Genomic DNA, 64,029 nt, shown 5'->3' on the forward strand with positions numbered 1-64,029 from the left:
CTACATCGAATCCGACCAAATCCTTCCGAGTCAATATTATCCAGTTAGCATCCAATGCCCCATGGCTAGTGAGACCAAGCCATCGACCATGTCATATGCTAGTCTAGATGGTTGCGCGTCCACACAGCCCTTTCGACTAGGGACCTTTTAGGACGTTCATCATACAATGCATAGTCCCACAAACAAGTCACATACTTGTTGATACACATCATTGATAATGTCGAAGGACTATCTTTATTCATAAACACATAGGAAATAACATCATACATGATTGCCTCTAGGGCATATCTCCAAGAGTCTCTCACTTGCACTAGAGTCAATCAAATAGACATCAAATGCCCATAGCTCTAACGTGCCCCTCATGCTTGGATTGTGGAAGCGGCTTAGTCAATGGATCTGCAACATTTGCCTCCGTGTGAATTTTGCATAACTCAACATCACCAGTCTTTACGATCTTTCATATCAGGTGATATTTCTGATCTATGTGTCTGGTCTTGTGGTGATCCCTTGGCTCCTTGGCTTGTGCGATGGCACCAAAATTATCACAATAAAGGTCCAATGGTTTTACCGAGCACTACTAGGGAAAAGCCTAGCAGTAGTGCTGGTTTTTGGCCTATCAGTAGCATGGGTAAGCGCGCTACTGATAAGGCGCTATAGATAATGCTTAGCAGTAGCGCCTACTGGCACTCGCTACTGCTATATCTACTTACTAGTAGCGCTTTCCAAGTCAATCGCTACTGCTAATTATTAGTAGCGCTTTCGAAAACAACCGCTACTACTATTATTCCCTATTCCATTTCTTTTGAATTTTAGGTCGTATTCATATACCTATATACAATTTTTCATACAGTAGCAATTTAGAGATTGTTTTTACATTGTAATGAGTTATTAAATCACTAGGTGGAAGAAGCTTGGATTAGTTTCAAGTGCATGGATCCAAAGTAACCGATGGTCACTTTGGATCCATCCATTTGAAACTAATCAGCGGTTCTTTCACCCAATGACATAATAATTTCTCATCATCATCATAATATCATTAACAACTTATCATCATAATATATCATTGTCATATAACTCCTCAGAATCATCATTTTCGTCCATGATGGGACATCATATAACAACTTCATCACTAGTTATAATAACAACTCGTCCTCATCATCATCATAGTACTCATAGTCACTACTCCTACTCAGCATCACCATCAAGTCTAAGACATTGTAGTCATATATAATCAACACTAACTAATTGTTCTTAATACTTAGGACCTACTCCTCTCTCCTAGCTAAAATACCATAAAACAGATAAACCGGTCCTTCACCATAATGAAGAATGGACATAAACCTACCTCCAACTTGTGGCTTGCGCACATTCATTTTGTCTCCAATTATTTGTGTGTGCGCATTCATCACTTTGCTCCATTCTTTGATTTTGAGCCTTCCATAGTTTGAAGAAATCGAGTATGCAGTATGGTAAGCCTCCGAAGGAGTTGGTCATAAGCTAACCATATGCATATCACCTTCGGTAAATAGCATGTTAGGCACAACCTGCTTCGGGAGCCTCTGTTCAAAAACGAAATAGTAACATGTATAGTTAGCAATGGTTTACTTAAGAATAATGTATGCAATGAAGTTACCATCATTAACAAAATCTTACCAAGTTTTTAGCAATGAAGTTATCATCAAGCAATGTATGGACTAGTGGCACGTATCTAGTATAATTTTGGCTAATAGAGTGACTGGTTTTGAAGGCCTCAACATGTTCTATGAATGAAACAAGATAACCTTTCTCCTCACAATTAAGCTTGGAGTCATAGCTGTAGTATGTGTTGTCTACTACCTTCCGAGTATTTCTTGAAGATAAGAAATAAGCTGAAAATTATAAATAAATAAGTTTAGTATGGACGAACACCAAATATTTTTAAATTAACAACATAAATGACTGAAGTTAACAAATTAGTTTGACAAACTCACATCTAGGCAAAACTAGAGGCATATCCACATCCACCCAGATGTCGATATTATCATCATCATCATCATAATCTTTGGGATGAATATCAAATCTTATTCGCATTCCCTCCTCAAATCCATATGCCTTGCGGAGAGCTTCCCAATTAGAGCAACCGAAATGGGAGCGATCGACCGCATTGTAGAACTTAACCAGAAACTCGTAACCATGTTTAGTTCTTAAGTGAGCCCTCCTAGTCTCCCCATTATCAAAATCATCTAAACCAAAACCAAGCTTCTCCAATACATATGATCTAGCATGGCACGGGATGTACTAATCGAATTGAAAAAACTCCATAAATTACAGGTTGAACAAAAGAAGCACAAGTGATGATATTAATTACGATGAAATCATTGTTGTTGCATACCGTACAAACATCGAAGGTCTCTTCCAGCTTCACGGTGAAAAACCTATCATTTTGCAGGTGAGGAAACCTGTCGCACACACCCTGGTCATCATAGCAGTACCCGCACTCCGGGATCCCATCATCATCAGACATCTCCTGTGTTCAAAATTCAGAGATTATAACTCGACAGCACAACCCAAAAAATCCGGCATGACCTTTGCTAAAAAAAGGACACATCAAGCGCCTGAAATTTGCTGGAACGGAAATTAATCAACATTCCGACAAAACATAGGCCACTTATCGATGGTCATTGCATTTCAATGGTTCAAAATATGAAAAAAAAATTGAAAATATCTTATATATAATCCTAACACTAATTAAACTAGTTTTATTAACTACTTACTAAATAAACTAGTTTTATTAACTACTTACTAAATAAACTAGTTCTATTAAGCACTTACTAAATAAACTAGGTCCATTAAGCACTTAATATAAATAAGCTAGTTATATTAATCACTTGCTAAATAAACTAGTTACCTACGATTTGCAAAAACAGAGACAAGGGAGGGAGGGAGGAGACAGGAGGGGGAGGGGCGGCTGGTGGAGGAGGGGGAAGGGCTGGCCGGAGGACGAGGAGGAGGAGGGAGGGGCGGTGGGAGGAGGGCTGCCGGCGGAGGAGGGAGGAGGGGCGGCCGCAGGCGGAGGGAGGAGGGCGCGGTGGGAGGAGGAGGGACGAAAGGAGGGAGTACCTCGGTGGTGGATGGACGACGGCAGCGGCGGCGACAACGAACGACAATGGTTATCGGCGCGGGCGAGAGTGACTGAGAGGGAAAGTGAGAGAGAGGGTCGGCCGCGTGGTGATAAGGTAGGGTTAGTAGTAGCGTAGGTATGAAAAGCGCTACAGGTGATGACCCACAAGTATAGGGGATCTATCATAGTCCTTTCGATAAGTAAGAGTGTCGAACCCAACGAGGAGCAGAAGGAAATGATAAGCAGTTTTCAGTAAGGTATTCTCTGCAAGTACTGAAATAAGTGGTAACAGATAGTTTTGTGATAGGATAAATTGTAACGAGCAACAAGTAACAAAAGTAAATAAAGTGCAGCAAGGTGGCCCAATCCTTTTGTAGCAAAGGACAAGCCGGAACAAACTCTTATAATAGGAAAAGCGCTCCCGAGGACACATGGGAATATCGTCAAGCTAGTTTTCATCACGTTCATATGATTCGCGTTCGATACTTTGATAATTTGATATGTGGGTGGACTGGTGCTTGGGTGCTGTTCTTACTTGAACAAGCATCCCACTTATGATTAACCTCCATTGCAAGCATCCGCAACTACAACAAAAGTATTAAGGTAAACCTAACCATAGCATGAAACATGTGGATCCAAATCAGCCCCTTACGAAGCAACGCATAAACTAGGGTTTAAGCTTCTGTCACTCTAGCAACCCGTCATCTACTTATTACGTCCCAATGCCTTCCTCTAGGCCCAAATAATGGTGAAGTGTTATGTAGTCGACGTTCACATAACACCACTAGAGGCTAGACAACATACATCTTATCAAAATATCAAACGAATACCAAATTCACATGACTACTCATAGCAAGACTTCTCCCTTGTCCTCAGGAACAAACGTAATTACTCACAAAGCATATTCATGTTCATAATCAGAGGGGTAATAATATGCATATAGGATCTGAACATATGATCTTCCACCAAATAAACCAACTAGCATCAACTACAAGGAGTAATCAACACTACTAGCAACCTACTAGCACCAATCCCGGACTTTGAGACAAGAATTGGATACAAGAGATGAACTAGGGTTTGGAGATGAGATGGTGCTGGTGAAGATGTTGATGGAGATTGCCCTCTCCCGATGAGAGGAGCGTTGGTGATGACGATGGTGATGATTTCCCCCTCCTAGAGGGGAATATCCCCGGCAGAACAGCTCTGCCGGAGCTCTAGATTGGATCCGCCAAGGTTCCGCCTCGTGGCGGCGGAGTCTCATCCCGAAAAGTTCCTTCCTATTTTTTTCTCATTGAAAGACCTCATATAGGAGAAGATGGACGTCGGAGAGCCACCAGGGGGCCCACAAGGTAGGGGGCACGCCCTAGGGGGGGCGCCCCCCACCCTCGTGAGCAGGGTGTGGGCCCCCTGGCCTTCATCTTTGGTGAGGATTTTTCTTTATTTCCTTTAAGATGTTCCGTGGAGTTTCAGGACTTTTGGAGTTGCGCGGAATAGGTCTCTAATATTTGCTCCTTTTCCAGCCCAGAATTCCAGCTGCCGGCATTCTCCCTCCTTATGTAAACCTTGTAAAATAAGAGAGAATAGCCATAAGTATTGTGATATAAAGTGAAATAACAGTCCATAACGCGATAAATATTGACATAAAAGCATGATGCAAAATGGACGTATCAACTCCCCCAAGCTTACACCTCGCTTGTCCTCAAGCGAAAAGCTGATAACAATAAATATGTCCTCATGTTTAGAGGTAGAGGCGTCGATAAAAATAAAATACGGACATGAAGGCATCATGATTATTCTCATAGCAGCAACATATATAGCTTTTGTCATATGATTACTTATGTTCAAGTGATGATCTATTCACAATGCAAAAGTATAAATCATAAACCTTATTGGGCTCCGGCGAACTATAATCTCAGTCATTGAAACAATTGCAATTTATCATAACATTAGAAAGAGTCTATGTCAGAGCTAAAAAGCAAGTCCACATACTCAACTATCATTTAGTCTTCCGTAATTGCTAACACTCACGCGATACTTGTGGTTACGGAGTTTCAATCGGACACAGAGAAAGATAGGGGCTTATAGTTTTGCCCCACAACCTTTTACCTCAAGGGTAATGTCAACAATAATGGTTCATGCTCCCCTACATCCAATTAGATATATATATCATGTTCTTTCCAACATGCTGAGCTTGCCAAAGGATAAAATGAAAAAGAAAAGGTGAAGATCACCATGACTCTTGCATAAGGTAGAAGATAATAATAAAGGATAGGCCCTTCGCAGAGGGAAGCAGAGGTTGCTATGCGCTTTTATGGTTGGATGCATAAAATCTCAATGCGAAAGAACATCACTTTATATTGCCCCTTGTGATATGAACCTTTATTATGCAGTCTTTAGCTTTTATTACTTCCACATCACAAGATCGTATAAAGCTTATTTCTCCCACACCAATCAATCATGCACATTTAGAGCAATTTTTATTGCTTTGCACCGATGACAACTTACTTGAAGGATCTTACTCAATCCATAGGTAGATATGGTGGACTCTCATGGCAAAACTGGTTTAAGGGTATTTGGAAGCACAAGTAGTATTTATACTTGGTGCTGAGAATTTGGCTAGCATGAGGGGGACAGGCAAGATCAACAAGTTAGAGGATCCATGACAACATACTTTATCTCAGATATAAGAAAGACATAACTCATTACGTTGTCTTCCTTGTCCAACATGAACTCTTTGGCATGTCATATTTTAATGAGTGCTCCCAATCATAAAAGATGTCAATGATAATATATCTATATGTGAAAACCTCTCTTTCCTTATTACTTCCTATTAATTGCAACAATGACCAAAGCTATGTCTGCTAACTCTCAACAACTTTTAATCATCATACTCTTTCTATGTGAAGTCATTACTCTCGATAAGATCAATGTGAACTTTTTGTTCCTTTTTATTCTTTTCTCTTTTCTTTTATTCACCCAAGATCATGGAAAAATAATCAAGCCCTTGACTCAACACTAATCTTTATTATATATATAGCTCACGGACTCGATTACATAGAGAGATCATAAAGCAAAACTCAAAACTAGATCATGCCATAAACTTTATTCTACTAGATCAAGATACTACTAATAGGATCGAACTAAGAAAAATGGTAAAGGTAGGAGTTGTGATTGTGATACGATACCGGGGCACCTCCCCCAAGCTTGGCAGTTCCCAAGGGGAGTGCCCATACCCATGTGATTATATCTCCTTGGTTAGTGAAGAAGGTGGTGGTGATGTTGGCTTAGTTGATGGCTTAGGCTTCTCCCTTAATTTACACTTGAGGACGGCATTTTGATCCCTCAGATCATCAATCTCCCACTCCAGGGTTAATATCTTTTTGCATAGGCCATGCTTATTTTCCTGCAAGAGATGAAAAGGGATAAACTCGAACTTGGGTTTCTTTACCCTATTAGGGAGACTTGACTTTTTGAACTCCATGTGCATGTCCCCAGGTTGAGGTAATGGTGCTTCATCTTCATCTGAGCTTGTCTCCTCCTTCCCTTTGGGTTCATAGTCCTCTTCTTCCTTCGTGGTCCATCCATCATGTTCCACATCTCCATAGACCTCTGGATTTGCTAAGTAATCATCCACATAGCTTTCTCCTTCCGAATCCTGGGAAGACATGTTGATTTAATCTGCAACGGGACAGCTCGAAACGAAAACAGAGGATAATTGCGTGATACGGGAGTCAAAACCTTCGGGAGGTTATATAATGAATTTTTACCGACCAAAATACGTAACGTGCAAGAAAACGGAGTCCGGAAGGCACACGAGGTGCTCACGAGGTAGGGGGCGCGCTTAGGGGGTAGGGCGCGCCCACCACCCTCGTGGGGCCCTCGTGTCCTTCCCGGACTGCTACTTATTTTTCTATTTTTCTAAATATTCCAAAATGGAGAAATATTGCCTTAAAAATTATTTTGGAGTCGGTTTACTTACCGTACCACATACCTATTCCTTTTCAGAGTCTGAAACGTTCCGGAAAGTGTCTCTTATGTATTCCTCCAGGGTTACGGTTTCAATAATATTGGTTTCAACATTTATGGGATTACTTGAGATATAATGTTTGATTCTTTAACCGTTTACCACCTTCGGATTTGTGCCCTCGAAGTTGTTAATCTTTATGGCACCGGAACGATAGACCTCTTCGATAACATACGGGCCTTCCCATTTAGAGAGAAGTTTTTCTGCAAAAAATCTTAAACGAGAGTTGTATAGCAATACATAATCACCTACATTAAACTCACACTTTTGTATCCTTTTGTCATGCTATCTTTTAACTTTTTCATTAAACAACTTGGCATTTTCATAAGCCTGGGTTCTCCATTCATCAAGTGAGCTAATATCAAATAACCTATTTTCACCGGCAAGTTTAAAATCATAGTTGAGCTCTTTAATAGCCCAATATGCCTTATGTTCTAGTTCGAGAGGTAAGTGACATGCTTTTCCATAAACCATTTTATACGGAGACATACCCATAGGATTTTTGTATGTAGTTCTATAAGCCCATAATGCATCATCAAGTTTCCTGGACCAATTCTTTCTAGACCTATTAACAGTCTTTTGCAAAATTAATTTGAGCTCTCTATTGCTCAACTCTACTTTACCACTAGACTGTGGGTGATAAGGAGATGCAATTCTATGATTAACATCATATTTAGCAAGCATTTTACGGAAAGCACCATGAATAAAGTGTGAACCACCATCAGTCATTAAATATCTAGGGACTCCAAACCTCAGGAAAATAACTTCCTTAAGCATTTTAATAGAAGTGTTATCATCAGCACTACTAGTTGGAATAGCTTCTACCCACTTAGTAACGTAATCAACAGCAACTAGAATATGTGTGTATCCATTAGAGGCAGGAAAAGGTCCCATATAATCAAAGCCCCAAACATCAAATGGTTCAATAACAAGAGAATAATTCATAGGCATTTCTTGACGTCTACTAATATTACCAATTCTTTGACATTCATCACAAGACAAGACAAACTTACGGGCATCCTTGAAGAGAGTAGGCCACTAAAAACCAGATTGCAATACCTTATGTGCAGTTCTATCTCCAGCGTGGTGTCCTCCATAAGCCTCGGAATGACACTTGCGTAGGATCTGTTCCTGTTCATGCTCAGGTGCACAACGTCTAATAACACCATCTACTCCTTCTTTATAAAGATGTGGGTCATCCCAAAATTAATGTCTTAAATCATAGAAAAACTTTTTCTTTTGTTGGTATGTGAAGCTAGGTGGTATAAATTTAGCAACAATATAATTAGCATAATCAGCATACCATGGAGTACTACGAGAAGTACTTATAACATTTAATTGTTCATCAGGAAAGCTATCATTAATAGGTAGTGGGTCATCAAGAATATTTTCTAACCTAGACAAGTTGTCTGCAACGGGGTTCTCAGCTCCCTTTCTATCAACAATATGCAAATCAAATTCTTGTAGCAAGAGAACCCATCTAATAAGTCTAGGTTTAGCATCTTTCTTTTCCATAAGATATTTAATAGCAGCATGATCAGTTTGAATAGTTACTTTAGAATCAACAATATAAGATCTGAACTTATCACAAGCAAATACAACTGCTAAAAGCTCTTTTTCAGTAGTAGCATAATTTCTTTGAGCATTGTCTAGAGTCTTACTAGCATAATGAATAACATTTAATTTCTTATCAACTCTTTGACCTAGAACAGCACCTACAGCATAATCACTAGCATCACACATAATTTCAAAGGGTAGGTTCCAATCAGGTGGCTGAACAATAGGTGAAGAGACTAATGCTTTCTTAAGTATTTCAAATTCTTCTACACAATCATCATCAAAGACAAATGGTATATCTTTTTGCAATAAGTTAGCTAGAGGCCAAGAAATTTTTGAGAAGTCCTTAATGAACCTCCTGTAAAATCCGGTGTGACCAAGGAAACTTCTTATACCTTTCATGTCCTTGGGACATCGCATCTTTTCAATAGCATCAACCTTGGCTTTATCAACTTCAATACCTATTTCAGAAACTTTATGCCCCAAGACAATACCTTCATTAACCATAAAGTGGCACTTTTCCCAATTCAAGACAAGATTAGTTTCTTCACATCTCTACAAAACTCGATCAAGATTGCTCAAGAAATCATCAAAAGAGGAACCATAGACGGAAAAGTCGTCCATGAAAACCTCACAAATCTTTTCACATAAGTCATAGAATATAGCCATCATGCATCTTTGAAAGGTAGCAGGTGCATTACATAAACCAAAAGGCATACGTCTATAAGCAAAAGTACCAAAAGGGCATGTAAAAGTAGTCTTTGATTGATCTCTAGCCAACACAGGTATTTGAGAGAAACCAGAATAACCATCTAGAAAGCAATAGTGTGTATGTTTTCATAATCTTTCTAGCATTTGATCAATAAAAGGTAAGGGGTAATGATCTTTCTTAGTATCTTTATTTAACTTGCGGAAATCAATTACCATCCTATAACCTGTGATAATTCTTTGTGGAATCAATTCATCTTTATCATTAGGAACAACAGTAATACCTCCCTTCTTAGGGACACAATGGACAGGACTTACCCACTCACTATCAGCAATGGGATAGATTATACCTGCCTCCAGAAGCTTTAGTATTTGTTTTCTTACCACTTCTTTAATTTTAGGATTCATACGTCATTGAGGATCACGAACTGGTTTGGCATCTGCTTCCAAATTTATTTTATGTTGACATAGAGTGGGACTAATGCCCTTAAGATCATCAAGAGTATATCCAATAGCAGCACGATGCTTCTTCGGAGTTTTCAATAATCTTTCTTCTTCATGCTCTGAAAGGTTAGCACTAATAATAACAGGATATATCTTCTTTTCATCAAGATAAGCATATTTAAGATTATCAGGCAAAGGTTTGAGCTCAAACACGGGATCACCTTTGGGTGGAGGAGGATCCCCTAAGATTTCAACAGGCAAGTTGTGATGTAGAATAGGTTCCTGTTTAAAGAATACTTCATCTATTTCCCTTCTTTCATTCATGAACATATCATTTTCATGATCTAGCAAATAGTGTTCTAAAGCAACACTAGGAGGTACGGCAAAAGAAGCAAGACCAATAATTTCATCCTTACTAGGTAATTCTTCCTCACGATGTTGTTTACTAAATTTAGAGAAATTAAACTCATGAACCATATCATCCAAGCCAATAGTAACAACATTGTTTTTGCAATCTATGGTAGCATTGACAGTATTTAAGAAGGGTCTACCAAATATAATGGGACAAAAACTATCTTGTGGGGAACCAAGAACAAGAAAATCAGCAGGATATTTAGTTTTGCCTCACAAGACTTCAACATCTCTAACAATTCCAATTGGTGCAATAGTATCTCTATTAGCAAGTTTAATAGTAACATCAATATCTTCTAACTCAGCAGGTGCAATTTCATTCTTAATTTCTTCATATAAGTCAATAGGTATTACACTAGCACTAGCACCCATATCACATAAGCCATGATAACAATGATCTCCTATTTTAACAGAAATAACAGGCACGCCTACGACAGGTCTATGTTTATCTTTATCACAAGGTTTAGCAATTCTAGCAGTTTCACCTTCGAACTGAATAACATGCCCATCAATATTATCAGACAAGAGATCTTTAACAATAGCAATATTAGGTTCTACTTTAACTTGCTCAGGAGGTGTATAAGTTCTAATATTGCTTTTACGAACAACAGTTGATGCTTTAGCATGATCCTTTATTCTAACAGGGAAAGGTGGTTTCTCAATATAAGAAGTAGGAACAATAGGATCATTATAAGTGACAGTCTTTTCTTCAACTTTAATAGGTGCAGCTACTTTTACTTCTATGGGAGGATGATATTTAAACCACTTCTCCTTAGGGGGATCAACATAAGTAGCAAAAGATTCACAGAAAGAAGCTACTATCTCAGAGTCAAATCCATATTTAGTGCTAAACTTACGGAAAATATCGGTGTCCATAAAAGATTTAACACAATCAAACTTAGGTGTCATACCTGACTCCTTACCTTCGTCGAGGTCCCAATCTTCAGAGTTGCGTTTAATTCTATCCAATAAATTCCATCTGAATTCAATAGTCTTCATCATAAAAGAGCCAGCACAAGAAGTATCGAGCATGGTGCGATTGTTTTTAGAAAGCCGAGCATAAAAACTTTGCATAATTATTTCTCTCGGGAGCTCATGATTGGGACATGAATATAACATTGATTTAAGCCTCCCCCAAGCTTGAGCGATGCTTTCTCCTTCGCGAGGCCAGAAATTATATATATAATTGCGATCACAATGAACAAGATGCATAGGGTAATACTTTTGATGAAATTCCAACTTCAATCTCTTATAGTCCCAGAATCTCATATCATCACATAGCCTATACCATATCAATGCGTCTCCCTTCAAAGATAAAGGGAAGGCCTTCTTCTTAACAACATCATCGGGTATACCTGCAAGCTTAAATAATCCACAAACTTCATCCACATATATTAAGTGCTCATCAGGATGCTTTGTTCCATCTCCTGTAAAAGGGTTATCTAGCAGTTTTTCCATCATACCCGAAGGAAATTCAAAAGGAGTTTCATTTTCAATAGGTTCAGTAGGTTGAGGAGCAACTCTTTGCTCTACTGGACGGGGTGAAGATACCCCGAACAAGCCCCTCAGAGAATTACTTTCCATAGTAATAAGTGACAGTAAATTTCAGCACACTATATAAATTTTTCCTTACCAAATTCCACCTACCAAAGGCGCTACACTCCCCGGCAACGGCGCCAGAAAAGAGTCTTGATGACCCACAAGTATAGGGGATCTATCATAGTCCTTTCGATAAGTAAGAGTGTCGAACCCAACGAGGAGCAGAAGGAAATGATAAGCGGTTTTCAGCAAGGTATTCTCTGCAAGTACTGAAATAAGTGGTAATAGATAGTATTGTGATAGGATAAATTGTAACGAGCAACAAGTAACAAAAGTAAATAAAGTGCAGCAAGGTGGCCCAATCCTTTTGTAGCAAAGGACAAGCCGGAACAAACTCTTATAATAGGAAAAGCGCTCCCGAGGACACATGGGAATATCGTCAAGCTAGTTTTCATCACGTTCATATGATTTGCGTTCGATACTTTGATAATTTGATATGTGGGTGGACTGGTGCTTGGGTGCTGTTCTTACTTGAACAAGCATCCCACTTATGATTAACCTCCATTGCAAGCATCCGCAACTACAACAAAAGTATTAAGGTAAACCTAACCATAGCATGAAACATGTGGATCCAAATCAGCCCCTTATGAAGCAACGCATAAACTAGGGTTTAAGCTTCTGTCACTCTAGCAACCCGTCATCTACTTATTACGTCCCAATGCCTTCCTCTAGGCCCAAATAATGGTGAAGTGTTATGTAGTCGATGTTCACATAACACCACTAGAGGCTAGACAACATACACCTTATCAAAATATCAAACGAATACCAAATTCACATGACTACTCATAGCAAGACTTCTCCCTTGTCCTCAGGAACAAACATAATTACTCACAAAGCATATTCATGTTCATAATCAGAGGGGTAATAATATGCATATAGGATCTGAACATATGATCTTCCACCAAATAAACCAACTAGCATCAACTACAAGGAGTAATCAACACTACTAGCAACCTACTAGCACCAATCCCGGACTTTGAGACAAGAATTGGATACAAGAGATGAACTAGGGTTTGGAGATGAGATGGTGCTGGTGAAGCTGTTGATGGAGATTGCCCTCTCCCGATGAGAGGAGCGTTGGTGATGACGATGGTGATGATTTCCCCCTCCTAGAGGGGAATATCCCCGGCAGAACAGCTCTGCCGGAGCTCTAGATTGGATCCGCCAAGGTTCCGCCTCGTGGCGGCGGAGTCTCATCCCGAAAAGTTCCTTCCTATTTTTTTCTCATTGAAAGACCTCATATAGGAGAAGATGGACGTCGGAGAGCCACCAGGGGGCCCACAAGGTAGGGGGCACGCCCTAGGGGGGGCGCCCCCACCCTCGTGAGCAGGGTGTGGGCCCCCTGCCTTCATCTTTGGTGAGGATTTTTCTTTATTTCCTTTAAGATGTTCCGTGGAGTTTCAGGACTTTTGGAGTTGCGCGGAATAGGTCTCTAATATTTGCTCCTTTTCCAGCCCAGAATTCCAGCTGCCGGCATTCTCCCTCCTTATGTAAACCTTGTAAAATAAGAGATAATAGCCATAAGTATTGTGATATAAAGTGAAATAACAGTCCATAACGCGATAAGTATCGATATAAAAGCATGATGCAAAATGGACGTATCAACAGGTAAGGAGAATAGCGCTACTGCTATTTTTCTTTCAGCAGCGCGTTTTTCCGGCACGCGTTGTTGCTAAATAGCAGTAGTGTCGTATTTTGAAGAGCGTTGCAGGTAATATTCTGTGTATAAGCTTTTCCCTAGTAGTGGAGGCTGGGAAAATACCAAGATCATCCAGAAAGTTCCGGATCCACACACCTTCCTTTGCAGCTTCACAAGCCGCAATGTATTTGGCTTCTGTGGTAGAATCGGCCACCGTATCTTGCTTGGAGTTCATCCAGCTCGCTGCTCCTCTGTTCATGACATACATGAATCTGGACGGTGATCGACAATCATCTCTATCGGTTTGGAAACTAGCATCGGCGTAACCCCTTACGACGAGCTTTTCCTCACCTCCATAAACTAGGAACATCTCTTTAGTCCTTTTCAGGTACTTCAAAATAGTCTTTACCGCTACCCAGTGACTCTCACCTGGGTTGGCCTAGTATCTACTTGTTAGGCTTATTGCAAAAGCAACATTAGGCCGTGTACATATCACGGCATACATGATGGATCCAATTGCCGAGACATACGGAATCCGACTCATCCTACTTTGCTCATCAGATGTCGAAGGACTCTGAGTCTCTCTTAGCCTTATACCATGTGAGACAGGCAAGAACCCTTTCTTGGCCTCACTCATGTTGAACCGCTTCAACACTTTATCAATGTACGTGCTTTGGCTCAAGCCGAGCAGCCTCCTCGGTCTATCTCTATAGATCTTGATGCCTAAAATGTAAACTGCCTCACCAAGGTCCTTCATTGAAAACTTGCCATTCAATGATTCCTTGACTGAGTTCAGCATCGAAACATCATTTTTGATCAGTAGTATGTCATCCACATACAAGATCAAAAACACAATCGAGCTCCCACTTAACTGCTTGTATAAACAAGCGTCCTCATTGCTTTTCATGAAACCAAGACCAGTGACGACCTCATCAAAACGAATGTTCCAACTCCGAGATGCTTGCCTCAACCCGTAAATGGATCTCTTAAGCTTGCATACTTTACTAGTGCTAGTTGGATCGACAAAACCCTTGGGCTGTATCATATACACGTCCTCGGTTAAAATTCCATGAAGGAAAGTTGTTTTGACATCCATCTGCCATATCTCGTAATCGAAATATGCAGCTATAGCTAGTACGATCCTTACCGACTTCAGCTTCGCTGCCAGTGAGTAAGTCTCGTCGTAGTCAATTCCTTGAACTTGTCCATAACCTTTAGCGACAAGCCAAGCTTTGTGGATCTGAAAACTTCCATCTACATCGGTTTTCTTCTTAAAGACCCATTTGCAGCCAATGGCCTTTACGCCAGGCGGCGGATCAACCAAGTCCCAGACTTGATTTTCATCCATGGACTTTAACTCGGATCTCATGGCCTCTAACCATGCCTCGGAATTCGGGCTCACCATCGCTTCTGCATACGTGGTCGGCTCGTCGCTTTCGAGAAACAATACATCATGCACTCTGCGCAATCTTTCCGACCTCCGTGGTTCTGGTGCCGCTTCCACTACGGGTTCCCTGACTGACTCCGGTATTATCTCATCACCCGCCGAGCCGTCCCTGAGTGGTACTTGAATTTCTTCGAGTCGGACCGTCCTCCCACTGGCCTCCTGACTGAGAAACTCTTTCTCAAGGAAAACTCTGTTCCGAGCAACAAACACTTAGTTCTCCTCCCGGTTGTAGAAGCTACACTTCCTATATGTAATTCTTCACCTCCGGACCATTCCGGAACCCCTTGTGACGTCCGGGATCTCATCCGGGACTCCGAACAACTTTCGGGTTACTGCATATTCATATCTCTACAACCCTAGCGTCACCGAACCTTAAGTGTGTACACCCTATGGGTTCGGGAGACATGTTGTAACATCCCAAATTTTCAATTTGGAATGTTATACATTAGATCCTCATGCATATCATATTTTATTTTGCTTTTGGTTTTGATCCTAGAAAATCCTAAGCAACTCAAGGACCCACGGAGAGAGTTGGGGATTTCGTTATTTACATATTTGAGTTTTCTCAAATTGTGTAAACAGAATCATTTGATTTTATTTATTTTATCGTCAATTATTTCTATTACAAAAATATGAGAGAGGGAATAAAATGACTTTCCCAAAATATAGAAATATTGAGGATTTAATAAAAAAATCAAATAAGTTTTATTTTGGAGTTTTTCGGTATTTTTATTTGAATTTAGGAAAAATGTGCGTTTTTCAAAATTTCATTTAGGGCCCAAATAAATGTTCACTTTATCGGGCTTGATTTTAGAAACCCGGGAAAATTTATTTCGTGATTTTTGGAGTCCGTTTAGTATTTCTTTTTATTTTTCTTCCGAGCGGAATTATTTAAAGAAACGGAACTGACTATTGGCCGTACCCGAGCGGGACTCCGCCCGGGGCGCCTTTATATAGCGAGGCACCCAGCGCCGAAGCCCATAGCCAGCGCCCGACCCCAGCCCATAGCCGCGCCGCGCCGAAACTCTAGCCCATAGCCGCCGCCGCCGCCGTCGCCGGACCCGCCGCCGACTCGCCGGAGTGCACGCCGCCCGAGGTTCGCCGCCGCCTCAAAATCCGTGCCGTTTAAAAAAAATCTGTTCGTCGTTTTTCTTTTTCGTCGGATTTTCCGCAGTTATTTTCTGATCGCGATTTCTGATCCAATTTTCGTTTTAGTATAACTTTTCGCTCGTTTATCGGAATCAGGAGATTCAAGCGCCTGGAGTTTCGTCTCGAAACCCTCTTTCTGAATAATCAACTTAAACAAGATTTTGCTACTGTAAAATTTGACTTGGATCCATATTACTAGAACGAAGTTGTTTTCTTTCACCGTTTGATTTCTTTTGCTTCGTTCGATTTGATTCTTTTTGCAAACCAGGGTTCTTAAGTTGAACTTTCTGGTTAGATCTTCTATTGAGTTTTACCTGTGCATTATATGAGTACTTATTGTATGCTTGTTTGTTTGTCTACGATAGAATACCCGGAGTGCGCCGCCTGTTACTTCGAATCCCTAGGTTTCGCGGATCATCAGCAAGGCAAGTAACACTTTGATCATACCTTTTCTACAACCCAGTTTTGTTGCATTAGATCAACCCTCACACATTGCATGATTAGGATCTAAATAAATTGTGGGATGGGAAGTAGATGAGGTAGTACCTATTACCTGTTTACTATCAAACCTTTGGGAGTTACTTCTACGTTTGCTTATTATGCCATGCTATGCCAGTAGACGTGGATTGGGTGAGTGAAATCCATGAAAGATGTGAGATTGATAATTAATGGTTTATCTAAGGTGGCAACCTAAACACACATCTGGGTGGATTGAGGCACCTGGGGATTCCAGGACTTGCCTGTTTTTTCTTTTGGACCGCCACCCAGGCTCAAAGGGATCATGAGATTATTCATACTAGAAACTTCTGTGTGCAGCCACATGCCATTATGGGCTCTGGCGTAGTTGATTAAGTTGTGCGAACTCTTACAGTGGTAGACTAGCAGATGTAGGGGATGTAGGTGGTACGGTCTACCCGATCGTAAGGTGCTAGCGCTTCTGAAAGACTATGTCTCGGTCATCCGTCTTCTCAAACACCCTGTAGTGCGAGAAACCAAATGGAGGCGATCGAGTCTTGTGGGGAAAAGTGCACAAACCTCTGCAGAGTGTAACAAACTAATCATGGTTAGCCGTGTCCCCGGTTATGGACATCTTGAGTATCTAGTACTTGGATTATCATGTGAATCTCAACATGTTACTCTAAAATTAATTTTGTTGGGTTAAAGATGTTACTTAATTGGGATTGAGAATGCTGTCAACCATTCTCAATGTTCAACAACCACCATGATAGTAATTAAATCTATTCCTTTGAAGTAGAGAAAAATTGGCTTTACGCAAAAATTGTAACCATAGAGCTTTCCACCAGCCAAATATGCATATAGTATAGCTGTTGCATTCCATTACTCTCTATGTGTTACCTTGCCAGCATATTCCATGTGCTGACCCGTTTTCGGGCTGCAACGTTAATGTTGCAGACTTTTCAGACGACGATTAAGGAGTTTTAGGTCGTGGTTCTATACTCAGTGATTCCGTTGGAGTTGATGGACTCACCTATCTTCCAAGCCTTCCGTTGTTATCGTTATTAGATGGCCTTAAGCCATATTTATTGTAATAAGTTCTCTTTTGAGACATTCGATGTAATAAGTGTGTGATTGCTACTCTGCTATAAATCCTCCGAGTACTGTGTGATGTCAGCATTACTGATCCAGGGATGACACCGGAGCACAGAGATCAGACTGTTTGAGGTCTGGTCGCTACAGAAATGGTATCAGAGCACACGCTAACTGTAGGACACGACCACTAAGCTAAAGACCTAGATCACTACCCACTCTCTTCTCTTCTGACCTCTCATCTTTTCTACTCTTTAGGATGGCGGATGCAAGGAACAAGTGCACACAACCAGATGAAGATACACCCTTTGGACGCCACTTGAAGGAAGTCACTAGATACCTGAACGTAGGAATACCAAGCTTCACGGGAACCTACAACGCCACTTTACCTGAAGAAGAGCGCTGGGTGATTCAAGTTCAAGTTCCAGGAAGGACGTTCATGCCAGTCACTGAGCCCATAGAGTTTTCTGTTGATGTACCAACTTGGAGTCTAGGAAAGAGTATGGCAGCTCACATCGCCATGGGACGCATTGGAGAAGTCTACTGCAAGGATCTCAAGGATACTATCTACCAGATTTGTGGGCGCCGAGATGAACACTGGGAGATGATCAGCACCAGGAAAGATAGATCAATTGCAGCTTTTATTCAGGAGTTAAATCAGCACATTCGACGACAGGAAAATCAGATGTGCGCCGACATGATAGATCTGAAGAAGGCTAAGACTAGAATCAAGGAACTGGAGGAAGAACTCAAGGCTACTCGTGAAGATTATGAAGAAGAAATTGAAGTATTGGTGGAGAAGAATGACGATATGATCAAGAAGATTGGCATATTTATGGGAGGCCCGACACCAGTAGATGAAGACGAGGAACCCAAGGAGATTAGCCTGGAGGACTACATCATCATTGACGGCACCGACTCGGAACAAGATTAGCAATGATGACTATGTTGATGAAGCAGGAGCAGATATCATGGAGTCTACAAACGTAGAATATTTCTAGTAGACCACCTCATCAGTAGTAGCAGTCCACCATGTAAATATAGTAGTCCGAGCACTTTGCGATAATTAGATCGATTGTATGTCCTTGTTTGATTGATTGAAGTGAATTGTTTGCTTTTGCATCATGTGCATATGGGTAGTGTTTTCTCTTTAGACCCCCTCTATTCTTATATCTCATCTTTTCTAAACCCTCAGATGCCTCCGAGACATGACCCCGGATTTGCATTTCTGCCGGAGCTCACTCAGTTGATCCAGCAGCAGAACACCTTGATGCAGTTTCTAGTTCAGAATCAGAATCAGGGGAACAACAACAACAACAACCCACCACCACCACCACCTGTTGACCACTTAGCCCGTTTTCTTAGGCTGAATCCGCCGGTGTTTTCCAGTAGCACCGAGCCGATAGTAGCAGATGATTGGCTCCGCAAGATAGCTAGGGAGTTGACCACAGCGGGATGCACCGATGCAGAGAAGGTGAAGTTTGCCGCACATCAGTTAGAGGGACCCGCAGCATCCTGGTGGGAGAATTTCACAGCCACCTTCCCAGTCGACACTGTCACATGGGACCAGTTTCAGCAGGCTTTCCGTACTGCCCATGTTTCAGTAGGAGCAATGGCCATGAAGAAGCATGAGTTTCGTAACTTGCGCCAAGGAGGACGGACAGTTGGCCAGTATGTGGAGGAGTTTAGTAAGCTAGCACGTTATGCCCCAGATGACGTTGCTACGGACGCAGGTAAGCAGGAGAAATTCCTGGAAGGACTAAATGATGAGTTAAGTATGCAGTTGATGGTAGCCACCTTCAACAACTACCAGGAGTTGGTAGATCGTGCTCTTATGATTGAAGGGAAGCAGCAGCAAATTGAGAACCGCAAGAGGAAGTATGGACAAGGAAAGTATAATTCAGGAGCTCAGCAGAAGCCACGTTTTACCCCTAGGCCGGGAGGACATTTTCAGCATACCCATGGAGTAGGTAGCTCGCACAATCACAATGGCACCAAGAATGGTAATGGGAATGGAGGAAGCAATGGACAGAACCGCAGCACCCCATCAACCCCAGCCAAGAAGGACTTGAGCCACGTCACTTGCTATAAGTGTTCGAAGCCAGGACATTATGCAAATGACTGTCCTGAAGGACAAAATGGCAATGGAAGTTCTGGGAAGAAGCCGAACCCTTTCAACAGGGGACAGGTGAACCATGTTAGCGTGGAGGAGGTTGAAGCTCAGCCCGATGCAGTAATAGGCAAGTTTTTGGTTAATTCATTTACTGCACTCGTTCTTTTCGATACTGGTGCATCGCATTCATACATCTCAAGGGGATTTGTAGATAAGTATAACCTACCAACCCAAGCCCTTAGGTCACCCATGTTAGTAACCTCGCCAGGAGCAGAGTATATGGCTAGACTATGGTGTGATCGGTTACCATTAAGGATTGGTAACTATGTTTTCCCCTCAGACCTAGTAGTATTGGAATCTCAAGGATTGGATGTGATATTAGGCATGGATTGGTTATCAAAGTATGAAGGGAATATTGAGTGTGCTAGTAAGTCAATTTTGCTTACCACACCAGAAGGGAGAAGGATCAAGTATGTATCCCGGCATGTGCCAAAGAGGACCCAAGTAAATTGCCTAACAGGAGTTGTGCAGGAGGAAGTACCAGTGGTAAAGGATTTCCCTGATGTATTTCTAGAAGAGTTGCCAGGCATGCCACCGGATAGAGATATTGAGTTTTTGATTGAGCTATTGCCAGGCACTGGGCCAATATCAAAGAGACCATATAGGATGCCAGCAAAAGATTTGGTGGAAATTAAGAAGCAGATTAAGGAGTTACTGGATAAGGGATATATTCGCCCAAGTTCTTCGCCTTGGGGATCACCAGTACTTCTAGTGGAGAAGAAGGATGGATCGTTAAGAATGGTTGTTGATTATCGAGGATTGAACGAAGTAACGATCAAGAACAAGTACCCACTACCAATGATCAATGATCTGTTTGATCGATTGCAAGGAGATAAAGTGTTTTCCAAGATCGATTTGCGATCAGGATACCACCAGTTGAAGATTCGAGAACAGGATATTCCGAAGACAGCTTTTACCACCAGGTATGGGCTGTATGAGTATACCGTTATGTCATTTGGTCTGACTAACGCACCTGCCTATTTTATGAACATGATGAACAAAGTGTTTATGGAGTTTTTGGATAAGTTCGTCGTAGTGTTCATTGATGATATCCTAGTATATTCGAAGAATGAAGAGGAGCATAAGGAGCATTTGCGTTTGGTACTTGGAAAGCTCAGAGAACACCAATTATATGCCAAGTTCAGCAAATGTGAATTTTGGTTGAAGGAAGTAGGATTCCTCGGACACGTTATATCCGGAGAAGGTATAGCAGTAGATCCCGCTAAAGTTGAAACCGTGACCAAGTGGGAAGCACCAACAACAGTTGGAGAGATCCGGAGTTTTCTTGGACTCGCAGGATACTACCGGAGGTTTATTGAAAAAATTTCAAAGATTGCGAAGCCTATGACGGAGTTGTTGAAGAGGGATACTAAGTTCAAATGGACTGAGGAGTGTGAGGCAAGTTTCCAGGAGTTGAAGAAACGCTTGGTTACCTCACCAGTGTTGATTTTGCCAGATCAAACCAAGGATTATGAGGTGTATTGCGATGCTTCACGTAGAGGACTTGGAGCAGTACTTATGCAGGAAGGGAGAGTTGTTTCGTATGCTTCACGGCAACTGAAGCCTCACGAGTTGAATTATGCCACGCATGATTTGGAGTTAGCAGCCGTAGTGCATCCATTGAAGACGTGGAGACATTTCCTCATTGGAAATCATTGTGAGGTGTACACGGATCACAAGAGTTTGAAGTACATTTTCACGCAGAAGGAGTTGAACCTCAGACAAAGGAGATGGTTGGAGCTCATCAAGGATTATGATATGAAATTGCATTATCATCCCGGGAAAGCTAATGTAGTAGCTGACGCATTAAGCCGCAAGAGCCATGTCAATACGTTAATGATGGGAGAAATACCCAGGAGTTAGCATAAAATCTTCGTGAACTATGTTTGGAAATAGTTCCGAGAGGCTATGTAGCAGCACTAGAGATTCAGTCAACTTTGATGGAGAGAATCAGGGAAGCCCAGAAAACTGACAAGGAGATTGCCGCTATAAAGGAGAAACTGAGCAAAGGAAAAGCTAAAGGATTTCGTGAGGATGAGCACGACACCCTATGGTTTGAAGACCGTGTTTATGTACCCAATGACCCGGAGATCAGGAAGTTGATTTTGCAAGAGGCACATGATTCACCGTATTTGATTCACCCAGGAAATACCAAGATGTATTTGGATTTGAAGGATATTTTCTGGTGGACCGGAATGAAGAAGGATATTGCAGAGTATGTAGCAGTTTGTGACGTATGTCAGAGAGTAAAGGCAGAGTATTAGAAGCCAGCAGGATTGTTGCAACCATTGCCGATACCCGAATGGAAGTGGGATAAGCTAGGCATGGATTTTATCACGGGATTACCAAGGACTCGTTCAGGCTATGACTCGATTTGGGTTGTAGTTGATCAATTGACGAAGGTAGCTCATTTCATCCCAGTAAAGACCACTTACACCAGTGCTAAGTTGGCAAAGATATACATGACCAGGATCGTATGTTTGCATGGAGTTCCGAGGAGCATCTTATCAGATAGAGGAACCCAGTTTACCTCAAAGTTTTGGAAGCAGTTGCATGAGACCTTGGGTACTAGGCTAGAATTTAGTACAGCTTTTCATCCGCAGACAGATGGATAGACCGAGAGAGTCAATCAGATTTTGGAGGATATGCTGAGAGCTTGTGCGCTAGATTATGGATCTAGTTGGGACGATAATTTGCCATATGCAGAGTTCTCTTACAATAATAGCTATCAGACCAGTTTGAAGATGGCCCCTTTCGAAGCTCTGTATGGAAGGAGGTGTAGGACACTATTGTCATGGGACGAAGTTGGAGACCGTCAGTTGGACCTGACTTGATTAAAGAGTCTGAACAGAAGGTGAAGTTGATTCGCGATAGGCTCAAGGTAACCCAGTCCAGGCAGAAGAGCTACGCAGATTCTAAACGCAAGGAGACTGTTTACGAAGTCGGAGATAGAGCTTATCTTCGAGTATCCCCACTTCGAGGGATTAAGTGCTTTGGAGTTAAGGGAAAGTTAGCGCCATGATTTGTAGGGCCATATCGAGTTTTGGAGCGTATGGGAGAAGTGGCCTACAAGTTGGAATTGCCAGAAGGATTGGCAGGAGTTCATGATGTGTTCCACGTTTCTCAGTTGAAGAAGTGTCACGCGGAGATGGCTGACATACCTTTGAGAGACACAGTGCCATTAGAAGCAATTCAGTTGGATAAAAATTTGACCTATGAGGAGAAACCAGTCAAGATTCTCGAGTTTACCAGCCGAGTCACTCGCAGCAAGGTTATCAAGTTTTGCAAAGTTCAGTGGAGCCACCACACGGAGGATGAAGCCACCTGGGAGCGAGAGGAAGATTTGCTCAAAGACCACCCTCACCTATTTTCTAGCCAACCCGAATCTCGAGGGCGAGATTCATTTTAAGGGGGGTAGGTTTGTAACATCCCAAATTTTCAATTTGGAATGTTATACATTACATCCTCATGCATATCATATTTTATTTTGCTTTTGGTTTTGATACTAGAAAATCCTAAGCAACTCAAGGACCCACGGAGAGAGTTGGGGATTTCGTTATTTACATATTTGAGTTTTCTCAAATTGTGTAAACAGGATCATTTCATTTTATTTATTTTATCATCAATTATTTCTATTACAAAAATATGAGAGAGGGAATAAAATGACTTTCCCAAAATATAGAAATATTGAGGATTTAATAAAAAAATCAAATAAGTTTTATTTTGGAGTTTTTCGGTATTTTTATTTGAATTTAGGAAAAATGCGCGTTTTTCAAAATTTCATTTAGGGCCCAAATAAATGTTCACTTTATCGGGCTTGATTTTAGAAACACGGGAAAATTTATTTCGTGATTTTTGGAGTCCGTTTAGTATTTCTTTTTATTTTTCTTCCGAGCGGAATTATTTAAAAAAAACGGAACCGACTATTGGCCGTACCCGAGCGGGACTCCGCCCGGGGCGCCTTTATATAGCGAGGCACCCAGCGCCGAAGCCCATAGCCAGCGCCCGACCCCAGCCCATAGCCGCGCCGCGCCGAAACCCTAGCCCATAGCCACCGCCGCCGCCGTCGCCGGACCCGCCGCCGACTCGCCGGAGTGCACGCCGCCCGAGGTTCGCCGCCGCCTCAAAATCTGTGCCGTTTAAAAAAAATCTGTTCGTCGTTTTTCTTTTTCGTCGGATTTTCCGCAGTTATTTTCTGATCGCGATTTCTGATCCAATTTTCGTTTTAGTATAACTTTTCGCTCGTTTATCGGAATCAGGCGATTCAAGCGCCTGGAGTTTCGTCTCGAAACCCTCTTTCCGAATAATCAACTTAAACAAGATTTTGCTACTGTAAAATTTGAATTAGATCTAGATTACTAGAACGAAGTTGTTTTCTTTCGCCGTTTGATTTCTTTTGCTTCGTTCGATTTGATTCTTTTTGCAAACCAGGGTTCTTAAGTTGAACTTTCTGGTTAGATCTTCTATTGAGTTTTACCTGTGCATTAGATGAGTACTTATTGTATGCTTGTTTGTTTGTCTGCGATAGAATACCCGGAGTGCGCCGCCTGTTACTTCGAATCTCTAGGTTTCACGGATCATCAGCAAGGCAAGTAACACTTTGATCATACCTTTTCTACAACCCAGTTTTGTTGCATTAGATCAACCCTCACACATTGCATGATTAGGATCTAAATAAATTGTGGGATGGGAAGTAGATGAGGTAGTACCTATTACCTGTTTACTATCAAACCTTTCGGAGTTACTTCTACGTTTGCTTATTATGCCATGCTATGCCAGTAGACGTGGATTGGGTGAGTGAAATCCATGACAGATGTGAGATTGATAATTAATGGTTTATCTAAGGTGGCAAGCTAAACACACATCTGGGTGGATTGAGGCACCTGGGGATTCCAGGACTTGCCTGTTTTTTCTTTTGGACCGCCACCCAGGCTCAAAGGTATCATGAGATTATTCATACTAGAAACTTCCGTGTGCAGCCACATGCCATTATGGGCTCTGGCGTAGTTGATTAAGTTGTGCGAACTCTTACAGTGGTAGACTAGCAGATGTAGGGGATGTAGGTGGTACGGTCTACCCGATCGTAAGGTGCTAGTGCTTCTGAAAGACTATGTCTCGGTCATCCGTCTTCTCAAACACCCTGTAGTGCGAGAAACCAAACGGAGCCGATCGAGTCTTGTGGGGAAAAGTGCACAAACCTCTGCAGAGTGTAACAAACTAATCATGGTTAGCCATGTCCCCGGTTATGGACATCTTGAGTATCTAGTACTTGGATTATCATGTGAATCTCAACATGTTACTCTAAAATTAATTTTGTTGGGTTAAAGATGTTACTTAATTGGGATTGAGAATGCTGTCAACCATTCTCAATGTTCAACAACCACCATGATAGTAATTAAATCTATTCCTTTGAAGTAGGGAAAAATTGGCTTTACGCAAAAATTGTAACCATAGAGCTTTCCACCAGCCAAATATGCATATAGTATAGCTGTTGCATTCCATTACTCTCTATGTGTTACCTTGCCAGCATATTCCATGTGCTGACCCGTTTTCGGGCTGCAACGTTAATGTTGCAGACTTTTCAGACGACGATTAAGGAGTTTTAGGTCGTGGTTCTATACTCAGTGATGCCATTGGAGTTGATGGACTCACCTATCTTCCAAGCCTTCCGCTGTTATCGTTATTAGATGGCCTTAAGCCATATTTATTGTAATAAGTTCTCTTTTGAGACATTCGATGTAATAAGTGTGTGATTGCTACTCTGCTATAAATCCTCCGAGTACTGTGTGGTGTCAGCATTACTGATCCAGGGATGACACCGTAGCACAGAGATCAGACTGTTTGAGGTCTGGTCGCTACACATGTAGACATGACCGAGATGGCTCTCCGGTCAATAACCAACGGCGGGATCTGGATACCCATGTTGGCTCCCACATGCTCCTCGATGATCTCATCGGATGAACCACGATGTCGAGGATTCAAGCAACCCCGTATACAATTCCCTTTGTCAATCGGTACGTTACTTGCCCGAGATTCGATCGTCGGTATCCCAATACCTCGTTCAATCTCATTACCGGCAAGTCACTTTACTCGTACCGTAATGCATGATCCTGTGACCAGACACTTGGTCACTTTGAGCTCATTATGATGATGCATTACCGAGTGGGCCCAGAGATACCTCTCCGTCATACGGAGTGACAAATCCCAGTCTTGATCTGTGTCAACCCAACAGACACTTTCGGAGATACCCGTAGTATACCTTTATAGTCACCCAGTTACGTTGTGATGTTTGGTACACCCAAAGCACTCCTACGGTATCCGGGAGTTACACGATCTCATGGTCTAAGGAAAAGATACTTGACATTGGAAAAACTCTAGCAAACGAACTATACGATCTTGTGCTATGTTTAGGATTGGGTCTTGTCCATCACATCATTCTCCTAATGATGTGATCTCGTTATCAATGACATCCAATGTCCATAGTCAGGAAACCATGACTATCTGTTGATCAACGAGCTAGTTAACTAGAGACTTACTAGGGACATGTTGGTGTCTAAGTATTCACACATGTATTACGATTTCCGGATAACACAATTATAGCATGAATAAAAGACAATTATCATGAACAAGGAAATATAATAATAATCCTTTTATTATTACCTCTAGGGCATATTTCCAACAGTCTCCCACTTGCACTAGAGTCAATAATCTAGTTACATTGTGATGAATCGAACACCCATGGAATTCTGGTGTTGATCATGTTTTTCTCTAGGGAGAGGTTTAGTCAACGGATCTGCTACATTCAGGTCCGTATGTACTTTACAAATATCTATGTCTCCATCTTGAACATTTTCACGAATGGAGTTGAAGCGACGCTTGATGTGCCTGGTCTTCTTGTGAAACCTGGGCTCCTTGGCAAGTGCAATAGCTCCAGTGTTGTCACAGAAGAGTTTGATCGGCCCCGATGCATTGGGTATGACTCCTAGGTCGGTGATGAACTCCTTCACCCAAATTGCTTCATGCGCTGCCTCCGAGGCTGCCATGTACTCCGCTTCCCATGTAGATCCCGCCACGACGCTCTGCTTGCAACTGCACCAGCTTACTGCCCCACCATTCAAAATATACACGTATCCGGTTTGTGACTTAGAGTCATCCAGATCTGTGTCGAAGCTAGCGTCGACGTAACCCTTTACAACGAGCTCTTCGTCACCTCCATAAACGAGAAACATTTCCTTAGTCCTTTTCAGGTACTTCAGGATATTCTTGACCGCTGTCCAGTGTTCCTTGCCGGGATTACTTTGGTACCTACCTACCAAACTTACGGCAAGGTTTACATCAGGTCTGGTACACAGCATGGCATACATAATAGAACCTATGGCTGAGGCATAGGGGATGACACTCATCTCTTCTATATCTTCTGCCGTGGTCGGACATTGAGCTGAGCTCAATTTCACACCTTGCAACACAGGCAAGAACCCCTTCTTAGACTGATCCATATTGAACTTCTTCAATATCTTATCAAGGTATGTGCTTTGTGAAATACCTATGAGGCGTCTTGATCTATCTCTATAGATCTTGATGCCTAATATATAAGCAGCTTCTCCAAGGTCCTTCATTGAAAAACTCTTATTCAAGTAGGCCTTAATGCTGTCCAAAAGCTCTATATCATTTCCCATCAAAAGTATGTCATCTACATATAATATGAGAAATGCTACAGAGCTCCCACTCACTTTCTTGTAAACGCGGGCTTCTCCATAAGTCTGCATAAACCCAAACGCTTTGATCATCTCATCAAAGCGAATGTTCCAACTCCGAGATGCTTGCACCAGCCCATAAATTGAGCGTTGGAGCTTGCACACCTTGTCAGCATTCTTAGGATCGACAAAACCTTCCGGCTGCATCATATACAATTCTTCCTTAAGGAAACCATTAAGAAATGCCGTTTTGACGTCCATTTGCCATATCTCATAATCATAGAATGCGGCAATTGCTAACATGATTCGGACGGACTTCAGCTTCGCTACCGGTGAGAAAGTCTCATCGTAGTCAACCCCTTGAACTTGTCGATAACCCTTAGCGACAAGCCGAGCTTTATAGATGGTCACATTACCATCCGCGTCTGTCTTCTTCTTAAAGATCCATTTATTTTCTATGGCTCGACGCTCAACGGGCAAGTCAGTCAAAGTCCATACTTCATTTTCATACATGGATCCTATCTCGGATTTCATGGCTTCCAGCCATTTGTCGGAATCCGGGCCCGCCATCGCTTCTTCATAGTTCGAAGGTTCACCGTTGTCTAACAACATGATTTCCAAGACAGGGTTGCCGTACCACTCTGGTGCGGAACGTGTCCTTGTGGACCTACGAAGTTCAGTAGCAACTTGATCTGAAGTTTCATGATCATCATCATTAACTTCCTCTCTAGTCGGTGCAGGCACCTTAGGAACATTTTCTTGAGTTGCGCCATTTTCCGGTTCAAGAGGTAATACTTCATCAAGTTCTACTTTCCTCCCACTTACTTCTTTCGAGAGAAACTCCTTCTCTAGAAAGGATCCATTCTTGGCAACAAAGATCTTGCCTTCGGATCTGAGGTAGAAGGTATACCCAATAGTTTCTTTAGGGTATCCTATGAAGACGCATTTTTCCGACTTGGGTTCGAGCTTTTCAGGTTGAAGTTTCTTGACATAAGCATTGCATCCCCAAACTTTTAGAAACGACAGCTTAGGTTTCTTCCCAAACCATAATTTATACGGTGTCATCTCAACGGATTTTGACAGAGCCCTATTTAAAGTGAATGCGGCAGTCTCTAAAGCATAGCCCCAAAAAGATAGTGGTAAATCGGTAAGAGACATCATAGATCACACCATATCTAATAGAGTGCGATTACGACGTTCGGACACACCATTACGCTGAGGTGTTCCAGGCGGCGTGAGTTGTGAAACTATTCCACATTTTCTTAAGTGTGTGCCAAACTCGTGACTCAAGTATTCTCCTCCACGATCTGATCGCAAGAACTTGATTTTCCTGTCACGTTGATTCTCAACCTCACTCTGAAATTCCTTGAACTTTTCAAAGGTCTCAGACTTGTGTTTCATTAAGTAGACATACCCATATCTACTCAAGTCATCAGTGAGGGTGAGAACATAACGATAACCACCGCGAGCCTCAACACTCATTGGACCGCACACATCAGTATGTATGATTTCCAATAAGTTGGTTGCTCGCTCCATTGTTCCTGAGAACGGAGTCTTGGTCATTTTACCCATGAGGCATGGTTCGCACGTGTCAAATGATTCGTAATCAAGAGACTCTAAAAGTCCATCTGCATGGAGCTTCTTCATGCGTTTGACACCTATGTGACCAAGGTGGCAGTGCCACAAGTATGTGGGACTATCATTATCAACCTTACATCTTTTGGTACTCACACTATGAATATGTGTAGCATTACGCTCGAGATTCATTAAGAATAAACCATTCACCATCGGAGCATGACCATAAAACATATCTCTCATATAAATAGAACAACCATTATTCTCGGATTTAAATGAGTAGCCATCTCGTATTAAACGAGATCCTGATACAATGTTCATGCTCAAACTTGGCACTAAATAACAATTATTGAGGTTCAAAACTAATCCCATAGGTAAATATAGAGGTAGCGTGCCGACGGCGATCACATCGACCTTGGAACCATTCCCGACGCGCATCGTCACCTCGTCCTTCGCCAGTCTCCGCTTATTCCGCAGCTCCTGCTTTGAGTTACAAATGTGAGCACTGCACCGGTATCAAATACCCAGGAGCTACTACGAGTACTGGTAAGGTACACATCAATTACATGTATATCACGTATACCTTTCGTTTTGCTGGCCTTCTTGTCCGCTAAGTATTTGGGGCAGTTCCGCTTCCAGTGACCACTTTCCTTGCAATAAAAGCACTCAGTCTCGAGCTTGGGTCCATTCTTTGGCTTCTTCCCGGCAGCTTGCTTGCCGGGCGCGGCAACTCCTTGCCTTCCTTCTTGAAGTTTTTCTTACCCTTGCCTTTCTTGAACTTAGTGGTTTTATTCACCATCAACACTTGATGTTCCTTTTTGACTTCTACCTCTGCTGATTTCAGCATTGCAAATACTTCAGGAATGGTATTTTCCATCCCCTGCATATTGAAGTTCCTCACAAAGCTCTTGTAGCTCAGTGGAAGCGACTGAAGGATTCTGTCAATGACCGCGTCATCCGGGAGATTAACTCCCAGCTGAGTCAAGCGGTTATGTAACCCAGACATAGTGAGTATGTGCTCACTGACAGAGCTGTTTTCCTCCATCTTACAGCTGAAGAACTTGTCGGAGACTTCATATCTCTCGACCTGGGCATAAGCTTGAAAAACCATTTTCAGCTCTTTGAACATCTCATATGCTCCGTGTCTCTCAAAACGCTTTTGGAGCCCCGGCTCTAAGCTGTAAAGCATGCCGCACTGAACGAGGGAGTAATCATCGGTACGTGTCTGCCAAGCGTTCATAACGTCTTGTTCTGCAGGGAGAGCAGGTGCTTCACCTAGCGGTGCTTGTAGGACATAATCTTTTTTGGCAGCTATGAGGATGATCCTCAGGTTCTGGACCCAGTCCGTATAGTTGCTGCCATCGTCTTTCAGCTTGGTTTTCTCTAGGAACGCGTTGAAGTTGAGGACAACGTTGGCCATTTGATCTATAATACATGTTGTAAAGATTTTAGACTAAGTTCATGATAATTAAGTTCATCTAATCAAATTATTCAATGAACTCCCACTCAGATAGACATCCCTCCAGTCATCTAAGTATAACATGATCCGAGTTAACTAGGCCGTGTCCGATCATCACGTGAGACGGACTAGTCAACATCGGTGAACATCTTCATGTTGACCGTATCTTCTATATGACTCATGCTCGACCTTTCGGTCTTCTGTGTTCCGAGGCCATGTCTGTACATGCTAGGCTCGTCAAGTCAACTTAAGTGTTTACATGTGTAAATCTGTCTTACACCCGTTGTATGTGAACGTTGGAATCTATCACACCCGATCATCATGTGGTGCTTCGAAACAACGAACTGTCGCAACGGTGCACAGTTAGGGGGAACACTTTCTTGAAATTATTATGAGGGATCATCTTATTTACTACCGTCGTTCTAACTAAAAAGATGCAAAAACATGATAAACATCACATGCAATCAAATAATAATAGTGACATGATATGGCCAATATCACATAGCTCCTTTGATCTCCATCTTGGGGCTCCATGATCATCTTGTCACCGGCATGACAGCATGATCTCCATCATCATGATCTCCATCATCATGTCTCCATGAAGTTGCTCGCCAACTATTACTTCTACTACTATGGCTAACATGTTTAGCAATAAAGTAAAGTAATTTACATGGCGTTTCTCAATGACACGCAGGTCATACAAAAAATAAAGACAACTCCTATGGCTCCTGCCGGTTGTCATACTCATCGACATGCAAGTCGTGATTCCTATTACAATAGCATGAACATCTCATACATCACATATATATCATTCATCATTCATCACAAGTTTGGCCATATCACATCACAAAACACTTGCTGCAAAAACAAGTTAGACGCCCTCTAATTGTTGTTGCAAGTTTTACGTGGCTGCAATAGGGTTCTAGCAAGAACGTTTTCTTACCTACGTGAAAGCCACAACGTGATTTTTCAACTTCTATTTACCCTTCATAAGGACCCTTTTCATCGAATCCGCTCCAACTAAAGTGGGAGAGACAGACACCCGCCAGCCACCTTATGCAACTAGTGCAAGTCAGTCGGTGGAACCGATCTCATGTAAGCGTACGTGTAAGGTTGGTCTGGGCCGCTTCATCCCACAATACTGTTGAAGCAAAATAATACTAGTAGCGGCAAGAAAGTTGACAACATCTACACCCACAACAAATTGTGTTCTACTCGTGCAAAGAGAACTACGCATAGACCTAGCTCATGATGCCACTGTTGGGGAACGTTGCAGAAAACAAAAAATTTCCTATGGTTTCACCAAGATCCATCTATGAGTTCATCTAGCAACGAGTGATCGGATTGCATCTACATATCTTTGTAGATCACGCGCGGAAGCGTTCAAAGAATGGGGATGAGGAAGTCGTACTCGACGTGATCCAAATCACCGGAGATCCTAGCGCCGAACGGACGGCACCTCCGCGTTCAACACACGTACGGTCAGCGTGACGTCTCCTCCTTCTTGATCCAGCAAGGGGGAAGGACAGGTTGATGAAGATCCAGCAGCACGACGGAGTGGTGGTGGATGCAGGGGTCACTGCAGCAGGGCTTCGCCGTTCTACTGCGAGAGGGAGAGGTGTAGCAGGGGAGAGGGAGGCGCCAAGACTCAAGGTTGCGGCTGCCCCCTCCCCCCCCCTTATATAGACCCCCTAGGGGTGCGCCGGCCCTAGGAGATGGGATCTCCTAGGGGGGGCGGCGGCCAAGGGGTGGAGTGCCTCCCAAGCCAGGTGGGGCGCCTCCCCCCCCACCCTAGGGTTCCCAACCCTAGGCGCATGGGATGGGCCAAGGGGGGCGCACCAGCCCACTATGGGCTGGTTCCCCTCCCCACTTTGGCCCATGGGGCCCTCCGGGATGGGTGGCCCCACCCGGTGGACCCCCGGGACCCTTCCGGTGGTCCCGGTACAATACCGGTGACCCCCGAAACTCTCCCGATGGCCGAAACTGCACTTCCTATATATAATTCTTCACCTCTGGACCATTCCGGAACCCCTCGTGACGTCCGGGATCTCATCCGGGACTCTGAACAACTTTCGGGTTACTGCATATTCATATCTCTACAACCCTAGCGTCACCGAACCTTAAGTGTGTAGACCCTATGGGTTCGGGAGACATGTAGACATGACCGAGATGGCTCTCCGGTCAATAACCAACAGCGGGATCTGGATACCCATGTTCGCTCCCACATGCTCCTCGATGATCTCACCGGATGAACCACGATGTCGAGGATTCAAGCAACCCCGTATACAATTCCCTTTGTCAATCGGTACGTTACTTGCCCGAGATTCGATCGTCGGTATCCCAATACCTCGTTCAATCTCGTTACCGGCAAGTCACTTTACTCGTACCGTAATGCATGATCCCGTGACCAGACACTTGGTCACTTTGAGCTCATTATGATGATGCATTACCGAGTGGGCCCAGAGATACCTCTCCGTCATACGGAGTGACAAATCCCAGTCTTGATCCATGTCAACCCAACAGACACTTTCGGAGATACCCGTAGTATACCTTTATAGTCACCCAGTTACGTTGTGACGTTTGGTACACCCCAAAGCACTCCTACGGTATCCGGGAGTTACACGATCTCATGGTCTAAGGAAAAGATACTTGACATTGGAAAAACTCTAGCAAACGAACTATACGATCTTGTGCTATGTTTAGGATTGGGTCTTGTCCATCACATCATTCTCCTAATGATGTGATCTCGTTATCAATGACATCCAATGTCCATAGTCAGGAAACCATGAATATCTGTTGATCAACGAGCTAGTTAACTAGAGGCTTACTAGGGACATGTTGGTGTCTAAGTATTCACACATGTATTACGATTTCCGGATAACACAATTATAGCATGAATAAAAGACAATTATCATGAACAAGGAAATATAATAATAATCCTTTTATGATTGCCTCTAGGGAATATTTCCAACACCCTGTTAAGTGTGAAAGCTGCAGTTTCTAGAGCGTATCCCCAGGATGACAAGGGTAAATCCGATTTGCTCATCATAGATCGAACCATGTCCAACAAGGTACGATTCCTCCATTCCGATACACCATTTCTCTGTGGCGTACTCGGAGGTGTGAGCTGAGGTACTATACCTCTTCTTTTCAGATGATCATCAAACTCCTGGCTCATGTACTCACCTCCACGATCAGATCATAGAAGTTTTATAGTCTTGCCGAGCTGATTCTCAACCTCGTTTTGAAACTCTTTGAACTTTTCAAAAGATTCCGACTTGTGCCTCATCAAATAGATATATCCATATCTACTCAAGTCGTTGGTAAAAGTCACAAAGTACTGATAGCCACCTCTAGCGGTTGTGCTCATTGGTCCACACACATCACTGGGTATCAGTTCCAACAGCTCGGATGCCCTCTCACAACTCTTTGAGAAAGGGGACTTAGTCATCTTGCCGAGCAAGCATGATTTGCATGTCTCGAATGACCCAAAGTCGGTTGAAGTTAGGAGTCCATCATCATGGAGCTTCTTCATGTGTTTCAGACTAATGTGTCCAAGCCGGCAATGCCAGAAGTATGTTGGATTTATCTCATTAGGCTTATGCCTCTTGACATTCACGTTATAGACCGGTTCCTGTTCTAGATTCAATATTAATAACCCATCTACAATGGGTGAATAGCCGTGGAACATACCATTCAAATAAATCGAACAACCATTGTCCTTTAAATTGAATTCATAACCCTAACTCATCAAGCATGAGGCAGAAATAATGTTCCGACTAAGTGCAGGAATGTAATAACAATTATTCAATTCCAAAATAAATCCAGAAGGAAGCTGGAGATGCATCGTGTCGACCTCCAACGCAGCAACTCTTGCTTTTTTGCCGACCCTGATGTCAATCTCTCCTTGTGCCACACACCTAGTTCTTACCAGCCCCTGCATCGAGTTGCAAATGTGAACAACCGATCCGGTATCAAATACCCAAGAGCTTCTAGGTATGTCAGCAAGGTAAATGTCTATAACATATGCAACAAGTGTACCTTTGCCTGAAGCAGCATTCCCGGCCTTCTTGCCATGCTCTGCAAGCCACTTGCTACAGTTCCTCTTCCAGTGACCAGTTTCCATGCAATGATAGCAAATGGTCTTTGAGTCCGGTCTAGACTTCGGCGCATCAGCGGAGGTTACCGTCTCCGTGCCCTTTGCCTTAGCCTTTTTTTAGACCAACTCTTCTTGAACTTAGCCGATTTCTGCACCATCAACACTTGATGCGTGCCTTTCTTAATATCCTGCTCTGCCACTTTGAGCATCCCATGCAATTCAGTGAGCTTCTTATCCATGCCATGCATATGATAGTTTGAGATGAACGTCCCATAGCTGGGCGGAAGAGAACTCAGAACTGCATCAGTAGCCAGCTCATCCAAGAGTGGGAAGCCCAACCGATCCAAAGCTTGCACATATCCGATCATCTTGATCACATGCGGGCTCAGTGGATCACCTTCCTTCAGCTTACAATCCATCAAGGATCGCCAACGTTGAACCTTTCGGTCCTAGCCTGCACCTGAAACATGCTCTTGAGACTCTCGATCATATCGAAAGCCCCAACGTCTTCAAAATGCTGCTGCAAATCGGGCTCCATACAAGCCAGCATGAGGCAGCTGATCTCATTTGATTCATCAACGAGTTTCTGGTAGGCATTCTTGGTTTTGGTACTAGCATTATCGGCAGGTTCCTCTGGAAGCGAATCCTCTAGAACATGTTCCTTTTTATCATGCTTGAGAACCATTCTCAAATTTCTATACCAGGTAGTAAAGTTTGTTCCATTCAGTTTATCCTTTTCCAGAATTGATTTCAATGCAAAGTTGGGTTGAGCAGGTGGTGCCATTGATCTGCAATGTAAAAATATGCAATCACGAAGCAATGTGTTTATGTAGAGTAATTCTAGCCTTAAACAGAAATACTCCCACTAAAGTCAGCATCCCTCCGCAAACTATTAGTGATTCAGGATCCGACTAGCACATGCAACTAGTGAGCTTTAGCATCACTGCTAGACAACATGCCTATCCGGTAAGCAACTCCTTGCTAATCGTATCTCTATACGACTCCTGTCGGCCGGGTAGGTATCTCATACCCCGGCTCCCGACCTCTTTTGCCACAAAGCCCAAAACCGTTTTGATAGCCTTGTCAAGTTAACCTAATGCAGTGCATGTCCGTGTCCGACACAAACCCTTCAGTTCAAGGACATCTAGCAGCACCCCAATTTTATGAGCCCACTACTAGATGTACTTGACGTGCGAAGGTGCAACATTCGGAATGGCAATTTACTTGATATTCATGAGGGATCTTTCTACCATTCTAACATGCATAGAAACAAAGAAGCATAACAATCACAAGTAAAACATATATTGTGAAATAGTATGGCTTCTTCATGGATGTTCTTCCAGGTCGGCTCCAACTCCGATGACCATCTAGAAACTCCATCTTGTTTGTCACGCCGGGCCGCCAAACTACCAACCTGATCTCTATTATCCAACTACTACAACTAGTAATGAATTTTACATAGAGTCATAAGTCGACACGCAGGTTGTTATACAATATAATGACAGCACTTTGGCTCCTGCCGGCTGACAAACATGACAAGCAGGCCATGTATAATTTACACACATGCATCACATACACATGAGCCATACTATTCACATCAAACCCTGCAAAATAAAGTTATGCATAGAATCGCATTTTACCGGTTTGAGTGATCGTGTACGAAATACAAGGCGCTACGCACACAGCAGTCCCTCTAGCCGGTTAGCGGGCGGGGTTCGAAGGGGCAGCGCCCGACGTTTTTGGAAATCACAGATCACATCTGAACTCTGATCACGCTGAATTCTCTGATCTGACCGATCTTATCGATCATTGCGAGCCCGATTCGGATTTACGTTCCACTGTTAACCCCAATGGCGGCTGCCGACCGGTAGGGGTAGGTTGTGTCACGACCTCATCGACTCCGATCATCAGAAAACATAGCCTCAACGATCCCCATGTGGAGTTGATCACATCAACCGTGCACATAGCCGATCTCATCAACGACAACAGATCTCATCTATCGCCTCCACATATCTAATATGCATATGATCTGAATCCAAATCCTACAGCAGAGGCTCTGATACGACTGTTGGGTTCTACGGTAGGGTGCGTCGACTGTAAATTAAAATTTTCCTACGCGCGGAAAAACAAAGAACATGCTACAGGAGATGGATCACAGTTCGTTACCACTAGACGTGCAGTGTCGTGCAGCGGAAGAAGAGTTGGGGCAGTGTGTCCGCGTGGATCGTCTCCTCCTCGTCCGATCTCCCTCGTACAACCGGTAATTGGTTCCCACGTACAGGTTCGCCGGAGCGGCGTAAGTGCACCGCCTCTAACGGTATCCGCGCGTGCAGGAGGAACGTCGTGCGGCGGACTGCTAGGTCCGATCACACAATCGGCGGCGAGTGAAGGTGTCTATTCGCAACACATGCAAACCCTAGTGACAGCGCCGAAGCGATCAAAACGCATGAGTTTGCCGCACCCCACTTTATGTAGATGTCCATCGCGGGCTCAATACTTTGGCCTCGCACGGACCCTAAAGCCCATAAGTCTACTCGGTCACAATCCAAATACAGCTCGGATCACATCCGACTAGTGTCCTTGGATCCAACCTCGTAGGTTCCTTCCCTTAAGCGCGCGACCCCTTAGGTTCAAGCCGGCTTGGTCGCAGTTCGGATCACATCCCGACTACATGGCTGGTAGCGGCCTCTAGCAAGGCGTGCCAACCACCAAGCTGGCGATGAAGCTGGTTAGGCGAACCTGTACATCACACTTCCATTTCTTTTACCACATGATATATGTTGTCGGGCTCAAGGCGAGTCTGTCATTCTTATGCTAGCCTGATCTCTTTCTCGTTCCAGTGATGCCGACCACAAACCAGATTATCTCATAATCCTTGTCGCATGGCCATGCTTATTCTGGTCGGATCACACGAGGGGCCCAGAGTATATCTCTCCTGATCGGAGGGGCAAATCCCATCTTACTCGACCATGTCTCGCAGCATGGGTCTAGACAAGCCCGAAACCTACCTTTGTAACTACCCAGTCATGGAGTAATGTTTGGTTGGCCCAAAGCAAGTCTGTTACCATCCCGAGTATATGTGCCAGCTCAGGTCTTAGGACATAGAACGTATGTTGTACTAGAGATTCACAGATGACATATCGCTGCATCTCATAGTTGGGTCTGTCCGACTCGGACTTATCTCAACTTGGATCCGACTACATCGAATCCGACCAGATCCTTCCGAATCCATATTATCCAGTTAGCATCCAATGTCCCATGGCTAGTGAGACCAAGCCATCGACCGTGTCATATGCTAGTCTAGATGGCTGCACGTCCACACAGCCCTTTCGACTAGGGACCTTTTAGGACGTTCATCATACAATGCATAGTCTCACAAACAAGTCACATACTTGCTGATACACATCATTGATAATGTACAAGGACTATCTTTATTCGTAAACACATAGGAAATATCATCATACATGATTGCCTCTAGGGCATATCTCCAACATAACATTACTCCTACGAGTTCTGTCAGCGTGTTATTTGGAACGTGGCTTAACGGGATAGAGTCCGAAACAGGAGACACATTCGCGTAGGAGTATGTGTTTTTTTGTGGGCAGTCTGGAACTGCGGAAATGATTTGGTTTTTAACAGAACAACAAATATTCATTTTTGCAGGTTATCTTCCGAGCCACTGCGTTGATCCGTATGTGGTCACTACTCACTTCGAGGAGGCCAGGGAGCGTTTGGTTACTAATCTATCCGGTGAAAGATGGTAGCACGGGATATCTTCAACCGGTTTGGATGGCGGTCATGTAATAGGATAGGCAATTAGTTTACCTATCTTTCTTATGCCAGCCAGTTGTGGCTTTTTTGGCTAGTTTATTATTGGCCCTTTGGCTCTTTGTGAGCTTTCCTTTACTTTCGTTCGAAACTTTAAGACATTATTAAACCTATTTGCTTATTTATAAAGTTGGTCATATACATCGTTATGATATAGAGGCCGGGAGCCCCCCTTTTCAAAAAAAAAGATCAAATCAAGGCTGTTAAATCTTAGCTGTAAGTGTTTGAACTTGGGCGTGTGTATTTGCCCGTAGTTTTTTCTTGTAAGATTTGCCCCCGTGCTCTAAGGGATCGAACGCCACTGGAGGCTTCCGGCCGAGATGACAGCGTGATAGTGATAGTACGAGTGATCGAACGCCACTGGAGGCTTCCGGCCGAGATGACAGCGTGATAGTGATAGTACGAGTGCAGTGTTTCAGTGCCTAGCCTCATCTGCACCTAGTCATAAAAAAATCATTAAAATTCAAAAAAAAATTGCATTGTAGAAAATTTATTGCATAAGGTCCTCTCTAATTTTCAGATCATTTGGACATCTGAGTAGCTCTCAGTCAATAAAAAAAGAAATTCAGATCAGAGCATGAACAGTAAACTTTTTTTATAGATCCTAAATTTGCTTTTTTTGCCGAGAGCTGCTCAGATGTCCAAATGATTTGAAAATTGAAGCCGACCTCACGCATCCAATAATCTACCCTGCAAAAATATTGAAATTTTTGAATTTTTCTAGTATTTGTTTTGATTTTTTTTCTTTAACGCGAGTGCAGATGAGTCTGGACTCAGAAGTGGATTACTGTGATAGTACTAGCTAGATACATGAACTTTGTAACTTCTTTAGAGAAATGTAGGTTTGTAACTGTGTAGCAAATCAACACGTAAAATCCTCTCAATTTACTTGAGAGGTGTAACTTTGTTTGTAAACTGTGTACCCTGCTCAACATGCTAAACTGCGTCTTTACTTTGACTTTAGCTCGGAGTAGTTTAATCTGGATACATAGTGCAGAGCGCATATGTAGCATATGGCGGCATAGCCATGGAAGAACTCGTCGAAGGCTCAAACTGTTGCGGTGAGGCTTCCATCGTCTAGTCTAGGGGAGAGTCAAACAGTTTATCATGTCTGCCCATTCTTCTCCGGGAAGCTGAGTATCTGCGGCTGAAGGTACCTCCCATGGTAGATGAGCCTGGACATGGCCTTGTACGCCGCCTGGGTCATGTGGATGCCGTCCCAGCTCACGTACGCCGATGGGTCCGCACACACCGCCGCCCCCTCCACGCCGCACGCCCGCCTCTCATCATAGTTGTACTTGCCGCCGGCGCCACAGCACGCCTTGTGTGTGCTATCCTCGTCGAAACCTGAGGAAGGCGAAAACGGATTAAACCGGTAGCCATTGTGTGACGGTTCAATCGTGATGCTCTTGATGTCGCGTACCCAGCGCCGGGGCACCCTTGAGGAGGCTGAGGAAGGAGTTGAAGTAGTCGGCGTAGGCGATGGCCGCGTCGGGGTACGACGCCCGGAGACCGGCCACGGCTCGCTGTAGCTGCGCGTTGTGCTTGGCAGCGAAGAGGTTGAGGTCCTTGAGGCAGCCTGCGGAGTCGTAGGCCGACTGCTCCGGCGAGGCCATCGCGGTGAGGTAGCTCGGGAGGCAGCCGATGGGGAAGTTGCCCGGGACGATGACTCTGACCGCGCCCATGTCCAGCACTTCCTGTGAGGACAGAGGCACCTCGATAGAATTATCACCAGGTTTAAAAAAATTGATTGTACGTGTCAGAAGACTTGTGATGGTACCTTGGTGGCGTCGATGATGGTCTGAACGACGGATGGGATGAGTTTCTCCACCTCGCTGACATTCCTATTCCAGAACAAGGCGAAGTTGTAGTCGTTTCCTCCGATCTCCCCGACCAAAACCAGAGATGATTGGAGCCTTTTGCGAATTTCTGCACACATAAATTTTACAGAGAATTAGTATGCCTGACTGTTGAAAACAGAGCATGCATTGAGAGAAAGTAGTGAGGGAAGAAATATTTTTGAATTGCCTTCGTCGGTGTTGAAGGTGGACTTCATGAAGTCCTTGAACCACCTGAGCTGCAGCTTGAGGGAATTTGCGGTGAAAGGCATGGAGAATCTCCCGTTGAACTGGTCGGCGGGGTCCATGGCGGTGGCTCCAGCGACGGCGAAGTTGGCTCCATGGTCGAAGCTCATGTTCTTGGCCAGGTACGGGTTGAGGAACGGGAGGCCCATGTCCTGAGCTGCATTCGCACGTGAGAGCAGAACACTGGGTGAGTACCACGTACGTTTACTACGGACAGTACCACTTTTTTTCACTCTGAACCAGAGCATGTAGCTGGGAACTTGAGGAACATTGCAATTGCAATGTGTAAGTACCGAGGAAGTCGATCATGAGGAGTCCGTCGGAGCATCGGCCGGTGGGGTGGCCGAAGGTGACGCCGTAGGGGAGGTGCTTGATGGTCTCGAAGGCGCCGGGCGGCGCCTGCTTGACCAGGTTCCCCGTGTCCGTGATGGAATCGCCGAGGCTGTAGATCGCCGACACGGCGCCGTCGTCGCCGCCTTGCGCGTGGCAGCAACACACGTGCAAAGCAGCGACGAGGAGGAGGAGGAAAGCCGTTGAGGAAGCCATGGAGAAAACAGTGGTGGGTCGGAGAGAGCTGTGAGTGCGTATCTCGACAGGACTCGATGAGCTGGTCGAACGATGGGTGAGGAGTTTGTGCTCGCCAACAACCTCTTTTATAGTGTACATAATACATAAGTAGATCGAAGAGGAAAGGCAGCAGTGTACTAGGAGTAGTGAGCAAGGCGGGCGGGCGACATGCCGCACGCGCACCACCGGAGTGTAAGTGGATTGACGGAGTGGTGGTTTTGGTCGCCGAGACGGCCGGGGACGGCTGCATGCCTACGTGCGCGTGTGGGTGTGGCACAAAGAAAATAAAACATTCTTCTTTTTCTAGTGCCGTAGCGATTCTCTGTGTCTGTCGCTTTGCTGAAGGATGGGGCTCGGCTCTCCTTTTGACGAGAGTCATCGTGACCACACAAGGAAAGACTCCACTACTATTGCTCGCCACGAACGTAGGTACGTTTCTCTGCAAAAGATAAGAAAGAAATCATTCATGCATATTTTCATGTTGTGCATGCATGGCACGTTAATTCAAAATTATTTTCAAACTTATTTACAGTTCTCACTGTGCTGGGCTAGTACCACAATGAAACCGTACACCGTAGAAATACAAATGGGATCGACCTAGTTTTTTTTTCCTTATACATATAGTACCATAACCACAACTGAAGTGACTCTTGTATAAATCTGATTGTCTCCAACTCTGAACCTGAACGAACCAGTCTGTAATTCTGTATAGTGCACTCCTGCCGATGTGGCATGTACAAGGATCGAGCATTAGTACGCCCCCCACCGGCCGGCCCACCCACGGAACTGCGATGCGCACGCACGAGCAAAGTGGAGGATATCGGCTGGAGTGCAATTTCCCCCTCTTGCCAACTTTACGCTGATATGGGCATATGGCGGTGGAGGATAATGGAACAAATTCTTACTTCATCAGAAGAAGATGGAACAAAGATCAGCAACATTCTAAATTTCTACTCACCACGTAACCTAACATTCCCTTCTATAAATGGAAATGGAATCACATATAGCTGTATACAAGCTCCAGGAAATCGAGCACTCTGCATGCATGTACGTTCACGGTACTCTCTTCACAATCCATGGCGCGAGACTCCACGCGAGAACTCTGAACCTGAATGATGATTCTGTCCTAATAATGTATGGTGCAGTGCTGATGTGGTATGTGCATGGATCGAGCTACACAACCACGATGCGCACGATCGATCGAGCAGAGTGGAGGATGCTCCATCGGGTGCAACCTTCTCTCCTTGCATACCAAGCCAACTTTACGCCGATATGGCCGGCCGTGGGCGGTGGAGGATGATAGATCCGCTCGCCGCCGCGCGATCGTGCGGACGAAAGCTTGTGACGATTGGAACCACTCTTATTAGGAGCCGGCTATGATCTCTCTTGATTACTCACTTTACTAGACAAATTGTTGTTAGAAAAAAATCTGTAGAGTTGAGATAACAGGATCTCTGATCACGAATTAGTCTTATAAAACACAATAAGAGTCGCTACAAGAGCGAGTAACCGCGATGTCCACGTCCCTTTTTATTGTCCCAGCGATTGAAATAAAAACGAGACCGGTACATAACAGATCGAAAGCACCTAGCATGACCTAGCCCGGGCTCTCCGCACGACCCCCATCTCTCGACGCCGCCGCCGCCTCCACTCCTCTCCCTCGATTCTCCTCGCGCCGCCACCCTTGTTCTGCCTCTGCGTCTGCTCCGAGCCCCGTGCCGCTGTCAGGACCAGAGTCCCGATTAACTAAATTTAAGCTCGAACTAACTGGTTTAAGGCGAGAATTTGGAGAATTGAGCTAGGGTTTTCATTGCAGATAAAAGGGAAAGGTAGTTAGCACGCCACCGGCGGCTAGGGTTTATATCCAATAATCTTTTACATGCCTCAAAATGAAAGAGAGAGCTGGCTTATATAGCCATTACAGTAGCTAGAAAATGAAAAGGCAGAAAAGCAGAGCACATGGCTTGTCGGACGATGAACAGCTTCTCATGCGCCTCCTGAGCCGTTGGATGGTCGATCGACGAAGGAGAGTGACCATCTTCAGTGAATCGTTATCTTCGGCTGATGACCACAGGATGTGAGATGGACGGCTGTAGGATCAACTAGCACGCAGGAACAGGGGATATTCGGACTTGGGCTTGACAATACCCCCCAATTGAGCTGGACCTTGTCTTCAAGCTCTGAATGCAGGAAAAACCTTCTGAATGAAAGCTGAATCTTCCCATGTTGCTTCTTCTGGAGGCAGATTTGCCCATTTCACCAACCATCTCACAACTGGAATACTGATATTACCTTGCTTCTTGGAATGAGCTTCCTTTCCAGAATTGCTTCAGGCTCAATTATGATTGTCCCATCAGCTCCCACCAGAGGAAGTTTGGATGAGGGCACCACTTTTGGGCCAATATGCCTCTTGAGCTGGCTGACATGGAAAGTATCATGCAACTGGCAATCCTCAGGCAGAAGCAATTTGTAGGCATGATTTCCAATTTTACTTAGAACTATGAATGGTCCATAAAACTTGGAGTGGAGTTTGATGTGTCTGTGTAAACTGAGAGAGAGGTGTCTATGAGGCTGGATTTTTAGATAAACCATATCTCCAACAGCAAACTCTCTTTCATTTCTATTTCTGTCAGCAAAAAAATTCATTCTAGCTTGTGCTTTCAAAAGATTTTGCTTTATCACCTCTACTGCCAATTCTCTGTTCTGCAACAAGTCATCATTATCTTCACAAATAGTATCTTGCAGAGCTGATTCTGCCACCATAGGAGGAGGAAAGCCATAAAGAGCTTGGAATGGAGTCATTTGCAGAGATGTATGGAAGGAAGTGTTATACCACCACTCAGCTAGGGCTAATCATCCATGCCATTTCCTTGGTTGCTGGAAGCACATACATCTTAGATAATTCTCCAAACACTGATTCACTCTTTCTGTTTGGCCATCTGTCTGTGGATGATAACTAGTGCTCATGTGCAGCTTGATTTTCAGTGTTTTGAACAGCTTTTGCCATAGATTGCTAGTGAAAATTCTATCTCTGTCAGTCACAATTATTAGTGGCATTCCATGTAATTTGAACACATGGTCAGAGAAGGCTCTTGCTACAGACTACACAGTGATGGGGTGTTTCATGGCAATGAAATGAGCATATTTAGTGAATCTGTCAACTGCCACCAAAATCATGTTCTTATTTTCTGATGTAGGCAAGCCTTCTATAAAGTCCATGCTGATATGAGCCCATGCAAAATCTAGCACAGTAAGTGGTTCTAACAGACCAGGGTAAGGTGTATGTTCAGCTTTGTTCAGTTGGCACACTGGACAATTTTTCACAAATGTGATCACGTCTTGCTTCATACCCTGCCAATGAAATACTAAATTCACTCTGTGATAAGTGGCCCTTTCTCCTGAGTGTCCCCCTGCTACCTCTTGAGCACTGCGTTGGTTTTCCCCGAAGAGGAAGGGATGATGCAGCAAAGTAGCGTAAGTATTTCCCCAGTTTTTGAGAACCAAGGTATCAATCCAGTAGGAGGCTACGCGCGAGTCCCTCGTACCTGCATAAAACAAATAAATCCTCGCAACCAACGCAAATAGGGGTTGTCAATCCCTATAAGGCCACTTACGAGAGTGAGATCTCATAGATATGATAAGATAATTTTTTTGGTATTTTTATGATAAAAGATGCAAAGTAAAATAAAGGCAAAGTAAATAGCAAAGTAAATAACTAAGTAGTAGGAGATCAATAAGATAAAGATAGACCCAGGGGCCATAGGTTTCACTAGTGGCTTCTCTCGAGAGCATAAGTATTCTACGGTGGGTGAACAAATTACTGTTGAGCAATTGACAAAACTGAGCATAGTTATGAGAATATCTAGGTATGATCATGTATATAGGCATCACGTCCGAGACAAGTAGACCGACTCCTGGCTGCATCTACTACTATTACTCCACTCATCGACCGCTATCCGACATGCATCTAGAGTATTAAGTTAAAAACAGAGTAATGCCTTAAGCAAGATGACATGATGTAGAGGGATAGACTCATGCAATATGAAGAAAACCCCATCTTTTTATCCTCGCTGGCAAAAATACAATACGTGCCTTGCTGCCCTTACTGTCACCGGGAAAGGACACCACAAGATTGAACCCAAAGCTAAGCACTTCTCCCATTGCAAGAAAGATCAATCTAGTAGGCCAAACCAAACTGATAATTCGAAGAGACTTGCAAAGATAACCAATCATACATAAAAGAATTCAGAGAAGATTCAAATATTATTCATAGATAGACTTGATCATAAACCCACAATTCATCGATCTCAACAAACACACCGCAAAAAGAATATTACATCGAATAGTTCTCCACAAGAGAGGGGGAGAACGTTGTATTGAGATCCAAAAAGAGAGAAGAAGCCATTTAGCTACTAACTATGGACCCGTAGGTCTGAGGTAAACTACTCACACTTCATCGGAGAGGCTATGGTGTTGATGTAGAAGCCCTCCGTGATCGATGCCCCCTCCGGCGGAGCTCCGGAACAGGCCCCGAGATGGGACCTCGTGGATACAGAAAGTTACGGCGGTGGAATTAGGGTTTTGGCTCCGTATCTGATCGTTTGGGGGTACGTGGATATATATAGGAGGAAGGAGTACGTCGGTGGAGCAACAGGGGACCCACGAGGGTGGAGGGCGCGCCTAGGGTAGGCAGGCACGCCCCCCTACCTCGTGGCCTCCTGTTTCTTTTCTTGACGTATGGTCCAAGTCTCTCTGGTCTTATTCATTGAGAAAATCACGTTCCCAAAGGTTTCACTCCGTTTGGACTCCGTTTGATATTCCTTTTCTTCAAAACCCTAAAATAGGCAAAAAAAATAGCAATTCTAGGCTGGGCCTCCAATTAATAGGTTAGTCCCAAAAATAATATAAAAGTGGATAATAAAGCCCAATAATGTCCAAAACAGTAGATAATATAGCATGGAGCAATCAAAAATTATAGATACGTTGGAGACGTATCAAGTATCCCCGAGCTTAATTCCTGCTCGTCCTCGAGTAGGTAAATGATAAAAACAGAATTTTTGATGCGGAGTGCTACTTGGCATAATTTTAATGTAATTCTTCTTAATCATATGAATATTTAGATCCGAAAGATTCAAGACAAAAGTTCATGTTGACATAAAAATAATAATACTTCAAGCATACTAACAAAGCAATTATGTCTTCTCAAAATAACATGGCTAAAGAAAGTTATTCCTACAAAATCATATAGTCTGGCTATGCTCTATCTTCACCACACAAAATATTTAAATCATGCACAACCCCGATGACAAGCCAAGCAATTGTTTCATACTTTTGACATTCTCAAAACTTTTTCAATTTTCACGCAATACATGAGCGTGAGCCATGGATATAGCACTATAGGTGGAATAGGGTGGTGGTTGTGGAGAAGACAAAAAGGGAGAAGATAGTCTCACATCAACTAGGCTTATAAACGGGCTATGGAGATGCCCATCAATAGATATCAACGTGAGTGAGTAGGGATTGCCATACAACGGATGCACTAGAGCTATAAGTATATGAAAGCTCAAAAATAAACTAAGTGGGTGTGCATCCAACTTGCTTGCTCATGAAGACATAGGGCAATTTGAGGAAGCCCATCATTGGAATATACAAGCCAAGTTCTAGAATGAAAGATTCCCACTAGTATATGAAAGTGATAACATGAGAGACTCTCTACTATGAAGATCATGGTGCTACTTTGAAGCACAAGTGTGGTAAAAGGATAGTAACATTGTCCCTTCTCTATTTTTCTCTCATTTTGTTTCTTTTTTTTATTTGGGCATTTTCTCTTCTTTTTTTATGGCCTCTTTTCTTTCTCTTTTTTTTCGTCCGAAGTCTTATCCCAACTTGTGGGGGGATCATAGTCTCCATCATGCTTTCCTCACTGGAACAATGCTCTAATAATGATGATCATCACACTTTTATTTTTCTTACAAATCAACAATTACAACTCGATACTTAGAACAAAATATGACTCTATATGAATGCCTCCGGCGGTGTACCAGGATATGCAATGATACATGAGTGACATGTATGAAAGAATTATGAATGGTAGCTTTGCCACAAATACGATGCCAACTACATGATCATGCTAAGCAATATGACAATGATGAAGTGTGTCATAATAAACGAAACGGTGGAAAGTTGCATGGCAATATATCTCGGAATGGCTATGGAAATGCCATAATAGGTAGGTATGGTGGCTGTTTTGAGGAAGGTATATGGTGGGTGTATGATACCGGCGAAAGGTGCACGGTATTAGAGAGGCTAGCAAAGGTGGAAGGGTGAGAGTGCGTATAATCCATGGACTCAACATTAGTCATAAAGAACTCATATACTTATTGCAAAAATCTACAAGTTATCAAAGCAAAGTATTACGCGCGTGCTCCTAGGGGGATAGATTATTAGGAAAAGACCATCGCTCATCCCCGACCGCCACTCATAAGGAAGGCAATCAAAAAATAAATCATGCTCCGACTTCATCACATAACGGTTCACCATATGTGCATGCTACGGGAATCACAAGCTTCAACACAAGTATTTCTCAAATTCACAAATACTCAATTAGCACAACTTTAATATCACCATCTTTATATCTCAAAACAATTATCAAGTATCAAACTTATCATAGTATTCAACACACTCATAAGAAAGCTTTTATTATTAATCTTGTATACCGAGCATATTAGGATTTTAAGCAAATTACCATGCTATTTAAGACTCTCAAAATAATCCAAGTGAAGCATGAGAGATCAATAGTTTCTATAAAACAAATCCACCACCGTGCTCTAAAATATATAAGTGAAGTACTAGACCAAAATTATATAACTCAAAAGATATAAGCGAAGCACATAGAGTATTCTAACAAATTCTAAATCATGTATGGCTCTCTCAAAAGGTGTGTATAGAAAGGATTATTGTGGTAAACTAACAAGCAAGGACTCAAATAATACAAGCGCTCCAAGCAAAACACATATCATGCGGCGAATAAAAATATAGCTCCAAGTAAAGTTACCGATAGAAGTAGACGAAAGAGGGGATGCCCTTCGGGGCATCCCCAAGCTTTGGCTTTTAGGTATCCTTATATTATCTTGGGGGTGCCATGGGCATCCCAAATCTTAGGCTCTTGCCACTCCTTGTTCCATAATCCATCAAATCTTTACCCAAAATTTGAAAACTTCACAACACAAAACTTAAAGTAGAAAATCTCGTGAGCTCCGTTAGCAAAAGAGAACAAAAGACCACTTCAAAGTACTGTAATGAACTCATTATTTATTTATATTTGTGTTATACCTACTGTATTCCAACTTCTCTATGGTTTATAAACTATTTTACTAGTCATAGATTCATCAAAATAAGCAAACAACACACGAAAAACAGAATCTGTCAAAACAGAACAGTCTGTAGTAATCTATAGCTAGTGCAAGATATGGAACCCCAAAAATTCTAAAATAAATTTATGGACTTGAGGAATTTATCTATTAATCATCTTAAAAAAGAATTAACTAAATATCACTTTCCAAATAAAAATGGCAGTAGTTCTCGTGAGCGCTAAAGTTTCTGTTTTTTACAGCAAGTTCAACAAGACTTTCCCCAAGTCTTCCCAACGGTTCTACTTGGCGCAAACACTAATTAAACACAAAAAACACAACCAAAACAGAGGCTAGATAAATTATTTATTACTAAACAGGATCAAAAATCAAGGAATAAAAATAAAATTGGGTTGCCTCCCAACAAGCGCTATTGTTTAACGCCCCTAGCTAGGCATAACAAGCAAGAATAGATCTAGGTATTGCCATCTTTGGTAGGCAATCCATAAGTGGCTCTCATAATAGATTAATAAAGTAATTTAATTTTCTTTCTAGGAAAATGTTCCATGCCTTTCCTTGATGGAAATTGGAATCTAATATTTCCTTCCTTCATATCAATAATTGCACCAATCGTTCTAAGGAAAGGTCTACCAAGAATAATAGGACTTGAAGGATTGCAATCTATGTCAAGAAGAATAAAATCTACGGGCACATAATTCCTATTTGCAACAATAATAACATCATTAATTCTTCCCATAGGTTTCTTAATAGTGGAATCCGCAAGGTGCAAGTTTAGAGAGCAATCATCAAAATCACGGAAACCTAACAAATCACACGAAGTCTTTGAAATCGTGAAAACACTAGCACCCAAATCACATAAAGCATAGCATTCATGATCTTTAATTTTAATTTTAATAGTTGGTTTCCACTCATCATAAAGTTTTCTAGGGATAGAAACTTCCAATTCAAGTTTTTCTTCATAAGATTGCATCAAGGCATCAACGATATGTTTAGTAAACGCTTTATTTTGACTATAAGCGTGAGGAGAATTTAGCACGGATTGCAACAAGGAAATACAATCAATCAAAGAGAAATTTTCATAGTTAAATTCCTTGAAATCCATAATAGTGGGTTTAGCAACATCTAGGGTTTTAATTTCTTCAATCCCACTTTTATCAAATTTAGCATCAAGATCAACAAATTCCGAATTCTTGGAACGCCTTCTAGGTAAAGGTGGATCATATTCAGTCCCATCATTATCAAGATTCATATTGCAAAACAAAGATTTAATAGGGGACACATCAATAACTTTTAGATCTTCATCTTTATTTTCAGAGCAACTAGAAGAACACGCTCTTATAAAGGCATCTTTCTTAGCACGCATCCTAGCAGTTCTTTCTTTGCACTCATCAATGGAAATTCTCATGGCTTTGAGAGACTCATTGATATCATGCTTAGGTGGAATAGATCTAAGTTCAAAGAATCAACATCAAGAGCAATTCTATCAACGTTCCTAGCCAAATCATCAATCTTAAGCAATTTTTCTTCAATCATAGCATTAAAATTCTTTTGCGAAGTAATAAATTATTTAATATTAGATTAAAAATCAGAGGGCATATTATTATAATTTCCATAAGAATTGTTGTAGGAATTACCATAATTATTAGATGGATTACTAGGATAAGGCCTAGGATTAAAATTTCCTCTATACGCATTGTTACCAAAATTGTTCCTACCAACAAAATTCACATCCATAGATTCATTATTATTCTCAATCAAGGTAGACAAGGGCATATCATTAGGATCAGAAGAAACACTCTTATTATCAAATAATTTCATAAGTTCATCCATCTTCCCACTCAAAACATTAATTTCTTCTATCGCATGCACCTTTTTATTAGTAGATCTTTCAGTATGCCATTGAGAATAATTAACCATAATATTATCTAGGAGTTTAGTAGCTTCTCATAAAGTGATTTCCATAAAAGTGCCTCCCGCGGCTGAATCTAAAAGATTTCTAGAAGCAAAATTCAATCCGGCATAAAAAATTTGTATAATCATCCACAAATTTAAATCATGAGTAGGGCAATTACGTATCATTATTTTCATTCTCTCCCAAGCTTGTGCAACATGTTCATGATCAAGTTGCTTAAAATTCATAATATCATTTCTAAGAGAGATGATCTTAGCGGGAGGAAAATACTTAGAGATAAAAGCATCTTTGCACTTGTTCCATGAATCAATACTATTTTTAGGCAAAGACGAAAACCAATCTTTAGCACGATCTCTAAGTGAAAAAGGAAATAGCTTCAATTTAATAATATCATTATCCACATCTTTCTTCTTTTGCATGTCACACAAATCAACGAAGCTATTTAGATGGGTAGCGGCATCTTCACTAGGAAGGCAAGTGGCAAATAATGTAACGCGGGAGATAAGGGTATGTGATGGGTACTTGGTATGTTGACTTTTGCGTAGACCTCCCCGGCAACGGCGCCAGAAATCCTTCTTGCTACCTCTTGAGCAGTGCGTTGGTTTTCCCCGAAGAGGAAGGGATGATGCAGCAAAGTAGCATAAGTATTTCCCTCAGTTTTTGAGAACCAAGGTATCAATCCAGTAGGAGGCTACGCGCGAGTCCCTCGTACCTGCACAAAACAAATAAATCCTCGTAACCAACGCAAATAGGGGTTGTCAATCCCTATAAGGCCACTCACGAGAGTGAGATCTGATAGATATGATAAGATAAGATTTTTGGTATTTTTATGATAAAAGATGCAAAGTAAAATAAAGGCAAAGTAAATAGCAAAGCTAATAACTAAGTAGTAGGAGATCAATATGATAAAGATAGACCTAGGGGCCATAGGTTTCACTAGTGGCTTCTCTCGAGAGCATAAGTATTCTACGGTGGGTGAACAAATTACTGTTGAGCAATTGACAGAATTGAGCATAGTTATGAGAATATCTAGGTATGATCATGTATATAGGCATCACGTCCGAGACAAGTAGACCGACTCCTTCCTGCATCTACTACTATTACTCCACTCATCGACCGCTATCTAGCATGCATCTAGAGTATTAAGTTAAAAACAGAGTAACGCCTTAAGCAAGATGACATGATGTAGAGGGATAGACTCATGCAATATGAAGAAAACCCCATCTTGTTATCCTCGATGGCAACAATACAATACGTGCCTTTCTACCCTTACTGTCACCGGGAAAGGACACCGCAAGATTGAACCCAAAGCTAAGCACTTCTCCCATTGCAAGAAAGATCAATCTAGTAGGGCAAACCAAACTGATAATTCAAAGAGACTTGCAAAGATAACCAATCATACATAAAAGAATTCAGAGAAGATTCAAATATTATTCATAGATAGACTTGATCATAAACCCACAATTCATCAGTCTCAACAAACACACCGCAAAAAGAAGATTACATCGAATAGTTCTCCACAAGAGAGGGGGAGAACGTTGTATTGAGATGCAAAAAGAGAGAAGAAGCCATCGAGCTACTAACTATGGACCCGTAGGTCTGAGGTAAACTACTCACACTTCATCGGAGAAGCTATGGTGTTGATGTAGAAGCCCTCCGTGATCGATGCCCCCTCCGGCGGAGCTCCGAAACAGGCCCCAAGATGGGATCTCGTAGATACAGAAAGTTACGGCGGTGGAATTAGGGTTTTGGCTCCGTATCTGATCGTTTGGGGGTACGTGGATATATATAGGAGGAATGAGTACGTCGGTGGAACAACAGGGGGCCACGAGGGTGGAGGGCGTGCCTAGGGTAGGCAGGCGCGCCCCCCTACCTCGTGGCCTCCTGTTTCTTTTCTTGACGTAGGGTCCAAGTCTCTCTGGTCTTATTCGTTGAGAAAATCACGTTTCCTAAGGTTTCATTCCGTTTGGACTCTGTTTGATATTCCTTTTCTTCGAAACCCTAAAATAGGCAAAAAAAACAGCAATTCTGGGCTGGGCCTCCGGTTAATAGGTTAGTCCCAAAAATAATATAAAAGTGAATAATAAAGCCCAATAATGTCCAAAACAGTAGATAATATAGCATGGAGCAATTAAAAATTATAGATACATTGGAGACGTATCACCCCCCAGCTCAGAATTGTGAAATATTGAGAGGATTTCTTGTCTTAGATTAGTGCTTTTCCCACTACAATCTTGTTGTGAAATCTTAGTATGCCATTCTTAAAAGAATAAGCACTACTACTGTTTTTATTCATAGAGCATTCAGCAATTAGTTCCTTGACCTTGTCATCCTGCTGATAACTTGTCGTGGTATTCTCACGGGGGGCTTGCGAGTCGAAAGATGCCACAAGGGCTTAGTGTGAGGGTAAGACTGCTACTGATAGGCCCGGGAGCGGGTATGCGAGTAGCACGCGCTGGTTTACCCAGGTTCGGGGCTCTCCGGAGAGATAACACCCCTACTCCTGCATGTCTGAGTATATATCTGGGGTGTACATCGGGCAGTACAAAGTGCTCCTGGAGCTGTATCTGGGATCAGTGCCAAGTGCATCTGATCTGGTATATGCCTATGTGAGGCATGCTAGTGGCCGGCCATGCTCATGGCCGTGAGCATGAGTTCTCATGCGTGAGTGTGTGTATCCTGGATGGATGAATGGATGTGTGTGAGGCCTTGTGGCCGTGAGCTAGCTAGCCCTCTTGCTAGCTAGCATGCATGCGTGGGAGTGAATGGCCAAGAGGCCATAGTGGCGCCCCTGGCCGTGAGCCTCCCCTGGTGCTCCTTATAAAGGGGAGCCCAGGGGACAAGGGATGGCCCATGTGACCAACTTCACTATTTGAGAGACAACGATGTGACATCTCACACCTGCTACAGTGTATCACTATTGCTCGGTAGTGTCCGGGTACAGCCATCTTGTCCGCGGTATGGCCATCATGTCAGGGTCTTGTCGGTGTCGGGTCGTGCTGCAATCGGCAGCCGGCTGGTTGACGCAGTCGGCAGCCGGCTGGTTGACGCAGTCGGCAGCCGGCTGGTTGGCGCAGTCGGTAGCCAACTGGCTGGCGCAGTCGGACTTCGGGGCTTTGCTAGCCCCGATGTCTTGAAATATCGTCTTGCCGTCCTCGGGGTACCCGTTGTCGATTACTCCGATAGTAGCCCCCAAGCCTCCGGGCAACTTGGCAAAGTTGGGCGGAGGTTTTTTGGCGAGTGTTCATGGAAATGATCATGAAAAAAGACAAAGTTAGTCCATGCAGATATATCAAATGTTTTCTTTTTAGCATTGCAAGTTTTATGCGGAGGGTGCTGACTCGGTTTCGTCCGAGCCCCCTTAATCTTTTTCGTGTTCCCTCCACTTTTTGGCTTGTGCTCTTGCTTGCCGGACAGCCGCTCTGCGGTCTGTGGCTAAGAGTGGGCCGCGAAGTGGAGTGTACAGTACTCAGAGTCTAGGAGCAGATTCAACCGAGTAGATACTTGTAAAGGAAAACGGCCGGGTCGCCCGAACCATTTTTCTTCCCTGACGTTTTTCGCGTGGGTGGCCTCCAGCGTTCACCCTTGCTAGCCGGACAGCCGCTCTGCGGTCTGTGACTAAGAGTGAGCCTTTGGTACTGCGCACGCTACTAAGCCGTCTGAGGGAACAAACGTCTTAGGCCAAGCGGCCAGCCCCCGGGCCAACTCTGGCTGGCACCGGGGCGAATAGTGATGCAACTGTAACTAAAATGCGGAGATAGACCCCGAGCATCGCTCGGGGTTATCCGTGCTTGCGCAATGCAAAAATATGCGGGCGAGGAGCTCACATTGATTTTCGTGTAGTCGCGGTCGTCGAAGACAGCCGGCACGACTCGGCGCTCGCGGAGCGCGTCGGCGCACCCGCTGGGTGTAGCCCTCGACCGGACAGGCGGCGAGGCGTCTTGCAACGCCCTTTTTCTTCTTTTTCTCTTCTGCCGGCTGCTGGCAGCCGGACAAAACTTTTCTCTTGTTTCTTTTTCTTCTTCAGCCGGCTGGGCGGGCAGACCCCGACACAGCAGTCGGGCTCTTTGCAGCCGGCCAGGCAGCCAGCGGTCGGACGCACATCTGGCAGTCAGACGCACATTTCTTTCTTTCTCTTGTGAGCCAGTTGTGGGTGGCCGGACGCACTTTTTCTCATCAGCCGGCTATGGGCAGCCAGACGTACTTCTTCCTTTCTGCACAGCCGGACGTATATATATATTCTCAGCCGGCTTGACTTTTCTTTTTTCAGCCGGCCTCCCACTTCTTTTTCTCTTCTCCTCGCATGGGGCAGCCGGCCTCTTCTTTTTCTTCAGGATAACAGGCGACTGTAGTGGGATTCGGTGGGGGTGCGCGAGGCGCAGCAAGCCGGCCGGCGGGAAGGCGGGCGGCAGGCGCCACGCGCGTGCGGGGCGGAGACGGCCCGGGGCCGCGGCCAGCTGGAGGCGGCGGTGCGAGGCGCACAGGGCGCGAGCCAGCGTGAGAGCGCGCAGGAGGCGACCAGGCGGCGACACGGAGCCGGCCGGTGTGGGGCACCCGGCCGCAGGTGGAGGCGACCCGGAGCCGGCTGGTGCGGGGATGGGTGGCCGAGCGCGACGCTCGCCGGACCCGGCCGGGCGCAAGGCGGCACCAGGGAGCCGGACGCGGCCGGGCTCGAGGTGGAGCAGGCGCGCGCATAGCCCGGACGTGCATGGGCACAGGGCGGCAGGGGAGCCGGCCAGCCGGAAGCCGGCCGAGCGGGGCGAGTCCGATAGGCGGCGCGGGAGGCGGGTGAGGCCGGAGCCGGCCTGGCTGGGCGCGAGCCGGCGCTTGAGGGAGGCGGCCGAGCACAGTCGGCGAGGCCGCGACCAACGGTGGTGAGGCGACGGGCAGCCGGCCCGCGGAGCCGGCAGGCGGCCGGGTTGGAGCAGGCAGGCGGCCAACCATCAGGCGGGGGCCGGTCGTGTGGAGGCGGAGCATCCGGCCGGTGAGCTGGCGCGGTCATGACGGAGTAACACAGGGCCGGCGCGCGGGAGGCGCCGCGCGCCGGCCGGACGCACGTGCAAGAGGAGTAAGCAGAGCCGGACGTTTTCGGATGCATGACGATAAGGCGGAGCCGGGTGTGGCCTGCCGACTAGACTCGTACAGTCGCCGGGTTGGCGCAGCCGGCCGGGCAGCATGGCAGGCAGCCGGCTAGGCGCAGCCGGCCAGACAGCCTGGGTAGCCGGGCAGGCAGCGGCCGGACGAAGCTGAGCCAGCCCGAGGTTGCTGATGCGGGGGAGCATGGGAAGTGTTGACTGGGAGCCGGCGAAGCACGTGTGCATGCAACCAGCCAAGCTGACCATCTTGGTTGAAAATCACGTTTTGTGGAGCTTGCTAAGCAAGCTATTTTGACTGAATCTCAGTCATCACGTGTGCGTGTGTATGCAGCCGGCCAGGAGGAGCTCGGCGCGGACGAGCGTCCGGCGCGCAGGCGCGAGGGGCGCTGCGGCAAAGCGACGGCAAGTAGGAGCAACGACCGCGGCAGCGGAGGAGACGGCGGCGGCTGCGGGCGAAGGTAGCAACAATGTTCGAGCAGCAGGCACGGCACACGCAGGCGTGGCGAATGGACTCGAGAAGGATGAGCAGGGCGTGCTAGTACAGAGCCATTGTCTGGGAAGTGTATGGGCTGCGTACAGGGCATATACGGCTTGTGCATGGCTAATGGTTTAACCATTGTTTGACATGCATCTAGCTAGCTTGTAGAGATGACATATAGAGAAGTGAAGGCGCGTTCCGGCCAGAGCAAGGTGCAGCGCGGAGGGGAGCCGACGCGGGCGGCGCGTGGATGGACACGGCCGACCGAAGCAAGGCCCCGTGCGCGGCGTGCGCGCGGACGGACGGCCGGTGTTGCGGTGGTGGTGAAGAAGGCGAGGCCGACGGCGAGGGCGCGCCGTCCCGCAAGGCTGCTTCGGGGGCGGGTCGAAGTCGAGCCCCCGAGCGCTACCGGAGAGACGGCGCGACGCCGCGGCAGGGAAGGCGAAGATGGTCCCGCCCGGACAGCGAAACCAGCAGCAGCGTGGTAGCATAGTAGTAGTACCACCCCACGGTGGGCGCCAACTGTCGTGGTATTCTCACGGGGGGCTTGCGAGTCGACAGATGCCACAAGGGCTTAGTGTGAGGGTAAGACTGCTGCTGATAGGCCCGGGAGCAGGTATGCGAGTAGCACGCGCTGGTTTACCTAGGTTCGGGGCTCTACGGAGAGAGAACACCCCTACTCCTGCATGTCTGAGTATATATCTGGGGTGTACATTGGGCAATACAAAGTGCTCCTGGAGCTGTATCTGGGATCAGTGCCAAGTGCATCTGATCTGGTATATGCCTATGTGAGGCATGCTAGTGGCCGGCCATGCTCATGGCCGTGAGCATGAGTTCTCATGCGTGAGTGTGTGTATCCTGGATGGATGAATGGATGTGTGTGAGGCCTTGTGGCCGTGAGCTAGCTAGCCCTCTTGCTAGCTAGCATGCATGCGTGGGAGTGAATGGCCAAGAGGCCATAGTGGCGCCCCTGGCCGTGAGCCTCCCCTGGTGCTCCTTATAAAGGGGAGCCCAGGGGACAAGGGATGGCCTATGTGACCAACTTCACTATTTGGGAGACAACGATGTGACATCTCACACCTGCTATAGTGTATCACTATTGCTCAGCAGTGTCCGGGTACAGCCGTCTTGTCCGCGGTATGGCCATCGTATCAGGGTCTTGTCGGTGTCGGGTCGTGCTGCAGTCGGCAGCCGGCTGGTTGACGCAGTCGGCAGCCGGCTGGTTGGCGCAGTCGGCAGCCGGCTGGCTGACGCAGTCGGACCGAGGGGATTTGCTAACCCCGATGTCTTGAAATATCGTCTTGCCGTCCTCGGGGTACCCGTGGTCGATTACTCCGACATAACTGCTGATCACTTTTTTAACCCAGGTAGGGGAGGCAGCAGTAGTAAACAGTGTAGAAACTGCATGTTTCACTCTAGACAATGCATCTGCAGCTCTATTTTCCTTCCATTTTTTGTATTCAATTGTAAAGTTGTATCCCAGCAATTTTAACAACTTGTGTTGGATGCCCTCAGTAATTTTCTGCTCTTGAATGTACTTCAAGCTCTCTTGATCTGTTCTGATAATCAAGGAAGTGGCAGAGAAGTAGTGTTTCCACTTTTTCACAGCTTCAATAATAGCTAGAGCTTCTTTGTCATAGGTACTTAATGCGGCAGCTTTAGGGCCAATACTCTTGCTGAAATAGGCAAGTGGTCTGCCCTCTTGCATTAGTACAGCACCTAAACCATAACCACAAGCATCAGCTTCCAAAATGAATGGTTTCTTGAAATCAGGCAGGGCCAGTACAGGGGTATGAGTGAGTTTTTTCTTTAGTGTTTCAATGCCTTGGTGTTGCTCCTGTTCCCAAGCAAAAGCATCTTTCTTCAAGTAGTCAAAGAAAGCCCTGCAGATTATCCCATATCCTTAGATAAATCTCCTATAATACCCACTTAATCCAAGGAAACTTCTCAATTCAGTTGCAGTAGTAGGAACAGACCATGCTTTAATAACCTTAATCTTAGCAGGATCAATAGAAACTCCCTCGGAGTTAATGACATGGCCCAAATATTCAATCTCTTTCTAACCAAAAGAACATTTTTCCAGCTTGGCATACAGCTTATTTGCTTGCAGAATATCAAACACCTGTTTGAGATGATCCAGGTGCTCTTCCATGGAAAAACTGAAGACTAAAATTTCATCAAAGAAGACCACCACAAACTTAAGGAGACCAAATAGAAATTTATCAAAGCCTGGAATGTAGGAGGTCCATTAGTAAGTCCAAAAGACATTACTAGGTACTCAAACAATCCCATGTGAGTTGCAAATGCGGTTTTAGGGATATCCTCCTCAGCCATTCTTGTCTGATGATAGCCATTTCTCAAGTCAATTTTTGAAAATATTTTGTCTCCTTTAAGCTGATCCAACAGATCTTCAATGACAGGTATAGGATACTTGTTTTTGATGGTAATAGCATTTAACTTTCTGTAATCAGTACAGAGCCTCCATGACCCATCTTTCTTCTTGACCAACAGTACAGGAGAGGAGAAGGGACTAGTGCTGGGCCTGATAATTCCATTTTTGAGCAGTTCCAAAATAATTTTCTCCATAATTTCTTTTTGATGCTGAGGAATTCTGTAGGTCCTCTGGTTCACCACTTTTGCTCCATCCACTAAAGGAATTTTGTGATCACATGGCCTGCTTGGTGGAAGTTCAGTAGGTTCTTGGAATAGTTTTTCATACTGGTCTAAAAGTGGTGTTAACTCAGCAGGGATCTCTTGAGCAGCTGCTACCATTTCAGGGCCAGAAGTAGTGAATAAGAAGAAGCCACACACAGCTTGTTCCACTAATTTTTCAGTGTTGTCAGCCACTACAGTAACAGGAGTAAGAGGCACGGTTTCATCAACAAAAGTAATAAACTGCCCTCCAGGAGCAGATATCCTCATTTCCATTTCAATAAAATCTATTTGGATGGGGCTATACTTCCTCAACCAATCCACTCCTAAAATGATGTCATAACCTTTTAACTTTAGCACTCTGAAATTGTCAGTAAAGGTATGGCCATGTACTTCATAGTGACACTTCTTTGCTTGGAATTCACTCCAGAGAATGCCTCCACTAGCAACCACCACTTTAGTTCTTGGTGTGGGACTGGGAGTAACATCCAACTTGCTAGCCATTTCGGGAGAGATGAAGGTAGTAGTACTACCACTATCCACCAGTGATGTTGCCATAGTACTACCCAATTTAACTGTTAATATGAAAGTATTTTTAGCTGCCCCAATTCCCATAGCAGCATGCATAGATACTTTCAGCACGGTTTCATCAGTTAACTGCTCTATATTGTCTAGTTCAGTATCATCATAATCAGCCACAAAAATAGTTTCAGGAGCTCCATCCTCTTGAGCCTGTAGAGCTTGGATTTGTGCTCTCTGGCTAATTTTGCACACTTGCATGTGACCAGGCACCCAAGGTTCTCTACATTTATAGCACACTTGATTCAGCCTAGCTTGCTGGATGACCACATTTCTGTTTGGTGTTGTATTAGGAACTAGTGGTTTTGGCTGTTCAAAAGTCACTTGTCTTCTTGGTTGAGGAACATACTGCTTACTTGGCAATGTTTGAGTGGGATGCTGAGATTTCTCCATTCTTCTGGCATACCACACAGCAGTTTGTAGATCCCTTGGTTTAAAACACTCTACCAAGCTCTTAATGTAAGGATTGAGGCCTGCCACAAAGCTGGAAACATAGTGATCATCACATCTAGCAGGGTTTTCTCTCCTCATAACATTGACCAGTTGCTCAAATTGTTCTACATAAGAAGTCACTGTTGTTGTTTGATGTGCGGCATGAAAGTTACTGACAATATCACACACTAACTCCATAGAAAACCTATCAGATAGGTAGGAACAGAACTTATGCCAGGGCACATTTGAAGGTGCATATCCAGTACCCCTCCACCACTGAATTGCAGGGCCTTTAAGATAGGAGATGGCCAGCTCTCTTATATGTTCAATGGGGGTTCTTGCAGCAGCAAAATACCGTTCTAAGTTATGAATCCAAGATTCAGGGTCTTGTCCTTCAAATTCAGAAATGTTCAACTTAGCTGGCTTGACAGTAAGTACATTTCTTCTTTTGTAGTAACTATCAGCTCCTTCTTCTTCTTGTATTTCCTCCAATTGCACTACATTTCTCTGTACTGCCTGTGCATTTTCCTTGTCTTTGTTCTGCCCATAGTTTGGATGCGTGTAAGGAACTTTAGGAGTGCCATCCATATTCAGTTCTTTGCATGTATGATCTCGAAGGGTGGCTGTACCCACTGGCAAAGGAGCCCCTTTGTTCTGCATCGTGGCAAAATTTCTGTTGACCACGTCCTGGAATTGCTGGAATTCTTTACGATCTTCCTCTCTATCCTGCCGCAGGGTCTTGATGTCAAGCTCCAAGGACTCCAACTGCAAGTCAGCCGTAGTCCCTGGATCCGCCACCTCCGGCATGTTTGTGAGGTTGTCAATCTGCACCATCAAGGGTTGGGAGGGAGGGACTACTTTGCCACCGCCTTGCACTACCTCCACATGACACGGTCAGATCGCCAGATCTGGAATTTTACCACTTAAGAATTGTTCTTAAGCAACCAGACGGACTGCCCGACTGTCGCCGAACAGTTGCCACTCCGGCTGCCGCCTTCAATCACCGCCGCCCGCTGCAATTCGCGCAGAGGGATTTTACGGCCGAGCCAACCTTGCACTTCTCCAATCGCCACCCTTGCCAAGGAAGGACTGGCTCTGATACCAATTGTCAGGACCAGAGTCTCGATCAACTGAATTTAAGCTCGAACTAACTGGTTTAAGACGAGAATTTGGAGAATTGAGCTAGGGTTTTCATTGCAAAGAAAAGGGAAAGGTAGTTAGCACGCCACCGACGGCTAAGGTTTATACCCAATAATCTTTTACATGCCTCAAAATGAAAGAGAAAGCTGGCTTCCATTACAGTAGCTAGAAAGTGAAAAGGCAGAAAAGCAGAGCACATGGCTTGTCGGGCCATGAACAACTTCTCATGCGCCTCCTGAGCCGTTGGATGGTCGATCGACGAAGGAGAGTGACCATCTTCAGTGAACCGTTATCTTCGGCTGATGACCACAGGATGCGAGATGGACAGTTGTAGGATCAACTGGCACGCACGAACAAGGGATATTCAGACTTGGGCTTGACAGCCGCTGGCCTCCTCCTTTGCGTATCTCCTCGCCGGTCGTCGCTGCAAGTCTGCGCCTCCCCACGGCCCAGACAGCAAGGCGGGTGGGCGGTGCCGCGAGGTCTCGTCCCGAGGAAGCCGCAGTAAGACGAGCACAATCCGGACGAGGTCGATGAGGTCGTCGGCGCCCCTCCGCTGCGGCATCGAACGGGCTGGTGGACAGCTGCGCGGCTCAACATTGTGCAGGTAGCTCCTTTCCTTTCTCTTCCCTTGTATCTCTCTCCCTTTGTCTCTTCTTCTCTGGCCGTGAACATCTCTGAATGTCTGCCTTGGTTCTGGCTAGTGCTTAATTTGTTTTTCACGTATTCATGACCGAAGAAGCCTGCATACTCATGTATCTGATTTTGTGTTCTGGTCCTTTCTCTGTCATTCATTTTGAACATGTATATGAAGTACTAGCTATAGATGTATTAATAGATATATGTTGGACCTATGATTTTGTATTACCTGGATGGAGATTCTTCAGCATGTGTCACTCGTCAGATATTGCTAATGCAGCATGTGGATGGCAAACCTTTATCTGATCTTGCCAATCATCAAATATTTCAGAGTTCCCTGGCTAGTTGTTGCAGTCACAGAAAATGCTTTATGTTAGGGCTGAACTGAAGTTCATTCTTTGCTGCCATGTGTCACTGAAACTTAGCAGCAACCATGGAGCAAGCTGCTCAATTGAACTCATTATATGCATTTGCTAGGCCTCATCTTGTAGGACCTGCGTGAAGAAACAGTACCTGAAAGAAACATGCCAATTTGACTATGTATGTGTCCTCTTATTTATTTATTTATTTAGTGCCTCAACTGTTCGTACATCCTTGAAGATGTATGTATTGTTCTTGACTATTGTATGTTCCCTTCCTTAGTTAAACTGAATATCAATGCAAAAAAAGTTAAAATGAATATACAGGCATGATTTTTGAAAATTCTGTCCTGATCGAACTCTCTGCCTGTACAATATTACACAGGCGCGGTTGTAGTGGCCGGACAAGACGAAGAGAAGCTGCAGTGGCCGGCTGCAGGGTGGCCTTGCCGGAAGAGAGCGCCGATGGCTGTGGACGACACGAAGCCCTCTTCTTCGCCAGCACTAGTGGCGTCAGAGGCGGTGAAGGCCATCAGCTGCGGACACCGTACAACCATGGCCCAGCACAGGCAGCCATCTCCGGCCATGTCACGCCCAGCCCTGCAACGCCACGTCGGCGAGGCATCGAGTTCAGTGGCGATGGCAAGACGACCACAACCCTTCCTTCCTCCATTCCTTGCGTTTTAGTTTCTTCAGTTTATTAGTTTGCCTCGGTTTGGGGGAACTCCTATTCCTTTGGGCTCAGTTCACCTGTACTTCACATCATAGTTCAAAAAAGCGCTAGGCGTTAATTATGCGTTTTGCCACCGCCTTGCACTTTACTGATCAAAGCGCATGCTTATGCGCAATTATGCGCAGATTAAGCGCCGTTATGCATAATGTGTTTTGCCAACGCCTAGAACCTAGGCGCGCTTAAGCGCTCGCTTAGGCGCGCCTTTTTTAACTATGCTTCACATACGTACATAGATTGAACAGAGGGAGAAAGAGAGCAATTTTGCTTTCAGACTGAGAGAGACACACACATTGATATTTCGGCCAATCAATTATACATGTATTATTGGTGGATTGCACCGTGAATAAAAACCTGATGGTCATGTTCAACATCAATCAAGAATTTAATTGAAGGCAGGGTACACACATTGATGGAAATGGATGCCTTTTTTCCTTTTATTTCAGCTGTAACATATTCCCAGTAATTTGGTTTCAGAGAGAAACCCAGCGAGTCAATTTTACCTGTGACTACACAAGGGCTCTGTTCTGTTCTACTACTCCCTTCGTACCAAAATATAAGACGTGAAATACAGTTTTAATTCAACTGCAAAAATGTCTTATATTTTGGTACAGAGGTAGTACTATGTTTCAGTTTTATGTTTCCAGTTATCTTATGTTGTTCACTATGAGAGAGGAGATTCAGGACCATGGTCCACCCGCTCTTTAATCCATTTCTTCCTGGATGGTGGAGATTGTGGCTTAATGCTTTGAATTTTTTAAGTGCACATTTACATAAGTTACAAGGTGCCTGATGGTGTTGAAGTGTGCGCTAAGCTTTGTTCAGCTAATGAAAATCCAAATTATGGAGGATGTGATGATAGAGGTAGCGAAGAACACGACAAATAAAATAAATTCTTGCCGCCTTTGATACTGACATGATTACTTCCAAAATCCTATCCTAGCAAAGACCCATCATATTTTACAGTCACCAATAAATGGCCATAATGTTTCTCAATTCTTTTAGTGCCCGCCATCTGTTTGACGGTTTGCTCACCTTGCTTCCGTTTGCTTACTGCAGATTGTCTCAAGGTTGAAGCTGGAGTCCAACTCTGAGCTCCAGGGGAGCGACCAGCTCGTGGTCGTGGTGTCTAATTGCTGCAGGTATAGTCATCCTCCCCATCTCTCTTCTCGTGCACATCTTCCTGATCATCATGTCTCTGAATCCCACATGTATGTTCTCTCTTCATTCACTATTCTTATAGGATTATTCGACAAGGAATCTCTTTTCTCAAATATCCATAGTTCACAGGGACTGGTGATTGGTTCGCAAAACATTTGAACAATTTAACTGATCATCATGATTGTAAACTGCATTATACAGAGCACCCTAACAAGTTTATATACGCCATCATTGAAAAAATGTGATCAGCGAAGGAGTTTCCTTTAATTAAAATAAATTGGAATAATAACTTTGATTTAGTAATAATATGCTCTTCATGATTTACTGTCATATGGCTTACAGCCTGAGGGCAGTGAGCACTTTAGGTTTCAAGGCC

General features: G+C 44.2%; 2 protein-coding genes across 2 annotated transcripts; both read right to left on the reverse strand.

Annotated features, from left to right (window-relative positions):
- Positions 1 to 39,388: 39,388 nt before the first annotated feature.
- Positions 39,389 to 41,180, reverse strand: LOC125521308 (acetylajmalan esterase). The gene is made up of 5 exons (XM_048686361.2): positions 40,832 to 41,180; positions 40,483 to 40,695; positions 40,235 to 40,383; positions 39,878 to 40,151; positions 39,389 to 39,801 (listed from the first exon to the last, which is right to left on the reverse strand). Exons 1-5 carry the CDS (start codon positions 41,082 to 41,084, stop codon positions 39,560 to 39,562), a joined length of 1,131 nt encoding a protein of 376 aa, XP_048542318.2. The 5' UTR covers positions 41,085 to 41,180; the 3' UTR covers positions 39,389 to 39,559.
- Positions 41,181 to 58,127: 16,947 nt separating this feature from the next.
- Positions 58,128 to 60,251, reverse strand: LOC147960779 (uncharacterized). The gene has a single exon (XM_087533548.1). It carries the CDS (start codon positions 60,210 to 60,212, stop codon positions 58,128 to 58,130), a length of 2,085 nt encoding a protein of 694 aa, XP_087389674.1. The 5' UTR covers positions 60,213 to 60,251.
- Positions 60,252 to 64,029: the final 3,778 nt, after the last annotated feature.

Source organism: Triticum urartu, chromosome 7A (assembly GCF_056163025.1).
Source record: "Triticum urartu cultivar PI428250 chromosome 7A, HENAU_Tu73, whole genome shotgun sequence".
NCBI lineage: Eukaryota > Viridiplantae > Streptophyta > Magnoliopsida > Poales > Poaceae > Triticum > Triticum urartu.

Coding starts and splice junctions, on each gene's coding strand:
- LOC147960779 (XM_087533548.1), bottom strand. CDS start 60,212: ATGGATGGCACTCCTAAAGTTCCTTACACGCATCCAAACTATGGGCAG.
- LOC125521308 (XM_048686361.2), bottom strand. CDS start 41,084: ATGGCTTCCTCAACGGCTTTCCTCCTCCTCCTCGTCGCTGCTTTGCAC. Junction 40,384..40,482: donor CACCTTCAACACCGACGAAG/GCAATTCAAAAA, acceptor TTATGTGTGCAG/AAATTCGCAAAAGGCTCCAA. Junction 40,152..40,234: donor CCATCATCGACGCCACCAAG/GTACCATCACAA, acceptor CTGTCCTCACAG/GAAGTGCTGGACATGGGCGC.